Source organism: Zeus faber, assembly GCF_960531495.2.
Source record: "Zeus faber genome assembly, chromosome: 10".
NCBI lineage: Eukaryota > Metazoa > Chordata > Actinopteri > Zeiformes > Zeidae > Zeus > Zeus faber.
In genome coordinates, this window is record NC_137199.1 from 11,897,353 (window position 1) to 11,962,290 (window position 64,938).

Consider the following 64,938-nt stretch of genomic DNA (forward strand, 5'->3'; position numbering starts at 1 on the left):
TGCCATGTCACACTGAACGAGCGCCCAGTAAGGTAAGATTCGAACCAGGAAAGTGCACTGCCCGTTATGCCCATACTTGAGAGTATGGACAGGAGTATGCCATGATTGACAGTGTCGAAAGCAGCTGATAAGTCTAGCAGAATGAGAACCGAGGATTTGGCAGCAGCTCTAGCAGTTTTTAAGGCCTCTGTTACAGACAACAGGGCTGTGTCGGTGGAGTGACCACTTTTGAAGCCAGATTGAAGTGTATCGAGAAGGTTGTTTCTTGACAGGTATTCTGTAACCTGTCTAGAGACCGCCCTCTCTAAGGTTTTGGAAAGGAATGGGAGGAGAGAGACCGGCCGATAGTTTTCTACTTGATTGGGATCGAGTGAGGGTTTCTTGAGCAGTGGTGTGACCCTAGCCACTTTGAAAGCGGAAGGGAAAGTGCCGGAAGTTAGGGAAGAATTAATCATATGTGTGATTGCCGGGGTGATAGTCGGTAATATGGCTTGAAGGAGGTTTGATGGGATCGGATCTAGCGGACAGGTAGTAGATCGGCCAATGTTAGTAGTTTAGATACCTCACTTTCAGCAGGCGGGGTGAAACCAGGGAACGATGAGCCTAGGGCTGGAGAAGACAGGTTGTGAGTAAGTTGTTTAGTGAATTGGCTGCTGATGGCTGCCACTTTGTTAGTAAAAAAGGAGGCAAGGCAGTCAGCAGTGAGGTTAGTAGCTGGGGGAGGTGGTGGAGGGTAAAGCAGAGACTTGAAGGTGGAGAATAACTTACGTGTGTCTGTGGCACCGTTGATCCTATCGTTGAAGAAGGCCTTCTTAGCAGCAGTGATGCTGGAAGAGAAGGAGGACAGCAGTGTCTGGTAGCTAGCAAGATCTTCAATTGTTTTGGATTTGTGCCATTTCCTCTCGGCGGCTCTGAGGTCAGTGCCCGTTGTCCGGAGGGTGTCAGTCAGCCAAGGGTGCGACTGTGTTGATCGAGCAGGTCTGGTGGATAGTGAACACAGGCTATCCAGACATGAGCTCAAGGTGGAGCAGAGAGAGTCAGTGGCATCATTAACCTGCAGAGAGGAGAAAGTGCCGTGGGGTGGAAGAGAAGAGGAGAGCACAGAGGAGAAGTGGGTGGGAGACAAGTTGCGGAGATTGCTGCGGATAGTAACCATGGGTGGGGAGGTGGGGGGTTGTTTTGGGTAGCTGGACATTGAAGTGGATGAAGAAGTGGTCAGAGAGATGAAGAGGAGGGACCCTTAGGTTGTCCATGGTGCAGCTCCGAGCAAGAATGAGATCAAGCTCTTTGCCAGCCTCGTGAGTCGGTGGAGTCGGGACCTGTCTTAGGTCGAATGAGCGAACCAAAGACAGGAAGTCAGCCGAGCTCGCACTGCCCAAGTGGATGTTCATGTCTCCGAGGACGAGCATGGGACACTCATGCTCAGGAATTGATGACAGCAGAGTGTCAAACTCATGTAGGAAGTCACCTAGTTGTCCTGGTGGACGGTAGATGACGACCACATAGGCTTTCACCAAGATGGCGTGATATTCAAAGGAGACAAAGTTGTTTAAAGGCAGCAGTGGATTAAATTTCCATGTGTTGGAAATTAGCAGGCCAGTCCCACCAACACGGCCAGATGGTCTGGATGTGTGGGAGAATGTGTAGTTTGTGGAGAGTGGAGCCGGGGTTGCGCTATCTTCCGGTTTTATCCATGTCTCAGTGAGAGCAAGGAGCTCCAAGGAGAGGTAGTAGACCAGAAATGAAGTCTGCCTTGTTAACTGCAGATCGACAATTCCACAAGCCAACAGAGAAGGAGGTCTTTGCAGAAGATGTTTGCTGCAGAGACCTGAGGATACCCGGATTGCATCGGCGTAGGGTATAACGAGGCTTTCTGGGTGACCTTGAAGTTGTAGGGATGCGGTAGTAGCACATTTTGTATGGAGTGAGAAAAAGAAGGCAGGTTTGCCTTGTTCGGTGGACTTGCAGAGGTAGACGTGCGTCTTTACACAGAGCGACTACAAAAGGGCCAACGCTTGCAGCCAACGCTTCAAGGGCAGGACCATAAATAGGTGATAGAATACAGCTGCTCATGTGATTAGGGTTGCACCTGGCTAAGAGCACGCCCACATAAGAGAGGACTTACCTGAAGTAGGGGACATTTGTCCTGTACTGCCCTCTGGTGGAGCATGGTGGGTATTACCGCCACATGGACGCATGTACAGACCATTATGATTCAAGGTTGGAGAGGTTTATTTGTCACATACATATACAGTTACATACTCTCATACATATATGCATGAAGTTAATATGTGTGTATGGCCCCAATTGTGTCAGTGTGGTGATTGTTTGAGAGATTGTTTGTGATGAGACAAATTCCTTGTTCGTGTAAACTTACTTGGCCCATTTACATTTAGCAGACGCTTTTATCCAAAGCGACTTACAATTGTTCAAACACCGACGGACGCAGCCATCAGGAGCAATTAGGGGTTAAGTGTCTTGCTCAAGGACACTACAGCATGCTAGCATGCTGATTAGTTAAGGAGAATCATCCATATCTTCTGTATATCTGGCTTGATTGTGAAGGCCAATCGCTCATTTTATATTTTAACTTCTTTTTCACTCATTTCACCAACCCTGGATCCCATGGTGAATTTGAGTATTTTGGAGTTGAATTTCCCATTGAGATTGAAATTTAAAGTTTTTATTTATCATTATTATTTTTTTATTGTCTTGGAAGAGAAGATGAGGTAAGACACTGAAAGTCTGATGGGTCAGACTTCAAAAAGTCACTTCATACAAAATGAATGAACCAAATTATAAATTTCGACCTAATTAGAACATAGTATCGACCTGTATAATTCGATTAATTGGGGGTAGTGTCTATGTATGAAGAGTTATATTAAAGTTATGAAAATATTCATGTAAACACTGTCAATCTGTACTTTCAAGCCCAAAACATGAGCTAAACGCTTATTTTTGGTCAAAACTGTCTATATGTATTTTACAGGGGCCTATTATGGACACACACACACACACACACACACACACACACACACACACACACACACACACACACACACACACACACACAGTATACAGTATGTGGTAAATAATCTCTTGAGCTTGAACTAAAATGTGCATCAGGGGTTTAAGTTTTCCGAGTTCCACTTTTGACGAAACGCACCTGCTTCGTCAGGGCGCCACAGAAACGTAACGAGGCGGGTCCTCAGGTGTTGAGCAACCAATCAAAATGGAGTATTCGGCCCCTAACTCGCGCACGTGCAGACATTCCAGCCAATGGGAGAGCAGACACTGGACAGCAGCAGCAGCACGCGCTCTGCAGGAACGCCGTAAGTAGACTTGAGCTCTGACCGAACAGACACGTTTATCCTCTTATTTGGAACCATTTCACCGACAATACAGGAGCTATGCATTCCAAGTCCCCCAAAAGAAACGTCTCGGAGGAAATGAAAGAGTTTAAAAGTGCGTGGAGCGATTTGTTTGCTTTCAGCGTCAACGCTGCTGGCTTACCGCTAAACAAGGTAATATTGAAAGACACTTCCAGAACATACACACTGCGTTTGTTGAAAAGTATCCGGCTGGGGATGATTGAAAGAGCGATTTCGGAACTGCTGCGGAAAGCAGAGCAACTGTTATTTTCAGAATTTTAAGAACGTAAATAAAGACCAACATAATTTGAAATAAAAATAATTTCAAACATAAATTGATGGGGTAAAGGCACATTTTAATTTCAACAGAATGCAGGAAATTAAGAGTTCTAAATGTTATGAGTGAGGACGCCCAGACCACCCGCTAAATGTGCCCCCCCCCCCCCCCCCCCAGTTTAAATAAAACCTAAGCCAATTTGCACTTGACTGCATTCTAAAAAACAAACATATTAATGTCTGTTTTCTATTTGTTGTTCTCTGTTTGTTCTCCAGTCCTCCTGACAGGTGGACTTGCATGTAGGTGAGGCGTCCAGGTGAGCGACACGAAACAGTGCATCGGAGCGTGTGTTTTTAAACGCTCGTTCAACAGGATGAGTTCAACTTCCTCCATTTGTTGGGTATGATGATCATATCCATGTGTCTTGTTCATGAGATCAATTGAGGTTTTTTTTTTTTTTTTTTTTTGCAGTAGTGCTTGTAAAACGCTTGCCCTGCTTCCTGGGATTTATTTATTTATTTATTTTTAAGTTTCTAATAACAAATTGTATTCAATTGTTAATTGGTTCTCAGGTCTTGAACCTCTGGTCAAATTGAATTAAAGTCAACCTCATGGCTATAAAGTTTAAATCTCTGAGCAGCACTTCACCTTGGCTCAAGTATCAGGGCTTATGGCATTTGGAGCGAAAGGTTAAAGATGGGACGCGATAAAAATGATATACCTTTGTGACCCAAGCTCGCCACAATATGATTACAAAAATTCCAGATCATAAAGTCACGCATTTATGCAGTGGTTTCTCATTTAAAAATCCAGTAGGACTCCCTCAGAGATAACAGCCTGCACATATTGGAGGACATTTCAGTCTGTGAAAGCACCTTCTGATGCACTCACTTGGACACATCAGTGTTGTTTCCTGGAGTCATTGGGTGTTTCGTGTCTCACAACAGACGCCCTCGTCCAGGCGACCCGACCAAGGCTGATCAGACCTCGGCCTGTTTCCACGTGGCAACTACCAACCCCACTGCTCACCCTTTTCAGCCAGAGCCATCTAGAAGCTTTCTCTGCTGCCTCCATGTTGTTGCTGATGGCTCTTCTTCTGCTGAGGCCAGTTATGCCTAGGGTTCCATAGGCCTTGTTCAGGGAATGGCCAGCAAATTCCCGACTGCCCAACTCCACCGGCATACACAGTCTTCCATCCATTCCTCTGACAACCCTCCACCAGCTGTTGGTATTTCTCCCTCTTCCTTTCGTGAGCCTCCTTAATTCTCTCCTCCCAGGGCACCGTTAGCTTCAGCGGGATCAACTGCCTCGTAGCCTCTGAGACTAGGATGATGTCAGGTCTCAGTGTGGTCTGGATGATGTGTGGTGGTATCTTTAACTCTTTCTCTAAGTCAACAGTTATCACCCAGTCTTGGGCGGTGGAGAGCAAACCAGCAGTGCAGTCCTTTGATGTTTTATCTGGCTTCTGCCCCTCCTGGACAAAGCAGATCACCTTGGCTGTAGCATGGAGGTGTCGGCTATTCTTAATCCCCTTACTGATTGCCTTAGCAATGGACTTGAGGACCTTGTCGTGCCTCCAGTGATAACGGCCGTCAGCCAGTGCCTGAGAGCAGCTGCTTAGGATGTGCTCCAGTGTCCCTGCCTTGGAACACAGGGGGCATGCTGGTGTTTCCACTTTTCCCCATGTAAATAGGTTAGACGGGCTGGGAAGAACATCGTAGACCCCCTGTATCAAAAACTTGATCCTCTGGGGGTCCCAGTTCCAGATGTCATTCCAGGTGACGCTACGCTCCGTTGCCTGTTCCCATTTCATCCAGGTACCCTGCTGCTTCATGGCCACTGCCCTGTTGGATCGCTCCCTCCACTGAAGCTCACACCGAAAGAGGACCCCCCCCCCCCCATCGTAGTACCTGCCCAGACAACACGCCCAAAGACCTCAAAAGGAAAACATCGTCCAGCCTCCTCGCGACCCCCGCAGAGTAATGCCACGTGGGACCATCCAGCTGTGGGGTGACAGCCCTCCCACTGTCCATCAACCTGTACCCACCCATGAACCCCTTAAACTCCCCGCTACTGTCTGTCCCCCTCCCCAGATCGGCAAAGAACTCCTCCCCAATGATCACCTCTGTTGGTGGCCACGTGGGGACCCAGACGGCCACCAACTCCCTCCTTTCCTCACCCCCTGTGCCCCATTAACAATGAAGACTCGCAAAACACTTTAAAAATGTATTTTTGTACCAAGTACTTGAAACTCCCTATAATTCCAAAATCTGAAAAACTCCATTTAAAAGTGTTGTATTATACGGTATCTTCCAATGCATGTAATATTTTAGGCCCTCTAGCTTGACCCCAAACTGTTTAATCTTTTTTTGTATTTTAATTGTTCTGAGAATGACATTACTTTTGGACGGATTTTGGACAGTAGAAAAGACGTCTTTCTGGTGAACAATATACTTGTACTTGTCTTACAAAACGGTATGTACATAAACCTAGATTTATGTAGTGAAACCGCTTCAGTGTCTTTCACAAAGAATTTATTTTGCATATGAAAGCCCTTATATTCCGGAAAACTAAATTAGCATCACAATTTGTAATAATAATCAATGATTATGATTTGTACAGTAAGCCCTATCCCCTTTTTTTGTGGGGGGGCGTTGCATCTGTTCCTGTTTGTTATGGCGTTGTGTAACTTTGAAACCTATTGTTTGTATATTTTCATTTTGCCTAATTATTTGTTTTTTTTAAGTGAGTGCTGTAGCATACTGTACTGCATACTGTATCACTGCACTGAGTTGCTGTTGTACTGTTGTATACTGTATATCTCCATACTCTATTCACATGCACTTTGCTGCACATACAAATAGCCTATCCCATATATGTGACTCTATTCCCTTCTATTTTGTACCCCCACTTTGTATTTTTTCAAGTCTTATTTTATTTATATGCGATTAGTTCTATTCACTTAGTTCTATTCACTTACTGCATTACGTTTTAGGATTCAGTTTCAGTTAGGTAGAAATTAGGTTTTCTCTTCAGTTTAGTCACTATTGTGCATAATCTCTGGGTACATTGTAAAGACATTTCACTGCATATATGTATAAAAGTATGTATATGTATGTGACAAATCAAGCTCTTGAATCTTGATGTTTATTTAACCTCATTTCGGGTGATGAACGCCTCCGGAAGGAGCAGTCGTAGTGTGCGTTACAAAGGCAGAGGTGGCCTCATCTTGTGGACGCTCAACAAAAGTGCACATATTTCAAAGTTCCATCTCAGTACCAGCCTCCCTCAACACTCATCTGCCTTTTGGCCACGACTGGGTTAAGTATCTGTTCTTATCAGTTTAATGTGTGAAAAATAATTCAATGACTGTACAATAATGTTGACATATATGCTCACATGTTTGAGGTGGGTTTGTTTGACTTTTGTCACACTCCACTGACTTTTAGTTTTGGTTTAAACGTTTTCATTGCAATAAAGCATCAGCGTCGTCATAACGCTCCAGACTGTAACCAGCTGATCACTAATGTACACGATGATGAGCAGAATGAATTTGCAGGAAAGATGATTTCAAACGACACAGCAATACTGAAGAATTAGTGTCGTAAACTAAGTCGCTGTAATTGAGTTTCTTTATTTGACAAGCTGAGGGGGTGCACCGGTCCTGGAGGTACTGCAATACCAGGTCGATGCGTGGAGTGGACGGAGCAAGCCCCTGTTCCATCTCCCTGCTCCAAAAATCAATTTAATATATGGTCCCCGGGTAGGGGACGTATCAGATATTAAACTGATAAGAACAGATACTACACTTGATCTTAGCCAAAAGGCCGAGAAGCGATAACGTCAACCTTCTCGGGGGGAGGACGGCATTCCCCGCCATGTCACTCAGGGTGGCGGTTTCACACTGAACATTTCGAAAATGTCGAGCCACACCGAGTAAGCACAGGACAAACTAAGCCCTCTAACGTGGCGACGAGGAGCGTGTCACAAAACCCGAATATCAAGCAGAAATGTGCTTACAAATGTATATTTGAGTCTCTTTGCAGAACCGGAAGTCGTCATACCGCTCCTGGGACATTTGACATTAAATGCCGTAAAAACACGCAATTCCGGTGCTAAATCAACTCTTACTCATTAAAGTGGCGTAACGTATAAACAATCTTCCTGTTGGAGCTGAACGTTTCTATTATATTCTTGTTTGCAGGAATAAATACTTTATTACTTTATATTGCCCGCGCTTCCGGGTGACGTAGCTCTCCGTATGCAAATGAGAAGAGAGAACGACCGCGTGTGTGCTTGCGCGCGCGCGTGTTCATTATTTAACCGGACGTCATGCTGGATGAAGATGAAGATACGACAAAGATAAAAAATAGTTTATTGATCCCCATAAGGAAATTCCAGTGTTGCTGCAACGCTGACATACATGACAAAACACACATAATTACCGAAACACACAACGTGGTAGGTTGTTTTTTAATATATATATATATACACACACACACACACACACACACACACACACACACACACACACAAACACACACACATACACACACACACACACACACACACAACGGTGATGACATGAGATGTATATAGTGTATACACTGTACACTATATACATCTCATCGCATCACTGTGGGAAATATCAGGAAAACATTTTTTTTTTTATGTCCTTTGTTTCCATGGCTTTTAATAGAATGGCCAAAAAGTTTCCCCAGTACATATCCTCAATAACATTGTTGCAGTGGCATGTAAGGAACAAGCAGCGAAACACAAGATGATTTGATGGTTGTTAAATGTAAAGCCTGATTTACACCTTAAAATGTTTCCACCTTTGTCCCCATGCAGAGTCAGATTCCGCACGTGACAAGCTGTGACGATCCAGGCTGTGGGATGCGTTCACAATATTCAACTAGAGCAACAAGTTTTAGTCCGACAGTACAGCCAGAAGTGACGACGGTTACCTTTTTTTAGCCGAACTGGTCTTAAAACAAAATAAATAAGTCATGTTTATAATATAATGACGTTATTAACGTTAACGTTGGATGTCACCATATACACTATTAAATGCACCTTTCTATTTAAAGATAAAGATAAGGTAAAGATAACTTATCAACTTAACTATAAGGGATCAAAAGATAACTTTATTAAACCCCAAAGGCAAATTCCAGTGTGGCATGAGCATGACAAAAAACACATAATGTACAAAAACACATGCGTTTTAATACATATAAAATAACTGAATAACTAACAAATAGAAATAAAAATAAATAAATAATAATAATAGAAATAAATAGAATCTAACTTAGTGAAAGGTAAAGCTTCAAGTGGAAGTTAAATGTGAAGTAAAAATGTGCCTCTTGTGCATTGAGTTTCCTCTCCTGGCACAGAGGGGAGTCCTTGTCGGTGGCTATTGAGGTGGACAGGGATGACCTCCTGTCACGGTCCTTATTGCAGCGGAGCTGAAGGAGCCTCTGGCTGAAGACTCTGTTGTCTGACCAGTAGGTTGTGTAGGGGGAGGTGCAGTGCCGTCCATTATGCTGAGCAGCTTATGCAACATCCTGCTCTCCACAACCAGCTCTTGGGGCTCCAGAGCAGACCCCAGCACAGAACCAGCCTTCTTTATCAGTTTGTTCAGTTTCTTGGAGTCGCTTTCTCTAATGCTGCTGCCCCAACAGATGAGTGCAAAGAAAATTGCACGAGCCACAACAAACTGGTAGAAGATATGCAACATCTTGCTACACACATTGAAGGGCCTTAACTTCCTCAAGAAGTAGAGTCTGCTCTATCCCTTCCTGTAGACAGCCTCAGTGTTGCATTTCCAGTCCCAGGTACCTGTAACCCTCCACTACCGCAACTTTTCTCCCAGGGGGATATAGTGTTCAGCTTAGTCCTGGTCCTCCTGAAATCCACAACCATCTCCTTTGTCTTGGTCGCATTTAAGAGGAGGTGGTTGTTTCCACACCATGCCACAAAGCAGTCCACCAGTTCCCTGTACTCAGTTTCCTGTCCACCAGTGATACAACCACAACTGCAGAGTCATCCGAAAATTTCTGCAGATGATAGGACTCCAAGTTGTATTGGAAGTCTGAGGTATACAGGGTGAAGAGGAAAGGTGGGAGTACAGTGCCCTGCGGTGCTCCTGTGTTGCTAACTACCTGCTCAGACACGCATTCCCAAAGTGCCCATCAGGCAGTCAATAATCCACAAGGTTGTGGAGGCGCCCACCCTCATCTCTTGGAGCTTCTCTCGCAGCAGTTCAGGCTGGTTCATGTTGAAAGCACTGGAGAAATCAAAAAACATGATCCTCACGGTGCTGCCTGCTTTGTTCAGGTGAGAGTGGGCTCGCTGAAGCAGGTAGGTGATGATGTCTTCAACGCCAACCTTGGGGCAGTAGGCAAACTGCAATGGGTCCAGAGAGGTGCTCACCTGAGGTGTGAGCTGGGCCAATATCAGTCTCTCCAAGACTTTCATGATGTGTGATGTTAAGGTCCGCGCAGACCTTCAGGACCCTGAGGCTGATACCATCCGGACCCGCAGCCTTGTTCTGGTGCAGTCTCTCCAGCTGCCTCTTCACCTGACTACAGGAAACAGACAGGTAGGTGGTAGAGGGGGGCGTTGTCTCTTGACACCACTGTGGTCTTGAACACCGGGGAGGTGTGAGAGGGAAGCAGCTGTGGGGGCAGGGAGGGTGTATGGTCTGTGTGGCTGAAGGTAGGGGAGAAGGCAGCTGAGGGTCTCCTTCTGAACCTGTTGAAGAACAAGTTCAACTCATTGGCTCTGTCCAGGCTTCCCTCAGCCTGATCCCTCTTCACCTTGAAGCCTGTGATATATTTTTAATACTTGACACACATCCCAGGCGTTGTTTTGTTGGAGCTTGTTCTCCAGCTTCTACCAGTATGCCTCCTTGCTCTCCCCTCGGTCTCACTTTCAGCTCCTTCTGCACACTCCTCAGTAGTTCCCCGTCCCTGAAGGCTCTCTTCTTCTTATTCAGCAGCTCCTTCAGGTCGCTGGTGATCCAGGGCTTGTTATTGCGGAAACATCGCACCATCCTGGTGGAGATGGACTTATCCCCACAGAAGTTGATATTCTCTGTTATACAGTCAGTCATTGAGTTGATGTCATCACCATGGGAGTCACAGAGTACGTTCAGTGGATTGTGTGTGGGGTTTTCTTTTTTTTTGTTTTTTGTTTTTTGTTTTTTTCCCGCACTTTGCAAACACTATATAAAGGAAATGTCCTCATTCAGGGACATGGTAAATGTTCAACTGGGCAAACATCAGCTCTCCCGTTATCCCTGACATGTTTTGTGATGAAGATCCGACTGTCAGATACGATTATGGACTAGGTGTGAAGCAGGCTTAAGTGACAATCTAACTGCATGTTCGAGTGGTTATTTTTTTTTGGGGGGGGGGGGCGTTGTGCTCACAGTCTGTAGTCTATCATGGCAACCAGCCCCTTTCCCTTTAATGAAAAAAAAAAAAAGGGAAACTCTCAAATTTCCCCTCCGTCCTCATCCCTCCCACCAATCCACTCCTGCTCTCTTGTTTGGCATGTTTTTCCCTCTGCACTGCATGTAAAACCAGAGAAGTGGGTCAGCGCATGCGTTTTCGGCGTAATTGGCATTGTTTTGAAGCCTCGGCTGGAACCAGAAGGGGGTAATTATCCTGTGCAAACAATCAGAAAGTGGTTTAAAGTGTAAAACAAGTATAAACTTGTGTGATTAAAAGTAAAATTTTTATTTTTTTTTTCTCGATGCAGAACAGCTTTTCTACTTCCTGGCGATGGAAGAAACTGTGTTGAGAGCTGGAGAGGGAGCGGCAACGGGACAAGAGGAGGGAAACTCCGGCACGAGGCTGAACGCCAGCAAGCCGCTGCATCGCTTCATCAAAGGAGAGGGGCAAAGTCTCGGGGTACGACCTTTAACCCACCAGCTTCTCTGGGACAGTAACACCTATAGAGGGAATGCCACTGGGGACTTTTGGTTTAAGTGTTTAGATCATAGCATTAGATGAAGGCACATTGGGTGCTCACGTCCAGTCTCTCCTCTTTCCCAGATTGTTGTTCTGATCTTCGGCTGTGCAGAGCTCTTGAATGGCTTTGAGCTGGCCAAAGGTCAGCTGGAAAACTCCACCCGAATCTACATTCCCTTCTGGCAGGGGGCGCTGGTAAAGAACCTCTGTTCAAACATTTATCCCATATCATCATGGGTATTTTCTTTATGTAAGACTCCACTCATTGAAGGCTTTTTAATTTGTCAAACCTACTTGAGCACCCAGACCTGGATCTATCATTGTGCGTGTAATGTTTCCTCTTCCTTTCTAATTGACCTGCATCACCTCGAATGGGTCAAGTCAGGTTTATTTCTTTAGAAGTTATTCGCGGTGCAGTCTCAAAGCTCTTCACAAGCTTCACATTTCACATAGAAATCAACGGCATTGCTTTAGATTAGATGCCTTTTTACTGATGAATTTCCAATGTAGATGTTTTAGTGAATAAAATAATATTAGAAAAAAATAGTTTAAATAAAACATTTGCTTTTGCAGCAAAAAATTAGACCATCTCTAGTTCTTTAAGGCGATGATATGAGATATGAGATCATAAATATTGTAAATGTGTTGTTTTTAACTCTTTGTCCTCACACTTTATCTATCTATCTATCTATCTATCTATCTATCTATCTATCTATCTATCTATCTATCTATCTATCTATCTATCTATCTATCTATCTATCTATCTATCTATCTATCTATCTATCTATCTATCTATCTATCTATCTATCTATCTATCTATCTATCTATCATTCTATTTATCTATCTATCTATCTATCTATCTATCTTGACATTCTGTTGATTTTTGATTGCATTGGCATTAACGTTTCGATGGAATGATCTACTTTGCTGTGCTTCTAGTTTGTCATCTCAGGAAACCTCTCCATCTACACTGTGGTACATCCATCAAAGAAAATGGTGAGCACGCACGCACGTGCACACGCACACGCACACGCACACACACACACACACACACACACACACACACACACACACACACACACACACACACACACACACACACACACACACACACACACACACATTCCCTGCACCTGACTTCATGGTGCATAGCCAATGCTCATATTTTTCAGTGAGGTTCTGTGTCTTTAATAGACATACTGTTACTGTTGCATAGCTGAACATCCATAAAAACACATGGTAAATATGGTTTGTGTCATTGTATTTATTGAAACGTCATTTCAAACCCTATTTTAGATTAGTAAAGCCTTTATTCTATCTGTGCTATTGATGTTAAGGCTTCTGATTTTAATCTACTGTAGTCCAGGTTTAACTTGTTTGCTGTCAAACTGGTTTGCCTGATCTTAAGTGGTCGGTGTAGGGAAAAATACGGTAGAAAACACCTTTTCCCTGCTTTCACAAATACAAGACCCTTTCAAGGGTTTGAAAGGCTGTTTAGGCTTCTTGTTTTGATCTAGTCCAGGTTTGACTATTATGCATACAGTAGTGATCTAGACCAGCAGTGGTCAGTGTGGAAAAAATACAGTTAAAAAAAACAACCTTTCCCTGTTTACAAAAATGTAATAAACGCTTCAAGAATCTTAAAAGGGGGTTGAAGTGATGCTAATGTTTTTTATTATAATATGGTCCAGATTTGACTGTTATTCTTACAGTAGTGTTTGACCTCGATCTGGTGTTCAGTGGTCAGTGAGGAAAGAAATACAGTCAAAACCTTTTTCGCTGTTTCCACAAATAGAACAAAGGTTTCATGAATCTGAAATAGGGTTTGACTCGCTGTGTCATATCAATACAATGACACAAACCATTTACCGTGTGTTTATTGAAGTTCAGCAATGCAACAGCTATGTCTATCGGACACAGCACTGTTAGTTAAAGATCCGAGGTTTGGGAACGCACCGTAAAGCCAGCCGCTGGCCATACAACTCGCACTTTCTCACAGACACTCTTCTCCTCTCTCTTCTAGGTGACGGTGTGTTTGGCCATGTACATCGTCACCCTCCTGGGAGTCATCGTCTCTGCAGGCTACAGAATACAATGTGTCGCTCATTTGAGCCATGGTATAATTTTCACGGGACCATATATGGATGGCAACTGGAGCCACAACAGAATTGTGAGATATGACGACAACAAACAAACAAACAAACAAACTTACCAAAGTCAACAACGCCACTGTGAATTAATGCATCTCTTCCGCTCGTCCCACAGGGACTAGTTCTGAGTGTCGAGGCCATATTGTTAGGTTCCTCCCTCTGTGTGTCCGCACTGCTCATCTTCCTGTCAATCATGGCACGCCTGGCGCTGAAATCCGCCAAAACCCAGGTAATGTGTCCGGTAATGAACACCCAAACGTTGCAAACTTTTTGTTCTATTAGCTTTCTAACTCAATATCCTCCGCAGATGGTTCTCCAGCGTGTCCTGCCGGCAGCAAGTGACACAACATCAACTTAAAAAATTAACAAATATACATATATTAGCGGTAATATCGAATATCAAATGGTACCCATTTGTTACGCCATCTCGTGGCCAGATCACTTAATCAATATCTTACACCTATATGACCACTGTTGTTTATAGCTTTATTTTGGAAAGGATCGGGTGGGTTGGCTCGATACCTGTTGTATCTCACGAGGACCTTCTATTGAAAGAATCCTTAGATTTTTACTCTCAGACATGATTGTTCCAGTTGAACACTCGCTAACCGTACAATAGGCTGCCTTAAAGGTGCAGTGTGTAGAATTAACGGAACAGACTTGCCAGAAATGGAATATAATATTCATAAGTATGTTTTCATTAGTGTATAATCTCATGAAAATAACAATCGTTGCGCTGGCGTTACCTTAGAATGAGCCGTTTTTATCTACCTGGGAGCAGGTACGCTTCACGTAGGCCGCCATGTTGCACCGCCATGTTTATTCTACGAGAGCCCAGAATGGACAAACCAAACACTGACTCTAGAGAGGGCCTTTTTGAGTTTTTCGTGAGTCTCGTGGTCACTGTCTGTTCCATGGAGGCTGCCATGTTGCGAATGGGCATTCAGTTGGTTGCCATCTGCGACCTCGTTGCTAGATGCCACCAAATTCTACACACTGCACCTTTAAGGTAAATATGTATTTTATGCTAAAGTGTGTTTCACACCTCGTCTGTAATCGCACGTAATAGTCAGATCCTCCGATCTAAACACCGATATAACCGGTCCACCGATATATAAAAAGAGGTTTATTGATAATAGATATGGTGACATCCAACGTGAATGTTTCTAGTTATTTACGGTTAAAAACTTGACCGATGTGACTTCAGCCTGGATCGTACACAGAAATTCCGCACCGGAATAGACTTCCACTTGGTTCTTGTCGTTTGAGGTGTGAATCTGGCATAACACATTTTTGGTGGTTACATTTTGGAATTGCATGATCATGTATCTTTTGTGTAATGTAAACGCCTGTGTTTTATAAATAAGTTACGCACTAACATGAAATGGCTTCAAGAAGTATGGTCTGAGAATTTTTTAACGCTGTGAATAAATGTTTTAGGACCTTGTCTTCATGTTGCACTACGATAAGCGCCACCCCGTGTTCTCCCATAGACTGTTGCAATTATTGGTTTTGATTTTTGATGCAGGTTTTATAACAAGAAGTGTTTCAAAAGTCAAGGCACGCAGACTCGAGTTGTAATGATCAATTTCAGAGGTTGTGATCACAGATTTGTCATTGAAAATGGCTTAAAATTTAAAGCAAAATATATTATCTAACTATATTCATCCAAATATCAAATTTCACATTTATGATTTTTTTTCTGTCACTTCAAATTCAGAACACATGTGTGTGGATATTTTATGAGTGAAATTTCAACAGGGAATGTGAAGTTTGATGGTTGCTCTGGACTCGGGTGGCCACTTTTGAAAGATCACTTCCATTCAATTGAATAGAGAAATAGCTCAAATATACGAAGTGTACAAAAATGGAGAAAGGAAGGTAGAAAAAGAAGGGGCAAGGTTCCACACAAGATGGTTGCAAGATTTTCTGTGGCAGTTTTTCACCAAACAAGACCAAACCATCTTTTCACTCAAAAATGCCGACAGACATTTCCAGTTTATGCGAATGATCCCCAGAATATGGTGGCTTGATCCAGCAATTTGACGTCAGCTTCACATTCCCGATATACCTGTTCAGCTTCTTGCTCTACAGCTTCTCACATCCTGGTCAACCAGCTCTACGGTTTTACAACACATTTACATTTATAAAGCCATTGCACTCCACACACACTATAGGAACAAAACAGTTTCATTTAACATGTCGTTTTGTGTGGGGTCTCCCACATTTTCGGCGTTTGTAATAATGTAATGATTGTAATTGGTTCCCATAATTTACAACTGGTTATTGTACAACCTGGCTGAATGCTTTACTGTTGAGAAACATACCACTCTGCAGCTTCGCTCACTGTGCTTAAATGTAATTCAATGGGGCAAATGTGTAAGTCTTAAAAAATAAAAGTTAAACCCTCTTTTCAAAAACGGGAAAGTTGCATTGGTCATATCTTAAAGTACTTGTGCAGCAATATATTTAAACCCAATAATTTCTATACAACTTGCATGTAATACCTTTTGTCACCAACTTATAACCAAATGTATGCGACATAACATACCGTAAGTGAAGAGTTGGTCTTACAAATCGACAATTTAATAACTGGAGAGACGTCATATGGTTCAGGTCCTGAGCCATTTTATGATAAACCTTGAGCTTTCCCACCACAGTTTGCATAAAAACAAAGTCTCAGTCTACTGTTCATCAAAACCAAACCACCAATAACAATTTCCCAATCTCAGCACATTGTATTGTCAACATCATCATAGTCCAAGGATTGTGAACATATTTGTGGGAAAAGAAAACACCTGCCTTTAGTTCAGTTTTAACATTTTATTCAATCTGTTCTTACAGTCATCTGGTAGACTTTGAAGAAATAGCTGGGTGATGACCAGCTATCCCAGAGTAGTCTCATTTGGTCCGTGTGCATTGTTGTAGTTTCATGCTCAGAGTATTTAATACACATAGCTGGCGGTGTACAGGGACTGCATGGAGGCCTGGTCTGCTGAGCCAGTGGGCTTGTACTCTCCCTTGGAGGCCAGGCCGTTGATCTGTAAACGGAAGGATCAAAGTCAAATTCCAATGTAAATAATTAGCCAAATTTGTTGGGCAATACTGAGGAAAGGGTGTAAGGACAAAGTTTAGGAAACCCACTTGGTGTCACAAGTATGTCTCATTTGTCAAAGGCAAAATTAGGGTTAAAAATGTATATTCATCGCCAACTGCCCCCCACTTACCTTGGCTCTGGTAAGGAATGTGGTCTGTGCTAAGGCCTTGTTGGCGGCTTTGCCCTGCCATGCAGCGAGGGTAGCGGCCTGGAGTGCACGGCCATAGGAGAAGGTCAGCTTCCAGGGGCGGTGGAGAGGGACCTGGTTGATGGCGTTCAGATTGAGGGAGGCCTCCTCCTCGCTCTGGCCTCCAGATAGGAAGCAAATGCCTGGAAGGGAAAGGAATTCCCAGCCGTTTAGCTTTTAAAGATTTCCAATCGGAGTGCGTCCCGTACTTTGCGAGCGCTGGAGAAAAGGTTTACCGGGAACGGCAGCGGGGACGGTGCGCCTCAGGGCTGTCACTGTAGCCATGGCGACCTCCTGAGGGGTGAACTTCTTGCCGCATGACTGTCCAGCAGTGACCATGTTGGGTTTCAGCAGAGTGCCCTCCAGGTAGACATGGTGTTCAGACAGGGCCTTGTAAACAGCAGCCAAGACCTAAGAAGAACATAGATGGAAGATTAAGACCGAAGATTTCATGGTAAAAAAGGTAAGGTTTGCTACTTTTGCAGAGCACTTGTCAACCAACCTTCTCTGTGACGTACTGGCAGCGCTGCAGGTTGTGGTCTCCGTCGGGCAGGATTTCTGGTTCCACAATAGGCACCAAGCCATTCTGATGAAGAGATGTTTACGACGTTTAAGTAAGCTGTTTCCCTAAGATAAAGCTAAAAATCTTAAAAAAAACAACAACAAAAAAAAACAAACAACGCAAACACACCTGTTGGCAGATACTAGCATATCTAGCGAGGACATTGGCGTTCTCTGCAATCGCAAGAGCAGAAGGGCAGCCGTCCGAGATCTTCAGCACACACCTCCACTTGGCGAAGTCACATCCGTCTTTCTTGTACTGGGCACAGCGTTCTGAGAGGCCGTCGAGACCTGAGGAGAGGACAGAGTAAGATGACTTGATAGTATCATTTTGTCACCCGAGACTTGAGTAACCAAAAGCGGTCATTTTGCCGAAATGTACGCAGTGGTCACCTTGTGTGGTGGTTTCCCCGTCGGTTCCAGTCAGACCAGCCGTGCCTTTGTCCACCTGAAGCCATAAATAACCATTGATAACCTCCGTAACTCCCAGGGTCCAAAGTCGCAATGGGCGGGGTGGCCTTCGACTGTGTTTGTGCTTCTCACCTTGATGCCGACGACGATTCCCTTCTCCTTGATGACCTCTGGGAAGAGCTTGCCGCTGTCTGCCTTCTGGTAGAGCGTCTCGTGGAAGAAGATGACGCCGCCGATGCTGTTGGAGACGGAGGGGTTGACGGAGAAGAGGAGGTCGCGGAAGCAGCGGCGGTGCTCCTCGGTGTTCTCAACTTTGATATTCTGGAGGCGCTTTCCCATGGTGCCTTAAAAATAAAGGATAAAAAATAAATAAATAAATAAATAAATAAATAAATAAAGAATTGAGCAACCTTTTCAGATGCATGGCTACTGGCTTCCTGCCGTCATAGCTCACCTGTGGATTCGTCTGCTGCCAGGATTCCCTTTCCTGGAGCGACGATCCTCTGGGCGATGTCAGAGAGCGCCTTCTTCTGCTCCGGAGAGAGGGATGGGAACTGATGAGTCATTCTAGGAGAGGAAAAAAATATTGAATATTAAATTAGAGAGTCAAATCATTGATGCAATATTCGCTCATTCTATAGTAAGCCTACACCCAGGTTTTTACCTTCAACCTCCTCCCCCCATATACAAGTTATGTCAATATTTGGCATGCATCTGTGAACTCTAGTCCACAGCAGGAAGGCTCTGGAACCAATGCTCTGAAAGTTTCAGGTCCAAAAGTTCACCGTAGACCGAGGATGATATTGAAACACACAGTTCTTGCAAATAGCTTACAAACTGCACAATGGACATAGGTGTCAATACCTGTATAGTAGCAATGCCCAGGTCAGTTTCCAATGCATCAAACACCAGTAGCAACTGTACATAGTACTTTGCAGTCTTGCACTTTAAAAATTGTAACTACTTATTACTGACTGTGCCTTCATGTCTTTTGGTTTCCACCGGCATTATGCTGTATTTGCATCTAATAAATGAATAAATAAGTGATGAATGAAATAACCAATGGAATTTGCACCTTGTTCTATAATTTTAAACCCCGGTCAAGTATAACTCCGCATAACTCTGCACAGCGGCGCATCATCGAAGATCCTACTGAACACCAGCCAGAGCAAGTATAACAAACCCATCTTACTTTGATATCGCGTCAGTGCAGAAGTAAAGCACAAGGTGACAGTCGGCCTCTGGGCTCCAAGCTTGCAGGGCTGATCGACGAGGGCGAGGGTCCGCAACGGAGAGCTATTTATTCGATGCGCTAAAGTTGTGAAAGAGGCACACTCGGTGTGGCGGAGGCGTGCGTCACCACTGGGAACGCAATTGGCCAACGCGCTCAGACTGGGGCGTGTGTTGCGCGTCAATGATCCTTTATGTGTGTGTGTGTGTGTGTGTGTGTGTGTGTGTGTGTGTGTGTGTGTGTGTGTGTGTGTGTGTGTGTGTTTGCGTGCGCGTGTGTGTGCGGACTCTAGAGTTGCATTGCGATCAGAACCAGCGATGAAAGGTTCGACTCCTTTCTTGAGATTCGGCTCTTGACGAGTGACTCCGTAAAAAGAGTCGTTCAATCTGATTCAGTTGGTGTAATGCACGGCCAGCAAGGGTGTTGGGTGGGGTGTGTGTGTGTGTGTGGGGGGGGGGGGGCGTTGAGGAGAGTCAGTTGGTTGCGAGTCGTGAATAAAATTCTCACAACGATTATTGTCATATCTGACTGTGAGTCGAAGATGCACGAGCTGCCTCAGCACTCCCGAGTCGTTTAAAAGATTCTTTCGGTACGAACCATGCACGGCCTGGGGTTAAAACTGTAGTTTATCAGTCAAGCACGTGTGTAATGAATGCTGATGCAGTAATGTTTGCTGATAAATTACCCTTTGTTGTTGGATGGACTTGACACAGTATTGGCAGCCATATAAAGGGGGGGATTGGCACGATTCTAAGAGCCTGTCTGACACGCGCCCTAAAAAAACTGTTAGAACATTAGGGTGGTCGGGTGGTGGGGCCCAATGTGATAACTATTTTCATGGGGGCCAATATCCCTGGTGGCACCCCTGATTGGCAGTGTGTTTAGGTGTAAGATGAGAGGTCTGTTGCAATGTAGTCATTCAGGTTTTCGTTGTGATGGTTTGAGTAGTCTAGATAAGAGCCCTTGTCCGCCTTTGTCACCCTTGTGATCTGTATGTGTGTGCACCCATACCCTTGGTCAAGTTTTGTGTTTGCTCAGGATTGAATATTAAATATTGTTGGTGCATAATTCTACATCCTGCAGGATTATGTTTGCTCCTCATATGTAATTATGTTAAAAAGTAGAGAAAATTATTTAAGTCAACCACATGCATGAGGCGTGTCAACAATGTACAACAGGAGTCAATCGAACAATGTTTCATGGTATTTATAATCAGAGGATGATGCACCTATATTATCATATTAGATATGCAAAATCTTATATCATAAGATCCTAAGGACGGTATAGTGTACAGGATTTGGGCACACCAATTTTTTTGAAGCAGGACATCGATTTAAAAAAAATATTTTGCCTGTACTTATGTGTCACGTCTGTCCAACGTGACATTTACAAACAGTCCTCACATCGATCCTGGAAACTGTTCAGACCTTGCAGGGCCCATTACAGTGTTTCTACCAACCTTGTGTGGTTGGAGACCTCAGCACATTTCCTAGCCAGCTATGAGGTAGGATGGGCGGATCTCTGCCTAACAAATAATGACAAACCAATTTTGCTCAATATGGACCCTGGACCCTAAGTGCAATGCGCTTTACACACTGTTGGTCAGAGTCCAGCTGTATGCCATCAGTGCCTCCTTCACAGAAGATGAGATCAGAACACGTCAATATTGTGCAAACGCCAATAGGAGTTAGGGTTTTCCAAGTTGAGTAGGGTGTCGGAGCACTGACTCAAGTTGGCAGTCTAGGTGTCATATATTGTCATTATTTATTTGTTTATTTATTTATTTTTATGTTATTTTATATATATATTTTTTTTATAAATCTGTTGCGTCACACTCCCACCCAGTGGGTGGCGATAATGCACCAAGACTTCCTGGGTAGATCATGCAATGTTGCCTTCGCACCAGCAGGTGTCGCCCCGCTGTTCGCACTCTGACGTTGGTCCTAACACTTCCGGTTTTGATCAGCGGTCCTAGGAAGCGGCAGCGTTCACAGACAGATTCAGTAAATAAAACGTTTTCTCTGCATCGGTAAGAGTAACTGTTGCTCTCATCGAGACGGCTGGTTAAAATAAAATGTAATGTCGGGTCAGAACACTGTAACGTGTCTTTTTTTGTTTTACTCATAGCCCGGGTAACTCAAAGGGACAAATTATTTAGCTAACGGCTAACGTTAGCTCCATGATAACATGGTCAGACTTGCTAGCTTTTCAGGTTTCTAAGTATGATAAAGCTCAAAACCTCCCCATGATATACATATGGCGATAACGGCCATTACGGGCATTATTGTAAATTGTCATAAAATAAATAACGGTGAGGTTTAACTATCCATTTTACTGTTGTCCCAGTGGAACATCATGACGGACCCCCGGGAGTCGTCAGACCCCACTTTGAAAACCACTAGTCTCGATCACCCAAATATTTCCCCAGACAGTCCCCAGACCCGATAAAATAAACTGCAGCGCACTTTTCCTTCTGAACCCCATGCAACTTTCCATTCATTTCTAATAACCTAAAAAACTCATCTGACAATTCCTTACGACCTATTATGATTTACAGCAGTCTGAGGATGTCTGGACTGAAGCGTCCGTGTGAGGCTGGCGGCTCCTCTACCTCGGGCGCTCTTCCTGAAAAGCGGAGGGAGAGAGAGGGAGGAGAGGATGTGGCTCCGGGGGTCAGCACCACTGCTGTCGAGACAGTCATCAAACTCGGAGGGGTGTCCAACTTTGTGAGCAAAATGTTATCATAAACGCAGTTGTGCAAAACCTGACCGCAGAAATGTTCGCTTTTATCTATTTATCTTATCTTTATCTATTCATGTTTAAAACCCTGTCATGTCTTTCAGGAGGAGCAAGATATTAAAGCGCTCCGGGCAAAGAACCGAAAGCTGGGGGAAGCAATTGATCAAAGACAGGTAAATGAATTAATGACTGAATTTGCAAGCTTTAGCAACACTTCCCAGATACATAAATATATACACTACTCACAAAAAGTTAGGGATATTTGGCTTTAGGGTGAAATTTATGGAAAATGTAAAAAGTTCACGCTACAGTGATATTATATCATGAAAGTAGGGCATTTAAGTAGAAGCATGCAATGGTGATTTCCTCATCTCAAACAATTTATTGAAACAAAAGCCAACAGTAGTGGTGGGTTTACCACAACAAAAAATGTTAATGTCTCAATAACTTGTCATGTGCCCTTGAGCATCAATTACAGCTTGACGACGACGTCTCATGCTGTTCACAAGTCGACTTATTATCTACTAAGGCATGACCCTTGCAGGTCGTCTAGCACGCAGACCACGCTGCTGTAAACGGTTTCGAATGGTCTGACATGACACTTGGGTGCTTCTCACCTCCCTTAAATGTGCCTGGAGTTAAGTGGCATTCATCATCCGGTTCCGCAGGGCACTGTTCACAATGAAGCGCTCATCAGTGTGGGATGTGGCCAAAGGACGTGGACTTCTCTGCCTTTCTGTGACTCTTCCAGTCTCTCTGTATCTCTGCTGCAACCGGCTGATGACACTCTGTGACACTCTAAGCTCAGTGGCCACTTCCCTCTGAGAACATCCTGTTTGAAGCCTCGCATTGGCGAGGTACTGTTGATCATTTGTTAGGTGTCGTTTTGGTCTCATGATGTTAAAATGTGAACAGCACGATGAAGAGGACTGTTTAAATACCAATTCTAATTGAACCAGGAAATGTATTGGTCGATTCATGGATCAAACACCTGTTGTGAATTTTGCCGTTCAGCTCCTTGTTAGAGAACAGTAAGTTATGCAAAAAGTACTGAAACATTGAACAGTTGGACATGTGCATTCAAAAGATTAGAGAAGGTCAAATTAAGTTCACATGTAAAGGTTATAGTGCATTTTATCTTCATCCTGAAATTTCACCCAAAAGCCGAATATCCCTCACTTTTTGTGAGTAGTGTATATATACATTTACAAGCATAGAACTGTCTATCTTTTAATTGTAGGTTATCGAGGATGAGCTGCGAGAGCGAATTGAGAGACTGGAGACCCGACAGGCCACGGACGATGCCAGTTTGCTGATCCTGAATAGATACTGGAACCAGGTAAATAGTCACTAAGCAAGTGATAGGTCACCTATCGTGCATAGTTTTCATTAAACAAATTGAATTTAAGTTTTAATCACATGTTGAAAAGTTATTTTCAACATGTGTCGCTTCTTTTCTGCTACAAGTATGATGACAACGTGCGATTGACCTTGAGGCACTACGAACAATCGGACAGCGAGCCTGAGAAATCTCCTGCGGCGGAGGGGCGCAGCCTTAAGCCGGAAACTCCAGAACCCGATGGTGACTCCAACCAGGAAAGGGCCAAGGACCGAGGTACGGAGAGGTCTAACTCAGCATTCAGTTAATTCTATTACAGCTTCAAGTAAAGAAGCCGTAACAGAAAAATAACACAGTGCCAGTGCCTGGAATCTTGCAGTACCTAGGAAAGAGGGCCGCATGATATGGAAGAGAAAAAATAGAGCAATCAGGGTTCTTCACCAGGTCCTTGCGGTGCTTGAAGTGCTTGAATTTCATCCTCAGAAATATAAGCACTGGAATACCTTTAAAATAGCCACTTTTGTGCTGAAGTGCTTAAAAAGTCCTTGAAAAAAATGCGATCATTGACAACCTATGATTTTCCTGGTCCCTTTTAGGACATCAATTATGCCAGGGAAATGTTTATTGAATCCAGTATGGTCGGAAATAGTTACTTATAATAGTAGATAACTATCAGATTAATTATGTGTGTGTGTGTGTGTGTGTGTGTGTGTGTGTGTGTGTTTGTTTATATATATATATATATACACCAAACAGCGACAACATTAAAAAAAACCACTAATAACCACTAATATTGTGTAGCTCCCCATGGTGCTGCCAAAACAGCTCTGACCCATCGAGGCACAAGACCTCTGAAGGTGTCCTGTGATATCTGGCACCAAGACATTAGCAGCAGATCCCTTACACCCTGTAAGTTGTGAGGTGGGGCCCCCATGGATCGGGTTTGTTGTTCAAGCACATGTCACAGATGCTTGATCAGGGGTCAGCATGGGCAATCTGACATCTGTGGCTAGGCAATCCTGAGCTGCCATGCACTGTGTTCTTACACCAAAAAAAATTGTGCTTAAAAAGTACTTGAAAGTCGTTGAATTTCATTTTGTAATGTCAGAATGAACCCTGAGCAATAACAATTTATCTGGCCAACAGTGTAAAGCTGTCATTTCAGGAGCAAGATTTTAACTATGGATCTTACAACATTTCAATATAGCAAATGATAGAATGAATGATGGTAGGGTCACACCAGCGACACACATGCACTACAATGAGACAGGCTGCAATGCATTTCAAAAAGAACTCGGCTTCCTCCGACTGCAGGAGGTGGAACTATGGTACGACGACGAAAAAAGGGTTGAGCAGGTAACTTTATGCAAATGTGCAGAGCAGGGCGATAGCCAATAGGAGGGAATATACACTCTCAATGATGCTGATCTTTGGAAAATGGACACTTGGACCACTGCTTATTCTAATTTTTTAATGAAAAACATCCCGTAAACTATTGATAAAATAACGAACGCACCATTTTATGTTTCTCTCACAAGGACATTTCTTGATTTTAAGGAATGAAAGGCAAGATTATTTATATATTTTTTCAAGAGATAATTTAATAAGCTAAGTAAAAAGATCTACCATTTTAATTTTAAATAAGTACACACGGCAGTGGTCAGTGATTGGTGCGATATCCAAATTGCATCGGGTGCAGAGGGGTCTGGCCCATGTTCAGGTGAGCGTTCAGCTGTTTTGCTACCCATTTCTCACCCACCTTGGACACTACAGATAAAATACTGATGGATCTGTAGTATCCCACAGTTGTTTGGTCACCAGCCTTGAAAATTAGTGTTAGAACAGCTGACTTCCATGTGCTCGGAAAAATTCCTTGCCTATTTGACAGATTAATCAGATGAGCAATGGGGTCGACTAGGGCATCTTTATGGAATCCAAACCATAATCATTCTTTGCTTTTGAGTCTCTAAAGGAGCTCCTGATGTTTACCAGTGCTGTTTCGGATATTTCTGTTATTCTAAAAATTGGTTTGGCATCATTGATGGCGATACACACTATTGTTCTGGAGGAGAAGCTTTGGGCCAGCTCCTCAAATGAGTTTATAAAAAAGTTTTTGCTATCATGTCGTGATCCTCGGTTAAGATTCCGTTCACTTTCAGCTCAGGTTCCCTTGTTCTCTGATAATTATTTCTTTTAGGTTGATTTATTAAATTTCCCAGTTTCCTTTTGCATCATCAATTACTCTAATAAAATAAATCTGCCTGTGCCTGTCATTACGATGACTTTATTTGAGTACTCTTTTCAGGACAAGATCTCGCTCTTTCGTTTGTCGCAAGAGAGCATCATTGAGCCAAAGCCAAGTGTTCTTTTGTCTAGGTTTGTATTGCACCTTCCTTGTGAAGGAGGATGTTACTTTGTTAATAGTTGTCAAAAAAAGTGAAGAGCTGTTCTCACTGTCTTCACTGGACAGAAGATTAGACCAGTCAATTTGTTTTAGAGCGGTTTCAAAGTTCTAGTACTCATTTTATTTTTTGGAATTCTCTGGTGTTAATGTTTTGTGATGATAATATTTTCAAACCATTTTCTGGTGAGTTGCGGCAACAGTGATATTATGGTCGGAAAAACCAGTTTGCAGGTTATGGGATATTGTTATTCTCTCAGGTCTGTTCATAAATATCAAGTCGATTTAAGAGGAATTGGTTACTCTTGATGGTCCTTGCACCGGTTGAATAAGATTGAACTGGTCTGTTATCTCCTTGAGTTTTTTTCCTATCTGATTTTTTTTTTTTATCCCAGTTTGTGTTAAAATCACTGTTTTACGTTAACATAAATTTAGTTCTTATGTCGCCGTCACATTCTTTAAGAATGCTAGGTAGATGTTCATAAAACAAACTCTTAGATGATGGTGGCCCATATAAACAATTAACAAAAACACATCTCTGTAGACATTCAACCCGATACATTTCAAATCTGTTTCATGTTATCATTCAATGAGACTGCATATAGCAGTCAACATTAACTTATGTTTCTGAGATGCCGAGAAAATCTGGGTTAGAGTCTGTTACAGAGAATGTTACATTCGTTTGCTGTTTGAGACAATGCTAAGAATATTTAAATGTCCGTCTAATAATGCCTTGGGTTTGGAACATGGGTCCCAGATCATTTTTGCATGATTGAGAGTTTGGAAAAAGTTTGTTCTGCAGTATTTCCTGGTCGCTCGATTTAGGCCCTTGTATTGTGTTGTGTTGTCTGTATTTGCACTGTGTTTCTGTTATGTGATGGGTTGTCTGTAATGTGCTGTGTTGTCTGTATTGTGTTGTGTTGTCTATTATGTGATGTGTTGTCTGAATTTGCAGCTGTTTTTTTAAATGGTGCGCATGTGTTGTGAATTTGGTGAAGATGTTTTCTTAATTTGCTTGTTTTTTGTCTATTTGCATGTTTTCATAAGTTGCAGTTTCATAAGTTCTCAGAGCCACTGTAGTATATCCTTGTTATAGGTTCGGTAATATGTGTGCTGTATGTTATATGTGTTAAGATGCTTTTTCCATATTATTGGTTGTGCAAACCAAATTATTCATATGACAGCCGTCCAAGACAAATTTCCCATTGGGATAATAAAAGTCTTATGAGAGAGTTATAAGAGGCAGGAAATACAATATCCTTGTCAATGTTGGATTTTTCTAGCATACGACCAACAATACAATCAGAGAAATACATTAAGGTGGAGATGTGGGACCACTGAATTTGCTTAAAAAATATGTCCATCCTTAAAAAAGCGACATCCATCCAACGTAACTTCCTCCTTGTGTGTCGTCGCGGCTCCAGGTCACCAGGGGGAGACGGCCACCTCCTTTCTGGCCACGCTGGCCAGCAGCAGCAGTGAGGAGATGGAGGCCGAGCTGCAGGAGAGGCTGGAGTCAAGCCAGAAGCTGGCCAATCGCGTTGTGGAGATTTACGAGAGTCTCAGGAGCACAGTGGACCGACTCAAAAACCAGCTCGACTCCGGAGCAGGTGAGACTGGGGAAAGGTTAATAGAGTTTGGACGGAAGAGGAGATGGGAAGATGGATGGTTTTTCACTGTCAAATTTTTGCCGTGTCTTTCCAGAAGGCAGTTCATGGCAGCTGGCCTCCGAGCTCAACACTCTGCTGACCAACGAAAATGAACGACTACGTCAGCTGACCGAGGGTCTTCAGCAGAAGTATAGTCACATGACCAGTGAGGTAGGAAATAAAAAATTGTTGTCAGTCAATGAAATGTATCCAAAGTGAGGAATAACTTCCTTAAATTTAAGGAAAATGTATGTGCTTAGTATTCGTGCGCGGGAGGCTCTGTCTAAAAAATAGCTTAGTTATAGTTAGCTTTAATGGGCAAGCAGGCTGATTAGAGCCCACAATGCCTCCTGCCGCAGGCGACCACAGTCCATGGGAAGCCCAGTGTCTTGGCTTTCGCCTCCGGTATATTTTATGAGTGCAGAAATTCACTCGGAACAGCCAGGTTACACTGTAGTCCTATGATCAGAAGACCTTGGCGGCTGTAGGTGAGATTCGCACGACTAAACATAACATTGGCGAACAAACAAAAAACACAGAGTGTTTTCAGGGCCCTCCGACACAGAGACACAGGCAGAGATGTTGCATACACCAGTTTATTGTAGAAAGAAGAAGAAACGGTCTTTATTCATCACGCAACACACCACACTACAATGCATGCTTGCACACACACACACGCACATGCTTTGATGGTGGCCGGTGAAATGGATTCTCTGCTTTTGACCCATCCTGGCTTGTCCTTCCTCTGGGGGCACAGCCAGGAGCAGTGGGCAGCATACGTGGACGCGCCCGGGGACCAGGTGATAAATGTCCATTGCTGGTCAGACAATGATGGGTGCATGTTTTTGGTAGGGGTCCTTACTGACGTGAGGTGGAGGAAACCCCATGTGAGCACGGGGAGAACATGCAAACTCCACACAGAAAGGCTCCTATTTGGGAGATAACCCGCCGGAGCACGGTGCCAACAGCGCCCCAGGTGGGAATCGAACCCAGGACCTTCTTGCTGTGAGGCAGAAGGTCCTGGGTTCGATTCTGTTGTAGCGTTTTTATAATGTTTTTATTTTTGTCAGTGTGCATTACAATAACAGGATAAAACACATAAAAGCTTACAAAATTGCCAGGGATAACATTTCAATTAGGAATTATAAATAAGGGGAATCTTAAATAAATATTTACATGTGTAAATACCGGGTCTGGACACAAACAAGTCTCTCCGTGTACCCCGATCGCCGTGCCCCATTCCTCCAAACAAAACAACTAAAAACAGTGGGGACGGGGCATGGAGGAACTGGGCACGACTCATAGGGATGGGTATCGTTAAGATTTTATCTGTACTACTACTCTTACCGATACTGCTTATCAATCCGGTACTTCGGTACTTTACCGGTACTCTTATGGTTTCTTTTTTAGAATTTAAGCGAAAAATTGAAGCAAACAAGGAGCATAATTAGCGCTGCTTTTTTTCTCCGCATTATGCATGGAGAAAGGGCGATCGGGAAGAGAGTCACAGAGAAAGCACAGCACGCAGGGTTTCACTCCATACCATTCCATACGCACTTGATTCGCTCCATAAGGAGAAGTAAAATAAAATAACCTACGTCTGTATTCCTCACTAGTCGCGGACACCCCTTCGCTGCTGTGCACATCGCTAGTGCGCATAGTCGGTACCGTCGGAGGGGGAGACGGGTGCCGAAATGCACCAGGATCCCTCCCTTTTCACGCCACCCTAGGCAGCCGCCTATCGTGCCTGTAGGAAGAGCCACCGCCCTGGTGAATAGTCCAATTTTCGCATTGAACAGCCGAATGCGATTCGAGTGACAAAATTCTGAGTCGGCTGGAGCCCAATTGCAAACACACCAGTTTCTTGTAGAGAGTGGCAAGATGTAACAAGCCGGGAGCAGATGGAACCTTGTCAAGACAGAGGCTCTCCCCGTGTGTGGGAATGGGTGATTTACCTGTTGCTCGTTGATTACTGTGACAAGCAACAGGCGTATAGCCACCCTGATCCGGGCCCAATTCCCCAGACCCAAGACAGGTGTGGCTGCTTAAACCACACCACCCCCACAATACAGTCCTTAATTACTTTTCATATACTTTTCTAAACCATAATCATTCTTTGCTTTTGAGTCTCTAAAGGAGCTCATGATGTTTACCAGTGCTGTTTCGGATATTTCTGTTATTCTAAAAATTGGTTTGGCATCATTGATGGCGATACACACTATCGGTATGAACCTGATATTATCAGTAGTGAAAACTTTACAACCCGCCTTTTTTATCTGATTAGCTAAGCGACCAAAATGTGACATTGACGAGGCTGTTGCTGTGGGACTCTCGACCAAAAGTTAAAAGGGGAGTCGCACGGGAGAGGTGACAGCGGGTCATGCAGAGGAATACAGAGTATTTCAAGTTGCGTGCGCCAAGCAATAATGTTAGTGAAGGCGCACGTGGCGGTTTTGGAGCATAAGAGGGCGGATTTTCATTTGGCAGCTTGTGCATGGCACTGAAATGAGGCACCGAAATCTGCCTTGCAATTCGGTCGAGTAGGTACCAGTCATAAAGGTACCGGTGCCATAGTGGTACCGGCTTTCAGTTATGAGACTAAGATCACAGTAAAAATTGATTTTATTTGTTTTGTGTGAAGTCCTTGAAAATGAAACGTGCTCAAAAGAGTGCTTGAATATAAAAAGTACTTGAAAGACCTTGAATTTCATTTTGTAATGTCAGAATGAATCCTGTCTCTCCACCAGTCTCGTGCCCTAGGTCGTGCCGCAGCTAAGGCCGACACTCGGGTTAGCGAGCTCCAGGGCCTGATCGAGGAGCTCCAGTGGGACATGGAGAAGATCCGCCGGCGCGAGAACCGACTCAACACGCACCTGAGTGAGATCCTGGAGAGGGTGAGCAACGGCCTGCGCCTTGCCTCGATTCTGCACGTTGCAGAATTTTGCAGAATTGGTAGCAAAGGCCCGTCGCCAAACTCTCCCTGTTGTATGTTCCAGGTGAACAGTAAAGGCTACAAGGTGTGCGGAGAGGCCAGCAGCGTGTGTGGTACTATCACCATCAACAAGAGGAAGGTATGGGACTCTTCCACGACCGCCTCCGCTTTGACCCATATCCAGTCTGGTGAAACAGAGTTAAGTCTCCCATCTGCCCCCCCCAGTTTGAGGAAATGAACAGCGAGTTGGAGGAGAACCGGGAGCTGGCCGACAACCGCCTGAGTGAGCTGCAGAAGCTCCAGCAGGACCTGCAGAGCGTCAACCAGGACAACAACAACATGAAGGTATATGCTTTGGTCATATTTATACCGTGGTCAGCTGCTCGATGATGTCACACGCCAGACCTACTGCAAATATCTACTAGCACAATGAAGATCATGAAGATAAAATACTGTTTGTTATTATTATTATTGTCACTATTTTCAGTAATTGATTTATTCACTTCTTTGTTTTGTTGAAATAGATAGATAGATAGATAGATAGATAGATAGTAAATATTGTAACTGTTACTGAGTGGTTTAGATATCTGAACATTATTAACGTACAAGTTCAGTATCCCTAATATGAACCTTCAGTCTGTTCCTGAACCACCCCAGGTGGAGCTGTTGAGCCGCGCTGAGGGTGTGGTGAAGGACAGTTCAGAGTACCGCTGTCTGCAATCACAGTTCTCTGTGCTCTACAACGAGTCCCTGGTCCTCAAGGCCCAACTGGATGAGACGCGCACCCGCCTCAACACCACCAGGACCGCACGCCTTCGACAGCTGGAGCACATGGAGGTGTGTGTGTGTGTTGGTTTGTTCTGACAGTGTTTCCCCGTCCTTGTCTAACCTTGGTCCATGCGTTGCAGAACGACGAGGTGGCCCTGCAGAGGAAGGTGCGTACCGAGGTGTTTCAGCTGGAGGACACGCTGGCACAAGTCAGGAAGGAGTACGAGATGCTGCGCATCGAGTTTGAGCAGACCCTCGCAGCCAACGAGCAAGCAGGTCACTATCAACGCAGAGACTAAAAACACAGAGTGCAGCACTTGGACTAACTTTGGAATAAGTCTTTCCATGTTTTTTTTCCTTCATCTTTGTTTGTCTCTCTTTCTCGACGGCTTAGGACCCATCAACAAGGAGATGCGTCATCTGATCAGCACTCTGCAAACCCACAACCAGCAGATGAAAGGAGAAGTGGTGAAATACAAGCTGAGACTCCGGGAGACCCAATCTGAGCTCAACCAGGTGGGCCAGAGACACACCAGCACTCTGGATAAACGTGTGCAGCATCCTAAGAAAGCTCTGACTCACTCAGCCTCTTTCCGCAGGTCCGCACTTCGAAGGGCAGCGCCATCCTTCCGTCCCAGTCAAGCACAGAGACTGACGTGAAGGATGAGACAACCTCACCTCCTGTCCTGGCCACCGCCAGCGACGCCACAGTCAAGATGGAGTCGGACAATGGCTCGGCGACGCCCAGCACCACCGGTACACGCAACACCTGAAAACGACTGGTTTTGAATGTACCAAATGGGTTTGGTTGGTTTTGAATGTTTTTGAATGGATTTTTTTTTTACCTGTGCTGTCAGCAGGCTTGGCAGAGAACAGAATCTATTTTTATGCCATTGCATCCAAGTCAGAGTTAATATGCAAGTGGAGTTCAACTTTTCAACCTGCAATGCCACTCTTTATTAATCATCAAGAATTGCTTGCAGTTGGGGAGTTGGGTGGTCTGGGTGGTGGCGCCGCTCCTTTGCCTGAGTTGAGAGTACCTGCAGCTGACGTCTGTGGGGTGGCTGGGCTTGTGTGTCGTTCTGCGTCCTGCGCGCGGGGGGGTTCCGTCTGGTCCTGTCAACCTGAGTCATGAACCTGGCTGGCTGTGCTAGGCACGGGGCTCACCATGTGGCCTCCTTCGGGGGGGGGTGGTCTCCTGTCGTCGCACCGGGCTGCTTTCCAGTGCCTCTAGCGCTCTTGGTGCGCGGGGCGCTTGTCACTGGGGGGTTGGACTGTGGGTGGGGGTGCCCTCTGCCCGTCCTCTGTTCTGTATTCTGCATGCTCGGCGGCTGGGGGCTGACTAGGGGCCTGATGGGGGCGCGGGGCTGCCTGACATGGCGGAGGCGCATGGCGGACTGCTCTGCGCCCTTGGCCGGTTGCTGTAGGTATGCTGCCACCAGGTACGGGAGGTGGGCGCACTGGGGCACGGCTGGGTCCGGGGGAAGGGGGTCTGCGTGGTTGCTCCCCGGCCTTCTGCGCCCCTGGATCGATCCGGTTGCGACTCGCCTATCTTTTCCAGTGCCAAAACTCATACTCAACATTGAGGTGCCCCGTGCTGGGCACATGCTGCTACGTGAATGGGCACTTGCCACTCGCACCGGTTGGGGTGCATGGTCGGCTGCGGTGGGGCGGTCGGTTGTGTGGGGTGTGGGTGGGCATGGGGGTCCTGCCGGCCCGCTCGTGGGGCGGGCGGCTCAGGCGGGGTGTTGGTCTGTAGCCGTGGAGCCGAGATTCGTGCCTGCAGTCCGTGCCTTGCGCCCGTGGCCCGGGTTCTGTGCCGGCGGCTGCGTCTTGTGCCTGCACCTGGGGGTTGGTTGTATGTGTGTGGCGTCTCCTTGTGCTCCCTGGGACTGGGTCATGCTCCTCGGGGCTGGGCTTAGGGGTTGCTCCACGGCCCTCTGGCTTCTCTGGGGGCCCAGGGGTCTTCTGTGGCCGCAGGGCAGGGTACCCGGGGCTTTCCTGCGGACGTAGGGTGTCTACAGAGCTGCAGAGTTCGGGGGGGGCTTCTTCCTTCTCTTCCGCTGCTTGGAGGCGCCGCGACATAATACCAACGTTCTACACCAGTTCCAATGGGGATAAGTCATGTACACTCAACGGTGGACATCTTGCACACACACACACCACTACACCTGCTTCAGGTGCACCCTAGCACCCTCCTGGTTACATTCCTCTCCCTTCCTCCCTCATTTACTGCTATAATTATGACAGGAAGAGGCCACGTGACCAGTTGTAGTTCCAGGTTTCCTGGACCTAATTCACTTTTCAATACATGTTGTTATCCAATGTTTATGTTTTTGTGTAAATGTTGTTTGTTTCTATTTATTTTGGCTCACCCGTGGTGATTCTCCCCCTCTTGGAGTAGTGATAGGTTGTTTATAAAGCCAAACATGATAAATGGTTCTCCAAAGAGGGGGGTTGGTGGTGGTTCTCCATAACCAAAAACTGTGATCTTGTCATTCTACAGGTCATCCACAGGACAGAGTTATTGCAGCAGTTATTGATGATTTAAGAATGAATAAAGAGTTGCATTGCAGGTTGAGAACTTGAACTCCACTTGCAGACTAACTCTGTCCTGGATGCAGTGGCATACAAATACTCTGTGTTGTATGCCCAGCCTGCTAGGTTAAAAAAAAATTGCTTGCAATAACTCACTCCTGTGAACGACCTGTGGTATGACAAGAGCACAGAATTTTTATAATACAGGACCGCCACTCATCCCCCTCTTTGGAGTACGATCTTACCATGTTTTGATCAATAAACACCTATTCATCATTACTTCTCCAAGAAGGGGAAGGAGAATCACCACGGCTGAGACAGATAAACATAGAAACATCAGATGGCGAGAAAAAAAACAGGTGTTTTTGGGGGTAGGTTTGAGGCAAGATTTAAGAGGTTTATTTGTCACATATACATATGTCGCAGATCCTGGTAGTGTGTGTGCCTGTGATGAGACGGTGTGTGTGTGTGTGTGTGTGTGTGTGTGTGTGTGTGTGTGTGTGTGTGTGTGTGTGTGTGTGTGTGTGTGTGTGTGTGTGTGTGTGTCCCCACCAGTGAATGCATAGGACTTGTCCCAGTTAGTTCTGGTGTATGGAGTCAGAATCACAACCTCAAGAAAACTCTTGAGCACAATGCGCCACAGAACAGAGCAGTTAGGACCAGCAGAGAAACAACCACATATGACCCCGAGGTGCACAAACCAGTCTCAGAGAGCACAAAGTGACCCTGCACCCCTGAGGAGCACACATACAACCCATGCAGAATCCAGGCTGCGTCGCCACGCACTGACCATAGGCCTGGAGCCGGCCCCGTGGCCAACAAACCAACCTGCCTGGATTCCCATGCCCTGTGCAAAGGTGAGGCCTGCAGTAACACAACGGGCGAGATGCCCCACCCTGCCACAAGCCCGAGTGCTCACCCACGTAGCTGAGTGCACATTGCGCGGGGCAGCCCAATATCAAACCACCTAGGGTGAATTGAGCCCCGCCATCGCTCGCAGATGCGGCCCCTCTACAACCGTCAGCACCAGAGGCACTCGCCGCAGAGAAGCCGTGCATTGGGAGTAGGGCCGACTGTCGTCTCCCGCACCACAACCCACATCCACGACGGCAAGCAGTCATCAAGTGGCCCTGGAAAGCATCCAAGGGGCTCTTCGCAACCCTGCCGGGTGGCAGCAGTCCGGAGGCCACTCGGCACCAGGGGCAAGTCGCCAGGACTCGAACACAGTCGGCAGGGGGCCCACCCGGTCACCCACCAGCCAACCACACCACCACACCAACCCACCAGTGCCCTGCCACCCCGGAAACCCCACGCTCAATGTGTGCTGTTTGTGTATGCAGTTAAAATTGTGGGGTGTGGGAGGTGCGAGCCATCCAAGCGTATCGAACCCGAGTCACTGGCACCCCTCCTGCCCCACAGAGCCTGGTCTGGTGGTGTGTTGTTTGGAGTGAAGTGTTTTTTAACAGATTTGAATTTGTTTGTAATGGTTTTGATCAGTTTGGAATGTATTTTAAAGGTTTTGAATGTCTGTTCCTGCTCTGTGGTGGAGTAAAACATATGTAAGACATTGGTGGATCCTTGTTCCCACTCATCTCGGTCTGCACCGTGTCTTTCTACACAGGCGTCTCGGTGAAGACAGAGCCCGGACAGGAAGCCGAGGCCCCCGTGAAGGAGGACGACAAGGAGGACAAGAAGGAGAAGGAGGACAAGAAAGAGAAGGAAAGCATAAAGAAGGAGGAGAAGGAGAGGGAAAAGGAGCGAGAGAGGCCGACCCGCAGTGGAGGGGGCGGAGCCGGCATGAAGGAGGAGAAGGAAAAGCCGGGGGCCAGCAGCCAATCGGAGGATGGGGCCGGGGAGCGCCCCTCTGTGGTCGGAGGTCCAAAGAGGAAGGAGGTGGAGCAGCTGAAGATCATCCGAGCAGAACTCAAGTACGTCCTGCTTGTTTACGTCTCTCCTGGGGAAGAGCCTTGGAGCCAGTCCTTGTGAAATAAAATGAAAACTATTAAAGGAAAAACTATTATTACTAAGTACTATTACCATAACAAAACAAATTTCCAAGGCGTTTCAGCATCTTTTGGAAGTTATGATCTGAAATACCTTTGACAAACCAGAAAGACATACATACCAAATCTCGTGAAGCCCAGGCGGGCCGTGTTATGGTCGTTGTAGGCCTGCGGACCAGAGGTTCCCCAGGTCCCGCTGGTCTATATCCCAGTCAATAGCGATCATGCCCATGATGCTCGGTAGTGATGAAGGCTTCTGCCTCGGCTATGTAGGAAGGCTCAGGAGTCCCAGCGGGAGATGAAGCTGCTGCTGGACATGTACCGCTCAGCGCCCAAGGAGCAGAGGGACAAGGTGCAGCTCATGGCCGCTGAGAAGAAGGCCAAGTCAGAGGTACGCTGCACGGAACCAAGAATAAACTGATACCGGTGTTAAAATCGTTGTGAAGCTGGATTTTAAGAAATATATGTACTTTGAATTAATTTAGTGTATTCATTCGGTGACAATCATCTGCTAATTGGCTGTGTGGTACTTCAAAGTGAATCTGCCCCCGTTTCCCTCCAGGCCGAGGAGCTGCGGCAGAGACTGAGGGAACTGGAGGAGCGGGAGAGGAGGGAAGGCAAGAAAATGGCCGACGAAGAGGCTCTGAGGAAGATCCGCTCAGTGGAGGAGCAGATCGACATCCTCAACAAGAAGCTCTCCATAGCAAAACAGGCAAATTTTATTATTACGATATTATTATTTTGAAGGGCTGCTTCCTGACAATTCCATGTTCTACTTCACGGTATATATGGCCATGCCAGCTCAATAAAGTATCAAATTTGTTGTTTTTCTTTTGAACTAAATAATCTGACGGATTACCACTTTCATATGAGAGCCATTTTAAAGGGGACCTATTATGCTCGTTTTCAAAAAGTTATTATATGGTCTCTGGAGTCCCCAAAACATGTTTTTGAAGTTTTCTGCTGAAAATAACCCACAGATTATAGCATTTGGCTCTTCTGATCAACCTTTATACCGATCACCAATCAAACTATTGGGAACGAATATCGGTCGAAAGCGATCACTGGCCGATCGATTGGAGCACCCCTAGGTTTGAACACAACTTCCGGGTTGTGTGAGCCAATGGGGTTTGAGCTTTACTCCGGATTCCGTTGTATTTCTCTGTAAACCTTCACTGATATCAGCCCACCAAATTCAGTTTCTGAACAAATTTGAGGTGAGAAATAGGCAATCCAGTTGCTGAAACTTCACTCACATTAGATCAACAAGACCTAATTTAAAAGTCATTTCAGAGTTACACTGCGATGTCTGGAACAGCTTGGAGCACCACGGAATACGGCACAGATTGGGGCTTTTTTAGTTTCATTAAATTACGGAAACGTTTAAAAATAAAATGTAATAAATACAATTACCATATTGTTCGGAGAAACGCAGAGTGGATCACGCGCCGCAGCCTACAGTACAGTCAACCGACCGTGGAGATGCACAGAAGATACTTACATTTTCCTCATCTGCAGTTTTATAACAGACAGTTGGTCATAATTCCTCTTTGTTTTAAAAGATTTGTGCTAGTCTGTACAGCCAACAACAGAGCAGTTCCCATGCTTAGCTCTTAGCTTGGACATAATGCTAGCGAGTCCAGTCACGCTCCATCCATGGGTGGAGTTACTCAAATGGCGGGTGGTTCTAATTCTAAGAAGACCCAATGTGACATTGGCTTGGGAGACAAATCTGAACTCTCAGCTCACAACAAACTGACTGGGGTTTCTTATTTTACAGTTTGTGTGTCAGTAGGCCCATCAGAGAACCGAATGTTTGTGTATATGTGCTGGTATACATAGATTTAATAGGCTAAATCTATTAGCAGAATAGGTCCCCTTTAATTGTCTGGCGCGCCCCCATGCAGGAGGAGGACGCCCTACTGAGCGAGATGGACGTGACAGGCCAGGCCTTCGAGGACATGCAGGAACAGAACATCCGGCTGATGCAGCAGCTGCGAGAGAAGGACGACGCCAACTTCAAGCTGATGAGCGAGCGCATCAAGTCCAACCAGATCCACAAGCTGCTGAAGGAGGAGAAGGAGGAGCTGGCTGACCAGCTGCTCACGCTCAAAACGCAGGTGAAATAACGGCAGTACTCTCATGCCCCCACAGGGAAATGTTGGTAAATTATGAATTAATGAGTATCAGAATGATTTTAATGCTGCTAGCCAGGGAAATTACAAATACTAGCAATTTGTTCTGGTGATTATTAGTGCGTATATACTGTATATAGACGATTAGCATTAAATAAAAGCTTGACAGTCTGAGAAAAAAAAATAGAATAAACATTTCCAAATATATACAAATAGAAGAAAAAAGCAAAACAAGAATAGTCAAATATATAAAATATACAGAATATACAATGTGTTCCTATGCACAGGATAGGTTATTTGTAGGGGTATAAATTATAATCATACACAACTATGTATTTACTAGGATGTTACAGTGTTGTACAGTGTTATTGCACATATTTGAACAATTATTAGTTTGTGTTTGTGAGTCATTAATCCTGCTGAACTTCAGAGCTGTAGAAATTATTACATCATTGCCTGAATGCGACTTTAGTGGATTGTAATCTTTTTCTAAAATCGCAAGTCCACAATCCGTTTCCATCCCATTTTCATAGGGAATTTCGAACTGATGTTAGAAGGTGTGCAATAAGAATAATCCAAATTTGGTGTGTTTCCATCATTTGGGTTGAGGGAAATTAACTGTCTACCTGAATTTCACTCTTCTGCCATAGTGAGACATGTGTTACTACACTATTATAAGGTTGTACTGTGTTATATTTGTCAATAAGGTTATCAAAAGAGACCATTGTGGTGACCATAAACCTCTTTCCCACATGGAATCCGTAATATTGCTGGATAAAAAAAATTGGCAAAGTCAGTAGGTTGTCATTCCCACACAGCTATCTTAACCAAAAAGTTCTGATGGAGTCTGTTCCAACAAAGACTACTATTACGGATGGGGTGCGTAACAGTTACACTCCCCGTCTCCTGGCCCTGTGCACTCTTCCCTCGGCTGATTTGAAGCATTTGTGCCCAATACCACCACACAGCAGCAACTTTAAAAGGCACATCTAGGGTCTGAGTGGCATTTTTAAGAAGAAAAAGAAGAAAATTTAGGACTATGAAGACGTGTTTTAGTTTCTCATCTACAGTTCTGACTTTCCATTTTTCCGAATGTTTTCCTTTCTTCCCCCCCCTGAAAGCAATTTATTTCAAATACATGTACAAAATATCAACTAAAACAGTCCTGCTAAACTTACTAGTACCCAATATTATTTTTTTTTTTTTTTTTAACGTCTTTATTATTATTTGCACGTGGTGGTTCTGCGTGCCGCTGCCAGGTCGATGCCCAGCTGCAGGTGGTGCGGAAGCTGGAGGAGAAGGAGCGCCTCCTGCAGGGCACCATCAGCACTGCAGAGAGGGAGTTGGCCCTCCGCACGCAGGCTCTGGACATGAACAAACGCAAGGTTGGTCCAGCTCAGCTGCTGAGGTTTAGATGTTGTGACCTTTGGACAAAATAGCTGCTAGTTTGGGAGCCTTAACTTATATGGCCTAATCAATAAAATGGTTGCCACGGAATCCCTCTACACCCCCTAGGGGCATATTATTCTGTATTTTGGTGTCCGGAAACAGCGTTCTTGGACATGTTCTCCAGTGATTTGTGCGTATTTTGTAGTATGCCTCCACCTTAAGTCGACAAAAGTTCGGGTCTAACTAGGCTTGTGCCAATTTGTGATCCGTTTGTATACCTACGATTGAAGCGGTGATCGGCAATTGTTTATTCCTACGCCGATATTAAGGCAATTTTTACTAAACTAGCTTACTGTACGAACAGAGATGTTATAAAGAAATATCACTAGAATCTGACCCCACTGTATATTTAGAGATGTTTCTGGTGGAGCAGTCGGCGGGAGGACATGCCACTCAGCACGAGTGAAATTTAAATCCTTAATTTGCTCTGTGCTCCATAAGATAAGTTAATGTTATGGATATGATTTGGATTGTGTTATTAAAGATAAGATAATAATGTAAAACGGAACATGAGGCTGTGATATTGTCGCACAGACACACATACTTTTAAAGGGGAGCCGTTTCTCGAATAGAGACATTGTTATACATGTTCGACATAAATAAACAATAAAATGTAAACAAACTTTTATACATTTTTATTCACGTTACTTTAACTGTATTGCTTGCAGAAAGCTCAAAAATTTGATCATTTCAAAGCTCTGTCAGACGCTGAGGCACACTCAGGATGATTACTCATAATCTTAAATTCAAATGAAATTCTAACATCAATAATAATTGAAAAAAAAATCTAAACAGAGAATAAATTATTAAATAAAAACAAATAAATATACTACTACTGCTAAAAAAATTATTATTAAGATAAATAAGTCCCCAAGATGCAGCACACTCTGCTGGAAGGAAGATGCTTGTTCTCAGGGCTCTGCATCTCGGAATCCAGAAGGTGCGTCAATTCCCCCGGCATGGGGGATCGCATGTCAGCCATCTCGAGTAGCCACTATTTGACGATATAAAAATAGATGCAATCGCCCCGACCCTAGTTCTAACAAGTCCCTACACCATTCTGTATCCTCCCAAAAAAGATTGAATTCACTCATAACCTTCGTTCCACCTAGGCCCAGGAGTCGGCACTGCTGTCCGAGGATGTCCGGACGCAGCTGGAGCAGGTGCAGCAGAGGCTTGGCCTGGTCCGCGAGGAGGTGATGGAGAATAGCATCTCCAGAGAGAAGGAGTCCTTCAACGCCCGACGTGCACAGGTGAGCACCACGGCCTCCTGAACACGTCGCGTCTCTAGTCTCTGCGTGGAAAAAAAACCCCACAGGGCATATTCTTTTCACTCGTGTCCCGTTAAGGCCCCCTTACTTCTATCTCAGCTTGTTGACGTTTTCGTGCTAAACTGCTGTCATTGACTAATCGATGTTCATCAACACACAGGAAGCCACAAAGGTTACGTTCTACTTGCGTTAAAAATTTTCTATCGATCTGTGTTTGTCCACTCGTATCTACGGCCGAATTTCTGAATCTGCACTGTGCTTTTTTCCCCTGCTCTGCATGTCAGGAGGATATCTCAAAACTGCGGAGGAAGATCGAGAAGGCCAAGAAACCGGCCGAGAAAATCAGCAACGGCGACGAGATACTCAATGAGGAAATCAACGAATACAAGGTGAGTGGACGTCCCACAGTAATTGTAAATCACTTATCGCAGAAAGGGTTTAATCTAAAGCAGGACTAAGCTAACCCTACTTAAATTAATCCAGAATTTAAAAATGCCCTTCTGAGACGTTGCTTAATTTGAGGTTAATTTGTTCTAGACTAGGACGTCCTAGACTAAGGTAACGAAGGACTAGTGAGCACCTTCTCTCTGGTCTTGGTGCTGGTCTTAGTCCAGATCAACCTGGTCGACCTGGCCAGGTTTAATTTAAGCCTTCACTTCAGATTCAGAATCTGAATCAGAAATACTTTAATAATCCCAGGTGGAAATTACTTAAATGATTTAAACCTAGATTAGCTCAAATCTTCTTTCTGGAAATCCTAGGGCCAGTCTGAGACTATTTTAAACCATTTCAGTTTGTCCAGATTAAAAATTGGGATTTACTTTCAGATTAGGCCTAATCTGTGTCCACGAAACCGCACCTATATGTATATATGAAGTGTATATATGTTGAACCTCTCGTCCGCTGTGTGGCAGGCTCGCCTCACATGCCCCTGCTGCAACTCCCGGGTGAAGGACGCTGTCCTGACCAAGTGCTTCCACGTCTTCTGCTTCGAGTGCGTAAAGACGCGCTACGACACGCGCCAGAGGAAGTGCCCCAAGTGCAACGCCGCCTTCGGCGCTAACGACTTCCACCGTATCTACATCGGCTAGAGCGCCAGGCGGAGAGGAGGAGAGCCGGTGGGCGGGGGCTGGACACTACCGAGACCCCTCCCTGCCATACTGCGAGTGGGTGTTTGTACAATGTGAAACTTGACTTTTTTTTATATACAATTGAAAAAAATTTGAGCCTCTCCCACATGATGGTGCATCCATTAGCATGCTGGTCCCACAGTGGTTAGGGGGGGGTAGGACCCTGACTGGAGACCCTGACAGCCTAGGGCCTCCAGGGCTCTGAGATGGCGTGCAGGTGCAATTGTACGTATGCGCTCGCATGTGTCCAGGTGTGTGTGTGTGTGTGTGTGTGTGTGTGTGTGTGTAAAACATGCTGATGAACACACAAAAAAAATAAAAGTTTCTCAAAACGAAACATTACAACTGTAGTCGATATCTGTAAAACTTGTTGCTGCATATGTATTTGTTTTATATTTCCTTTTCTTTTTTTATTATTTGAACATGGCCCCACGAGGCTTCAGTGTTGTCAGAATAGCTGCATTGGATGTGGTGTCGTCACTGCTCCACTTGTTATTAAAGTCCCTTTAAAGCAAGAATAAATTGTGTTCTGAGTTTGTCACACCACAGAAAAAATGTGTTATTGGCTGGCTGCTAGCACCCAGCCAAATTTGAATGATGATAAAGGTATAGTATATCCCCAAGTATACAAAATTAAGTTTCAAAATCGTGGAGAAAAAAAAGGCAGTTCCCATTGTTCTGAGACGCGGGGGTGTGTGCGCTGAAGACGCTGTTCTGCTGGACCCAGTCCTGTGATTTTAGTTGCTAACGTGTAGTTACTGCCGTCCAGCTGTGGGACTACCTGCTCTCCTGTGCCCCCTGCCGACTCCTCCACAGGCCTGGTCAGGGGTCCACGGCCTGCTAGCATGCAGATAATGCTAATGTTCCCAAACCCCACCAGGTCAAACCAATGGAACTTAAAAAAAAAAAAAAATTATAGGTGTTCGTGCCATGATTTTACAGTCTCCCTGAAGGCTTCTTTACTCTAGGTGTTTATTCCCAAAACAGCGCTTTGTCCCAAAGTCCTCTGATGCGCCGAACCCCCGGTGTTCATATAGTGTTAGGGGAGGGGCGATGCCAAGTATGACGGCCCCACGTCCCCGAGTCGCGATTTGCCACTTTTCACATGTTTTCAGCAAATTACTTTCTAACATGTATAATGGGTTTAGAAACAAATAACTGAATTCACTTTACAGGCACTGTGAGAAAAACATTTATATTGAATGAGGACAAAGGCCTCTACCTCCAGAGGGGGAGTTTTTAAAAACACTGTTTTCCCAGGAACCCCCCCCCCCAACTTCATGTAAAGAGAAATGTTCTTTCTCTCTACAAAGTCAATTCTAACATGGAAGAACCAGATCACATTTGGCCCTGTTTACCTTGTAAGGAGATGAAGAATAACCACAGGGGAGCCTGGAGGTGCATTGTAAGGGATTGTAATCCGCGTCTGCCAGGTCATTTACACGTTCCTGTGAATTCACTGTTTGATGTAACATCCAGGGAGACAGTTGAGGGACACAGACTTGTAAATGACTTCTGACCCAAGCCACACCCTCTGTTGTTGTATAAAGACCTCTTGATCAGAAATAAGATTAGACTGGTCTGAACACTGCTTTGGATGCAGTACCGAACCTTTCTCTTTATTCCGCAGAATAAATAATCTTGAATATTCTCAGTTTTGTTTTCTTGTAGCGGCCAGATTAACCTCACCGATCATTGCAGAAGGATTTCTTCTACAGGACTTAAACGTAAACTATCATCCAAATAGCCGACTGATTGAAATGCTCTGCCCTTAAAGTGCAGCCCCCTTTTAATACAACTGACCTGAAAAAAAACAAACAAAAAAACACCCAACCCCACGTCGCGCAAACGCGTCCCCGCCGCGGCCGAACCCAGTGGGCGGGGCCGAGCAGACTGTGGAAAACGCTCCGGGGGAGGGAGCGACTCGGGCTCCGGGAGCTGTGCGAGACGACCCGTCCGCAACAACGCGCTGTTTGTCGTGGCTTTGGGTGCCCGGAGTGCGAGGACTCCCCCACGGCCCGGCGCCCCGCTCCCCAGTAATAGTAACTGACGGAGGCTTTTAAGGAGCCCCGCGTGACGTCATCGCGTTTATCGCCTCTCGTCGACGCGCGGACCAAAACCTGCAGCTTCAACACTCACTTTGTTACCAAAAAGAACTACGTTGGTTTGTTTACCTTTTTTTTTTTTTTTTTTTTTCTCTCTCTCTCTCGCTCCGCAAGTTTTGCTCTTGTGTTTCTCTTACAAAATTTGATTATCGTTTTTTTTTTTTAGCCATTTCAAATGCCGGGCTGTTAGAGCGGGAGTCTACCCGAGATTAGAATTTGGCAAAGCCGCGTGAGTTTATAATTACAACTCTGCGAAGATCCTTTCGGGGGCCGCGGGACCCTGGGGGTGAACACGTGGGGTTTTTTTTTTTGTGTCTTAAGAGTTCGTAATATAGGATTTTATCTCGATCATATCTGATGCGATCCGCGCCGCTGCCCTCGGGTTTCCTTCGCCCGTCTTGAACGCGGTGTGTCATGTTATGTATATATTGAGGAAAACTCGTCACTTTGTGTGAACGCTGTCAACAGGAGCCATTTTTACATTTTGATATATTACCGTCCGGTATCTCTGTGGGAGCACATTGACGACAGGGTGCAGATCATATCCATCAGCGGATCGCACCTCGCATCGCGGATATATATTATTATTATTATTATTATTATTATTATTATTATTAATAATAATAACAATACACATTTTCTATTTTCGTAAATATCAAACGATGCCTTTTTACGAGCGCCTCGGTTCCGCGGCGCCTTGGCTTCGGCTCCCGTCTGTCCTCCTTCTGGCGCTGGGCTGGGCGGCGGGGTGCGCCGGGCAGGCCGTGCCCGTGCCCGCGGCGGCGCTGGACCTCGGCTCCCTGATCACCGGGACCTGCGAGGAGATCCACCGATACGCGGAGAACACCGTGGGGAGGAACGTGGTACAATCTACCATCGAGGTACAAATTTAAAAGAAAACACTTGAGGTGTCACAGGATTGGGGGGCTTCTCTTCCCTACCTGCGTTATCCATCCGTTTCAGCAACCCCCCTCCCCTCACACCTTTATCTTTGTGTGAATATGATTATATTTTCAATCTAATTTAAAGTGGTAATCCGTAAGATTATTTTGTTGAAAAGAATATTCCAATATTTTATGTTTATGCTGTATTTATTGAGCGGACAATACCTTAAACAGACGTTGAATGTATTAGCAGTCTATATGCTGTTTCCATTGCTGGTGGTGGGGTCCGCCACACGTGGGAAGGGACAGGCAGCTGCGCCTTATTTGATAAAGCGGTGTAGGTAGTTGTGGTCAGTAAACTGTTACTATTGATAAACATCAAAAAAAAAATCTGCAAGTGACCATGAATAAGAAATCAATGGATCAGAAGAAGGTGTACTTTTGGGAAAATAATTTGACCGTCCTAGAGCAAAGACGATCGTAAACTCAAAAAACAACACTAAAAAAGTTGCACTTTTGACTGGACCCAAAGCATAATAAACCCTTAAACACACACACACACACACACATACACACACACAGGATCGTATGGATTGCCACTCTAATGTAATTTAACTCTGTGGGGCCGCTCCACCACTATTCTTGGGCATTGCTTAACCTTGTATCCAATAACTAATTTTACCTCTCCAATCCTTCTCTGTCCTTTTTTCTATTTTCTCCCTTACACCCCACTACCGCTTCACCCCCTTGTGCTTCGGAGCCGCCACTCGATAATCTTTCCCTTGATCCCCCACCCCCCTCTCCCCATCTTCCCTGCCCTAATTTCCTGTCATGCTTAAATACCCATGCACCGGCTGTCTCCACTGCCACTCTTCTGTGCCACCCTGGCTCCCTTTTCCTCAGAGTGCTGTGTTGTGTCTAGAGTCAATGCTTGGTCAGGAGAACTTCTATGCGATGGCCATGGTAAGGAGAAAAAAAAAAATCCTGGGTGCTTCCATTTAATCTGGGGATGGGCAGTTGTGTGCCACCGAGGGCCAAAACGTACGCAGCTTTCTCGTACCCTTTGGACCCTCGGTGGCTCATGCTTGCCCACCCCGGATTACTCTAACCCGTCATAACGCGACATGGTCCCTCAAACAAAGCCCTCCCACGAGTGACTCTGTTTGGCCCATGTCAACCCATAGTAGTTTCATCATCACTAAACGGTTACTCGTCGTAGATGATTTAGAAGATTTTAAACGAAGACAGTAACTATGTGGATTTGTCTTTTTTTTTTTTTTTGCGGCTTTGGACTTCTAGTGACTTTGGCACGTTGGGACGGACAGACCCAACAAGTTGCAAATCGCCATCCCACGTGCTTCTGGGTCGCGCGCTGACGCGTATCGACAGATGTATATCGGTCCGGCATGCTCGAGAGCGCTCGCGACAGGGTCTCACCCCCACGAGCAACAGGTGCAGCAGCTACGCGTCTCACTCACTGCTTTACCTACCCTTGAACCCCGTCAAGTCAAGGAGGCCAGTGAAGCAGTTGATCTGAAGGAGACTCAAGGAGCTTTTTCTGCTTCTTAGGGGAAACACAGCCTCGCTGTCTCCCTTAAACACACACAAAAGGACAAACATTTCCTAGGGTTATTGATACAGTTTTGTGACCGCCGGCACCAAAACCCCGGCGTCTTTCTCTATTTGGGCCTGTAAGCGCAGTTAAATTGCGGCGGTTTAGCAAGTTATATAACAGGCAGAAATATGATCAGGGATGAGGGTGTGAAAAAACTGACAAGTCGTGTTTTTGTTTTTTTTTAATAGTAGAGGCCGTGTAGAAAGCCATGATATGTGAAGTATGACCTTTCTATTGATTTATTGCTATCAGTGGCTTCAGTGTCAGTTTTTAATGCAGTGATGGTAGGATATGGATAGATACTTTATTGACTTTAGTGGAAATCGCAGTGTCCCAGCAGCTCACATGAAAAATAAGCAGTAATAATAATAACATAATAAGAAGACAAATGGAAAAAGAATATCAATATGCAATAAACCTGATTACATGAAAAAATCGCAATATACAGTGTAGCTAAGGATTAACTTAAGATAGAAACACATGGCATGTACAGTCAACAATAAACTTGACCCTTTGTCACTATTATTCATTTTTTCAATCCACTTTAAAGTGGTAATCTGTAAGATTGTTTTGTTGAAAAATAATTTAACATTTGATTGTTTATGCCTTATAAATTGAACTGCCACTATCCAAGAAACAGCCATTCAATGTATTTGCGCTCTATATGCTGTTTCAGTTGTTGGTGGCAAGGGTCTGCCACGTTCTAGAAGTGATAGGGTAGCCACGGTGAATTTGATAAAGCAGTGTAGCTAGTTGTGCTCAGTAAATTATATGGATATCGATGTGGGAGAAAAATAAAATGTTGCGATTTTGAATTGATTATAAAAATGGGCTCTTAGAATAACCTAACCTAAGCATAATAAGCAGAGGAATCAACAATTGTCAAGCAGAAATGGCAATGTACACTAACCTAGAATTAACTAGAAGATAGGACACATATTCCTATATTCGAAACATTCGGTATATAATGCAGTAGCCATGCATTAAAGCGTATATATAGTATTGTGTTTTTCCAAGTTGTTCTGAGTTTTTGAATCTAAAACGCTGCTTCTCTGCCCCCGTCCCCCCTTCCTCGCCCTTAAGTTTATGCAGATGGTTATCCAGTTCTTGGCTGAAGGAGCTGCGAGCGGCCTGAATGTCATCGCCGTTTACGTCACAGAAATCCTCAGGGTCACAGGGATTGATGGTGGGTTACAGTGTGTGTGTGTGTGTGTGTGTGTGTGTGTGTGTGTGTGTTTGTACGTGTGCTATGTCTACGCTGGAGGTGCGTGCCGCACAATAACTCAGAATTAATGAATGCTTCCTCATTATTAATAGAAAAATAGACGCAGCCCCCTTCTACGTTCACTCACCGGTGAAGCAAATAGAATACAGGGTTGTGTAATGATCAGCGCCAGTGAAAATATGTTGTCCTGCTCCCCATTGACTTGTACCGCCGCTCCCTTTTCTCCTCCGTGCGGCTTCCTAGGTGTGTCTTACTCTTCCAGTTTGCTTATGTTAAAAAAAAAAAAAAAATGTCACAGACATTTCTCTGCCTGGGGAAATGGGACCTGCTGGGACAAAGTTTGTGTTTGTACTAGAAAACGACATTCTGTACCATAACCACTTTTCACACATAGTTCCCGGGAAATTACAGGTAACCTTTCATGCATCGCTCGTGATTTTCACTTTTCACGCATGCAGCTACATTTAGGAACGTTTCCGTCTTGCGCCTTTTCACACATGCCGTTGCAATGCAGGAATAGATGAGGCAAGGGACAGTCCAGCGGATGGCGGTAATGTAACAATTATGGATGCCAACCATCATAAAAGTCAACAGAGTTGTACGCGGCGTAAGACGTCTCTTATTATTTTCAGGAACATGGCGGGTGAGGAGTTGTTGTTGTCCAGTGCCAATGTTCATCTGATGTATTTAATATTCAACAAGTTTGCGAGACAAGTAATGTCTTTTCGTGATCTACTTGAATCTGAAACATGCATTCGATACATTAAAAGCGTTGGATGTTGAACTGGACAGAAGTAGAGACAAATTCAAATGAAAGAACTTGTGTTGCTTGTTTGTAATCAAATCACCTGCCAAAGCATCGGCAAGGCAACTGCGAACTGGATGGATTCAAACGCGTCATCAGTGGAATTCTTGTGATTGGTTCGCTCGCTCCACGTGAAAGCGTCTTTCGTCAGATGGACGTAACCCTTTACGTGCTTGTCCCGGCAATGCTACTGCTTTCATTCACTTACTTCATTCACTTTGTTACTTCGGTCTTGAGGTGGGAAATTGGCGGTGCAGATTTCCCTGAATATTGATCCCTGTTCTCATTCACCCCTGACATCATGCAGGAAATGTTCCTGACTGCATGTGTAAAAGGGACTTAAGGGGGATATGCAGTTAAATGCCAGAGGGTACCACCAGTTCTAAATCCTTGTACATTTTCATAAGCAAGCAGCTTGTCTTTGTAACTGTTGGTGCATTGTAGTACAAACAGACAAGTAGCAAAGAAATACTAAAAACACAATATATACAAAATGTGCTCTTGGCACACCAGATAAAGATTCAAAAATGGGCAATGATAGGATCTAAGCCAGAGGTAAGACTGGCTATAAATATGAATATAGGTGGATATTTAGAATTTTAGAATATAGTGAGGACAAGGTTAATAATGGATGGGTTTGTCTGTTATTACAGTGTTATTACAGTATATTGCACACTATACAGTCCCAGGGGCTGGTCAGAAAACATACTTGACATTGACCTCGACCACATTTAATTTATTACATGTCAATTATTTTGTCTTCTGTGCTTTTCTTAATCAATTTCTTAATTCTGAATGCATTATTTTACTTTGTTCTGCCTTTTCCAAGTTACAATGTGTCCTTTTGGTTTCCGTTTTCTATCTATGACTAATTGTTAGTTTTACATTGGCTTTTGAGTTAAATAAGCAAAAAAAGAAAAACCCCAAAAATTGTGTCCAAGTATTTGAATAATACAATGCTTATGGGACATGAAGACTGTTCATATTGCATGGTAACAAACACTATCATTGAAATAGGACATAATCAAGTATTGGAAAAAATTTGATTGGGGGGGGGGTCACAATTTAACTGGCCCAGGCTATGTAACGATGCATTTTTGTAGAATTGGAAAACAATTCAATGTTCTTATCGTTTCGTCCCTTTTTCGTCCCGTCCGCCCCGCCCTCAGTCCCACTGCCATTCCCCCGCTTCACTCCGGAGGGGGTGACCTCCGTGGCCCAGTGGGGGCTGCTGGCTCTCCTCGGCTACTGGGTGCTGACGGTGGCGCTGCGCCTGCTGATCGGCGTCCTGCGCAGGGTGTTCTGGGTGCTGAAGATGGTGGCGGCGCTCTGGCTCTTCGGCCTCATCGTGAGCGACGGCGGTGCGCCGGCAGACACCACGGCGGTGCGGCTGGGAAGCCTGGTGCTCGGCTGCGCCCTCCTGAGCCTCGCCGGCCCCGGCTCCGGCTCGGAAAAGACTGCAGCGGTGGACAACCGTCTGAGCGACCTGGAGGGACGGCTGAGGGCAGTGGAGCGGAGGAAGGAGGACGAGTGAAGGGAGGGATGAAGGGAGAGGGTGGGTGTCGCTGGATGGGGCAGTGGGTGTGTGTGGTTTTCTATGTGTGCTGTCGGTTTGTTCCGGACAGGAAATAAAAACTTTGAAAAGTAACACTTTTCTGCTTGGTTCCAAAATACTTGGAATACGAATGAACGGACGGAGGATGTGTGGTTACTCCATAGGCAGCTGTGGCCGTTTAAGCACCTTTGAACTGTTTTTAAGTCAAAAGGAAGAGGTAACAGAAGTAAAATGGAGATGGCAAGGCCTCCACAAGTCGGGGTTCATGGTTTACATTAAACAGATTAGGCCTAATCTTAGACTACATCATACTTTCAATCTGGATGAACTGAAATGGCCTTTCTCAGTCATGGTTTTAAATAGTCTCAGACTCGCCCTAGTCTTGGTTTAAAAAAAACAAAACTGAAGGAAGGTTAGAATTAATCCAGGGCTAAGTGAAGGCTTAAATTAAACCTGGCCAGAGGCAGGTTTATTTTTGGATTAATAGACGACGTGGCCTCCAGGTCGACCAGGTTGATCTGGACAAAGACCAAGACCAGACAGGAGGAGATGACTAGTCCGTCATCACCTTAGTCTAGTACGTCCTAGTCCAGAACTAATTCATCTCAAATTAAACGTCTCAGAAAAGCTTTTTTAAAATTCTGGATTAATTTGAGGAGGGTTAGTTTAGTCCTGCTTTGGATAAGCCCTGTCTGCAAAACTGCCCCTTCATCAACGTACATTTTTTTAAGATAGTCCAGACTATTGAGTCAGAATTAACAACAAGAATTACATTACATTAAGCAGACGCTTTTATCCAAAGCGACTTACAATTATTTGAATACTGATGGATGCAGCCATCAGGAGCAATTAGGGGTTAAGTGTCTTGCTCAAGGACACTACAGCATGCTAGCAGGAGGAGCCTGGGATTGAACCAGCAACTTTTAGATTACTAGATGACCCCCCCCCAAGAATGTTTGCCTTCCTTTGCTACCAAGAAAAGGCAAAAATGGCTGACTTGCATTTTGGCTCAACGCAAATTAAACAGTTGACAAATTCAGGTGACAATTCTATGATGATCTGCTTTTTCATGGCATAACCTATATTGAAAATGACTTTTCTTCAGATTGCAAACTGGAAATATGTTAGCTTTGGAAGTGCCCATATTGTGTTTTCCAGAAGTATAAAGACACCTGACGACTTTCCTTAATCCATACAGAGCTGGTTGAATGAGCCCGACTTTAAAGTTGATCGAGGATTACTCGATCTAGGTACTAGAGGAGAAATGAGGATGCACGGGTGGAATTTGGAAAGTAAATTGAAAATAAAATATATATTTTTTTAGCTGGAATGGAAGTTTAGTGCAACTGGATTAAGCACTAAATCTTGATTTAAACAAGTCGCAAAACACATCCTGACGGTGCTTGGACAGACACTTTTGTCATCTCAAAGTTGACCTCTCAGGTTCATTTTGTTCTGCGAAGTCCACTCTTTATGACTTGGAGAATGACCTTGCAGTTGGAGAAGTGGGAACGTTGAAGTTTTGAGGATCGCATTTCAATCCGTCACACCCTGCGGACAGACTACTCACAGGAGGCGATACTGAACGTCTGAAACATTTTAATGCAGTCAACATTGACAGTTAAGTTACAAAATGCACGGCCTCGAATGTGTTTTTCCTGAAAACATTCTGTGTTAGCGTTAACAATCACAGTGCACTTGATATGTGCACGTTCTAGAGTTTCATATTCACATGACAAGACACATTCATAAATACACAAAGTTTGTGAATAATACTGACATTGATAATGTAGTTCAAGGGAATTTTCACCACAGTAAGTAAATAAAGTGATGCACGACTCGCATGTGATTCGTTCGCCGTGAACTAATCTTTCAAACGACCGGAAGAGTTTGGAGTCACTCCGGCAAAGGAGTCGTCGGTAACTGCAGCCAGACACACAACCTCAATTTGAGAATGAAAAGAGCGACGTGCCCCAACATGCTCCTCGAGTTTAGATCTTCATCTTGCAAACTAATTATATTTACTGAGGACCTAATCAATGTGGATAACAAGGAATTTCGCATAATTCATGTTGTATGTGACTGATCAACACTTTGCATTCTACCACAATAAATCATTGCGACAAAAGCAAAAATGTATATTTCTGAGATTCACATTTGGCAATTCTCTGCCAAAATAAATAATTTGGAGACAATGGGGCAACAAGAAGGATCCACAGTTCGCTCCTTCCACTGAAATCAAAAATTGTATGATTTTCTTTTGCAAGAATTTCGCGTTGAGCAGAGCCGACCAACTTTTTTTTACCGAGTCGCCCGTCAGGAACGAATCTAAGGAAAACAAAAACCTGTCATCACCAAACCGGAGTGCATTTGGCAGACAGCGCCACCATAGTCAACCAGACACACAGACAGTGCAGTTAAAATTCACTATTGGCAGATTAATGGAGGCAGTTGACATAAAGGCAACAAGGGGGACGTAAAAACACACCCACTGCACCCATTTTTTTTTTTACTAACTTGTTAGTTCCGCCCATAATGGTCCAGCATGTTAAAAAGCCTTGAAAAAGGTTCAACGCAGTACAACAATAAAAGTAGGCACACAGGGAGCACCTTGCTTAGACACTTGGTGAGGTAGAAGTGTAACAGTTTTCCGAAACGCGCTAAAGGTGTCCACACACCGTGCGATCTATACAGTCTATTGAGTCAATAATTCGGAATAATTCACGCTGGCCAATCATCATTTATGATAGACAAACGGGTCCATTGTGGAGATTCTTAGTCTGATATGGGCCAAAAATCGCTGTGTGTAAAGCCGTGAACGTAACCCTTAAAAGACCACCCAAAACATTTGACCTGGACACGACACTTCCTCGCCCACGGCGATAGTTTCTGATGAAAATTGCAAATCAATTGCTCCAGTTCAGCGTCCAGCCCTGGTATTGACATGACCTGCTAGCCTATAAATGACGATGACGATGATGATGAGCCATTTTGATGCTCGACCAAAGCCATCGGTACCAGATATATCGTGGTAAAAAAACAAATCAGGCTAAAATATTGAGAATCTGTTACTTGCGTATTGATAAGCCAGACAGGGAAGAGACCTTCGATGTGGCGTAATGTACAATTACTGATATTTCATTACACTGTCCACATGAAGACAAACAGTTTAAGCACCGAAGATAGTGACAGACTTGAAAGTGGCCATTTTAGTTACAAACAACCTGAGATGGTCGGAATGCTATTGTAAAGCATTGATCAGAGATGATTGCCACGGTTGGAAAAAACATATAAATTTTTTTTTCTTTAACTGCACAGTGGCGGTTCTTTATAAAAAAAGACTCATAAAACGTTGTCTGGCCCGTGAAGGCAATTGTGACCGAAGTGAGATTTCCAGTTGAGCTATGCTACATCCTATCCTAGTGTTTGCATGTGTACAGTATAACAACAGCAGCGTAGGAAAACTAGTATGAGATGTTGCACAACAGTTCCGTAGATATGGCTAAACACAACATGAGCTTTCAAACACAAACAACAAAGGGATGGGCTGCATGTGTGGTCACGTAACATAAGTCATAACAACATAACTTACATTTTCCGCATAACTCGTCACGTGAACTACAATTGGATGATTACCTGAAGAGCTATAGTGCTCATAAGCATGGCACATTATGGTAATTCGAGTTCCCGGAATATTATACCTATATCCTGTGATTTCTCGCCGAGGCTCCGAACGCCACGCTGCGTCTGTGTATTATTTTTTCCCCCCCGGGTCTTCCTACATCGCTACATGGGACTCGCCACCCGGGACTCTAAAGGAAGTTCAGTTTGTCCGAGGTGTAGACACTTCCGCAGGTGCTTCCGGGGGAGAGGGGGAAAGTGTTGGCGAAGTGGAAACCCTTCAGCTCGAAGCGGGGCTCGGCGTCGAGGTTGGGGGCTCGGGTGTCCGAGTCGAGAGAGGGACCTTGAGGGGCCTGGGAGGAAGAAGCAAAATCAAGACAAAGGGCGTATGGAAGTTTAGTTTAGTTTAAGTTCCCACGTGAACGCAGGCCTGCCTCCAAGGGGAGGTCTGTTGAAATTGCCCTTTCAAAGTCTCACTGTGAGATACGGGAGCCACGTTGCGATGCCACTTGGAAAAATCAAGTTCGGAGGTTATCGACGAAGATCTTTCGGGAATAGCTTCTTGGAGTTGAACACCTGTGCCATGTCCACACATATGCTGCGTTTTTAGGTCAAGCGATTTTTTTTTTTTTTTTTTTTTGATAAAGTTTTATGTCATGTTAAGGCTTGGCGTGCTTGTGTGACCGTTTTAAATTGTTTTGATTTCTTCTAAAACACTGTTGGTGGGGACAGGATTTTATTCTAAATGGAGGGGGAGGGGGAAAATGTGTTTTCAGAAATATCGCTATACAGTACGTGTGAACGAGACCTAAGAGCTTGCAAGTTATTTTTTGTTTGTTTTTAAGTTGTCTCCAATTTGTACCTTGACACGGTGAAATAATGGAGAAGCTGGCCATTAAGCAGCAGATTTTGCAATTCTTCAGTGCAATAGTTTCAATGGTCCATATTGGATTGCAGTGCATGGACACAGTCGTTTTTCATTATTTTTCTTAAATTTGTTTAAAGCAGCACTATGTAACTTTTGGTATTTGGCGCCCCTACAGTTTCTGAGTGCAATTGCAGTTGTACGCCTCTCGTAAAACTTGGTCCAGTGTCCAAAAATAATTTATTTTACCGGACAAATCTGAGCATTATTGGACATGTTTCATTAACACTCTGTTACAAACGCAGATATAATGTACACCCAGGTTACAGCGCCCCTTGCACGGACCTCGCCACTTCTCCCCGCGGGGAGAGAGGGCACGAGGAAGAACCCCTGCTACTGGTGCAGGTACCAAATGTGCTCAGCCTGGCAGATCAACTCGCACGCACCAGTCGGAGGGTGAAACAAACCCGGTGGCGCAGCAAAAATGGGAGCCTGGCTGAGGTGAGGTGAGGTGAGGTGGCAACCCAGCCCTGCTGGAGCCGGGTGGACAACTGTCTCGCCCACGCCATCGGGGAGGTGGGGAGTTTAGTGTGAGCATTATTACCGGACATTTTGACTGGCAAGTTTATACTTTTCTATTTTTTTATTTTACCAGGCAAAAACACGGTAATTACCAGCTAACGGAAACCCTGAGCCAAACGTCAAGAAAGTGATGTCGTGCCGTAAGGCGTGACTCACTTTTTCCGCGGTTTTGACCCCGAACACAGAAGTTACAGAGTGCAAGAACATGAGTTCTGAGGGGGTGGGCGGGATTGGTCCTTACCTGAGCTGAGGAGGCAGGGACGTTGATGGAGGCAGGATTGTACACCTACACAAAAGGATTCACACATTTAAGGAAAAGAGGGAGACAAGAGTAATGTGAACTAGTCTCCTGGGATTTTGGTTATCGTGATATAGGTAAATGTCTTTTCCTGGTCTTTAAGGCTGCATTACACTAAAACACACACACACACACACACACACACACACACACACACACACACACACACACACACACACACACACACACCCATTCTGGTGACCGTACTCACCAGTGAGCTGTGGGTGGGACGAGGGGCCTGGTAGGAAGTGGTCGGGAAAAGGGGCTGAGTTGGCTCCGAATACCTGGGTCCAGGCGGCTCGGAGACACACTGGAGCATATTTGTTAAAATAACATGTTATAAAAACATAGAGATAGGTTGTTTGAACGATATAGTAGATCAGGGCCCACACTTTTCGGCTTGCGAGCTACTTTTAAGATGACCAGGTCCAAATGATCCACCTGCATTAAAAAATGCTAAATATATTTATTTATATATATACACTGAGTATACTTTATATATACAATATATGCTGGCGTACCTTGCATAACTGCATGAACCCTTACGACACAATACAATAAAATACATTTATGGTCACTACCTTATCTGGTGACTTGCACTGGATAGAGTCGGCCAGGGTTGCATAGTCTGGACAGTAGCAGCTGGTAGCCAGCCTCAAGCAGGCTTCCAAATGATCATCAGTCATGGTGGAACGCTATTTGCACTTAATAATCTTCAGGTGGGAAAAGGCTGACTGGCATAAATAAGTAGAGCCGAATAATGCAGTCAAGGAGGTAGCACATTTCCTCGTGTTTGGGTACTTTTACTCTGTGAGTAAGTTCCAAAACTGTCCATGAGCCCTGGACTTCAGCTGAATGTCAGCCTGTAGTGTCAACATCTCATCCTACACTGCAGACGAGTTCAGGTGAAACAGTGTTGCAGTTTTTCATGCAGAATCAACCTCAATATCTTCGAACCATCAATATCTTATCTGCGATCGACGTATTGGGCACCCCTGTAGTAGATATATAGGGGAGTGGTACCTCGCGGAGAGCAGGCGCCTCCGTGTTCGTGTGGCGAGGTTCGTCTTTCTTGGACACGCTCTTCCTGCAGCAGCACCTCTTAACACAGCAGCAGCATAAGCCCGACAAGATGACACTGACAGCGGTGCCGAGGTAAGACAAAACCGGAACGGGTGCTAGAAAGAGTAGGGGAGTGTAGAGAAAGAAAAAAGGTTGGATTGTACCAATTACAACATACATTATTATTATTATTATTATTATTATTAATAATAATAATAATAATAATAATAATAACAATATGTACAAAATAAATAATAAAAATAACGATAATAATTACATTAAGCAGACGCTTTTATCCAAAGCGACTTACAATTATTCAAACACCGACGGACGCAGCCATCAGGAGCAATTAGGGGTTAAGTGTCTTGCTCAAGGACACTACAGCATGCTAGCAGGAGGAGCCTGGGATCGAACCAGCAACCTTTAGATTGCTAGACGACCAGCTCTACCTCCTGATTGCTGTTACCACACCAATACGTTAGTAATATAAAGGCTCTTTATATGGAAGAATTTAAACTATAATCATATTCTTATTTTTTATTGTTTATCATTATCATAAATAAATATAAACAAATACATATATAAAAATTAAATCAATGAAAATAAAATAAAAAATATTTTATTAATATTAATAAAATATTATATAATTATATATTAGCAATAATATTACATACTAATAAATATATATCTAATAAATTAATAGTATTATAAATATTATAAAAATGTATAATTGATATTGATTGTTTATCATTGGGTTATTTTTATATAGCCATATTTTATTGTTTAGTGTTGACAAAAAGTATTGCTGACACACATCCACATTTATTCTTCCGTTTGAGACAACACGCGTCCTGCTAGGTCATGACTCACCTGTCACCACGAGGTTAATGTCCAGGGCCAGGTTGTAGTCCAGGTCGTAAAGCTTGAAGTGACCCGTGTCAGAGGTCTTTAAATCATATAAATTTAAATTAAAAGAGGGTGCGTGGTAGTCTGAGTTCAATACAAGTCTCTGGCCGAAATAATCGTCGAGTAGTTCTCCCCCCCGGAAAACTTCCAAGTCCAGGCCGTCGTCGTTGGAGAACACGAGGAGGCACAAGGCTGAATCCATAGGAAAGTTGATGACCATATTTTCGGTGACCGACTTGTTGAAAGACTCCTTGTATTCTGGTTGAGAGAGGATGGGGTTATTTCCGTTCAAAAAATTCTGTGTGTGGTGAGGGTCAAGAGGATATTTTAGACGCAAAGTGACCAGTGGCTTAGAGCAGTGATTCTCAACCTTTATATTTTGGACAAATGAAGGACCCTCAATTTGATAAGCATTAGGCCACAGACCCCCTGGTTGATAAGATCTTTACAGAAAATAGCTCTTGTGTTGGAAGATCAAAATAGCTAGGCTGTACAAATTCATCGGTTTCAACCCAAACACCAGCTATGCATTCATCAGAAAAAGCTCAAGTTTCACAATGAAAGTGAGTGCTATTAGTGGCCATTAGGCCACAGACCCACTTTGATAAGATTGCCTATGTGACACCGAGCTGCATAGATTTTTATGGTTAGACATGATTTCGCCCAAAATGTCATACCTGTCTATACCAGTGTTTTTCAACCACAGTGCCAAACAACCCACCTATGTGAGATGGACAGGTATGCAGCAAAAATCTCTTAAATTCCACTGTAAAAAAAAAAAAAAGAAAAGTTTTTTAAAGAGGACCTGTTATGAAAAACTCACTTTTTCAGTGCTTGTGCACATACACTTGGGTCTCTGATGGGCCCGCTAATGCCATGGGCACACTACACAACTTTCTATCTTGTGATCAGGAATCTTGAAGTTGTTGTGGTTTGCCCACTACATGACAGGGGTCACACATAACAACTTAACCCACCTGAACGAGTCCAATGAGGCTGTCAGGTTTCCAAACGACGTTTTGTCACGAAAACACACACGAGAATTGACACCGGAAATGATGTAGGACAGGATTATTTATTTTTATTATATTCATGATCACTGTAAAAAAAAAATTAATAAAAGCAGAATTTAAATAAGAAATGTATTAAAAACCTAGAGAAGAAAAGTAAAATAGGTATGTTGTGTGTTTCGGGCTGCTGCGTGCACTCCCGTTTCTCCGTATCAACTCCTCGTCATCAACCCGTGTCTGCTCTCATTGGCTATAGCTCGTTGTGTCATTCCCGACACGACCAGATATTAAACCTGCTTGATATCTCACTGGCGTCTGCGAGCCATTGGCGAGCACTTGGCTAGCAGTCAGAACGCGTTGGGAGCAGTTTACACCACACGCTCGTTGCTCACAGGAGCGCGCTATGATTTTCCTCCGATCTGGGGCTCTGCTCGGCAAACTCCAAAAACCTGTTGGCGAGTGGAAATCAGGCCAGAATCACGTAGACTGAACTCAGCAAAACACACAAACTGTGAAATAAACCAACCAAGTCTGTTTTTTTGAGAGCTGCGTGTTTAGGAAAACGTGTGTTTCAACAAGCTGTTCAGTTTTGTGTCTCAGTCCTACATCACATTGAGACACAGAATTAGAGCCGCCCCCCATTGGCCAACTCCACCCATGGCTGGAGCGCCAACGGACCCGCCAACATCTAAGCTAAGAGCTAAGCATGGGATCTGCTCTGTTGGCTTACAGACCAGCATAAATCTTTTAAAAGAAAGGGGAATTAATACCAACTGTCTGTGACAAAACTGCAGATGAAGGAAATGTAAGTTTTAAAAAAATGATTATATATTGCCTGTTACATTGACAGTACGCTGCGCCTGCTCGCGCGATCCATATGAATCAGAATCTGAACAAACTTTTAGAATTACGCCTCATAAGCTCTAATATGAGTGGAAAATATAGCCAATGGATTGCTTATTTCTTAAGGTGAAATCAGTGAATGTTTACGTACTTCATACAAGGGACTCACAGAACGAGGGCAAAAAGTTCCGGAGTGGGCGTGGGGAGCAGAGACACACACACACACACACACACACACACACACACACACACACACACACACACACACACACACACACACACACAGAAACACAGCGTTAAGAACAAGAGGGGTTTTGAGGCACGTTCCAATGGCTAGAATGCATACTCTGAGTGGAATTTTTTTAGCAAAAAAAAGGTTCAAAGACATGTTTTGGGGACCTCAGAGACCAATTTTAATGGGACTAAGCTGTTGTGACACAAGATTAAAACTGGCTAACAATCAGCTCCAGCCCAAATAGCAGCTCTGTGTTAATAATAATAATAATAATAATTTTCCAAAAAGTTTTGGAAACACGGGTCTTGTTTTACTATTGATCGTTGTTGTTGTTTTGAACCCCCGAACGACCCCTGGGCGCGTCACCGGACCCCAGGTTGAGAATCACTGACACGCAACAAGGGAATGGCATCGCAGGCACAGAAAGAGAAGAAGGAATAAATGATCGGATCGAGTTATTACCGCTCACGACGATGGTCTGTGCGACCAGCGCTCTCCCTCCTCTCTGACTCACGGTGTATGTTCCGCTCTGGTCCTGGGTCAGTTTGTAGAACTCCCAGGCGGTGCCGGTGAAGTGGCCATTGCTCGATCGGGACTGGGCGTCTTTCCGCCTCCACAGGGACACGGCGTCGCCGTCCACGGGTTTAAACACCAGACGCTCCCCGTTTTCGGGTATCTGCAGAGTGTGACTATTCCCGTAATTCAGATACCTTACCCCGTCGCCGTCGCAGAGGCCTGCGTAGGAAATCAACACGTTTAGGGAGGGGAAGTGGGATCTTGGCATCATTAGCTTTTAAACGTGGTGACCACGCGTGCCAGAGCACGGCTGGACGGTTGAAACACTCACCCGCGCACATGCAGACACTGAGCAATATGAAGAGAATCATCGTCGTCTACGCGTTTCCCTGACGTGAAAACGACAAAAACAAAACGTCAACTGCGGGCAGTCCGGCAAACCACGACAGCCAACCGCTGCGCTCATGGCGTCATGCTGCGTTTCGCTCAGCTCGAAACTCCGGCGATCCCACTTGGGAATGTGCAAAGGAATGGCAGCTGTCGTTGAGGTTTCGCGTGTACATCGTTCGGGCCCGAGTTTGGCGAGATAACAGGGCTGGCGTGACGACAACACAGCGGCAACGTACCGTCCCCGGGGAACAAAATTCCCTTTTGCACGTTTTTTTTTTTTTTTTTAAATCGCGAAACACGTCTAACTTGGGATCCACGTCGTGTTACACGCGTTCCGTACCGTGTAGGATTCACTGGCTCGCCAGGCAAACGTTTGTTGCCGGCGCCCATTGTTTTCCCGAACAGAGGCAATAAAACACGTGTGGACGTGGGGATTGTCTGCAGCGAATTCCGAGTCGGACTTGAATTCAGCATTACGACGACACAAACTACCGCTTGAGCTGAAGTGGGCGTGTCTACCGTCAAAGGCTGGGCCGGTTTTGTTACCGAGAGAACAACAGCTGCAAAGCGCCATCCTTCCCTGGTTCCTGTTTTTTTTCCAGGCCGATCTCCCGTTGTAGACGGAACGCCCACCCGCAGACACGTCCAACTCGGAGTGGACAGTGCATTGCAACTGCATTCAATATATGTTCTTTTCAAATTCACTGAATTGTTGCTTGCGTTGTCGGACCACTTGGACAGTATGGAGGGCCAGATTACGAAAGATCGTATTATTCAATCAGTAAATATTAATCAATGATTACATGTACAAATTTGTTTTAAAATATATCCCATGGAGTATGTTAAATAGTTCATTATAGCCTAGCGAGACACTGAATCTTCGATTTAGACGAACTGAAAATATTTACCAAGAACGACATTTATGTTGGGAAAAAGGTCAAAGCTTTTCACATAATTCATATGAATGTGACTGAATCACAGGTTTGCATTCCAAATATAATATAAACCAAAGGAAATCATTTCCAGAGAGCGTTTGTAAATACTGGGTTTTATTATGAAATGAAAATGAATGAGTTATTGTGAAAATGGCTAGTATTAAATATGTATAATAAAAAAAAATCTAGCGTTTTCATGGATTTCTAAATAAAAGAATACATTTAAATATATGATTTAGTGAGTTATTAAATTTTAGCTATTTCTCTATGCAAATGAATTAGTAGTGCTCCTCTAAAAATGGTCATAGCAACCGAAAGCAAACGTCAAACTTCACATTCCCTGTAGGAATAGAATACTAGAGGAAAAATGCTTTAAATGTATCCATAGAATTTTTACCATTGTAATTCTTATACTGTACTGTATTTTTTATATTTTGGTATTTTTTTCTTGTATATTTGCAGAATAATGTACATTTAGAAATGTATTATAATAAAATATAAAATTAACATTATAAGAAATTATAGAAAAGATTGGAAAAATTCTAAGACTGGAACATAATTCCGCAGGCGCTCGGACAGAAGTAAGTTAATAAACAGGAGCCAGATGCGCATGCGCACTGCGCAAAGACGCTCCGATTCACCTTTCGCTCCTGTTCATTCGACTCCATGGTAATTGCGCCGACGGAATTTAGCGTTGCATGGAGATGCGTCTTGCAGGTGGGTTCACACTTTATTAATGGCTGATCGTAATTATAGAAATGACTGTAATCGATTCATAGCGCGTCCGTGTTGCAGTGTTGGATAATGGCTTAATAATATACTGCACGCGCGATTGGACACGCAACATGCGTGACTGTTCAACCCATATCTATGGAAATTATTTAGTCAACATAACGCTAAAAAAATGTTCAAACCGGGTGATGATGAGGATATTGATCTTATCAGTCTCGGTTTGAGAGGGAGGTTGGCGCTGAACGTGTGTGTGTGTGTGTGTGTGTGTGTGTGTGTGTGTGTGTGTGTGTGTGTGTGTGTGTGTGTGTGTGTGTGTGTGTGTGTGTGTGTGTGTGTGTGTCCTGCAGGTAAACAGTCCAGCAGCTCTCTGTGCTCCTTCCACAACATGCTGTTCTGTATGGTGCTGATGGCCGTGTCCGCCCCAGCACTCTGCACGGGTAAGCCTCTTAAGATCCCAAGCGGCTCTTATCGTGAGACTCATCCCTCTGCAGAAAATACACCGTTTGACCATTTATGCATTTTCTAACGTTTCCCATGTATTTTCCTTCTGGGTGAGTTGATGGATGGACGTCCTACCAATTATATTCCATTGACCAAGCAGTTCAGGACAGGACGGGATTAAAATCTATATGTCTTTATCATCTTTGCTTTAATTCCTATAGGTGAGAACGAGAAATTCCAGACTGCGTGTGCTGGAAACAATTTTCATTTGCCTGTGTATTCCACATCAAGAATTGTTACGTTCACCCCAAACTCTCCGCCTGGCCCAAGACGTGTCATTTTAGAGAAAAACATGGTATGTCTTTGTATATAGATAGATAGATACGATAAGATAAGATACTGGGAAATTCAAAATGTAATGTAAATAGCCATTTGCCAACATCACAGAATCTGCTGTAATTGTGTGTGTGTGTGTGTGTGTGTGTGTGGGTGTGTGTATATATATATATTTCAATAATTGAGCCCTTGTATTGTATCACATTTCATATGTATTTTTCTGACTATTTCTGTTTTTTAATTTTGTATTTTTTGTATATATTTCACTATTTCAATTATCTATGTTTAACTATTATCTATTTTTCTAAATTTTTTCTGATTGTTAAGCATTTTTTATTCTATTTGTCTTTAGTTAAACACATCAAAAAAATTCCTAGTATATATAAATGTAAGTATGTAAATGAATAACCCTGGCGGAATAAACAGATCTCTCTCTCTCTCTCTCTCTCTCTCTCTCTCTCTCTCTCTCTCTCTCTCTCTCTCTCTCTCTCTCTCTCTCTCTCTCTCTCTCTCTCTCTCTCTCTCTCTCTCTCTCTCTCTCTCTCTCTCTCTCTCTCTCTCTCTCTCTCTCTCTCTCTCTCTCTCTCTCTCTCTCTCTCTCTCTCTCTCTCTCTATATATATATATATACATTTATTATTTATTTATTTATTTTTATATATATATATTGAGTAAAACCTTTGATTGTGTGAATTCTTAGGTGAAGGACCCTCGGTTTGAGTGGACCAGGGATAGAGTGTTAGTTCTAAAAGACGTGGTCCTCAGTGACCAGGGACTCTACTCTATCAAGCTGTCCACCTCTTTCACCTATGAAGCTGTTCATCTCACTGTCTCAGGTAAAACACAGTCACCACAATTTTTCTTTGTTTTCTTTTAAAACAATGTTTTATTATTAGCTTTAGATTAGTACATTTTTCCGGTTTATATTGCCTACATTTTCAAAATCATCTATCTATCTATCTATCTATCTATCAGACTGTTCATCTGTGTCCCCTGTCTTTGCCTTAGAATGTATAAAGTCCTACAGACGAAACTACGGGGCGAACTTCCAGCACAACATCCCCCCGGAAGGTGCCCTGCTGGAGTTTTCTCCTTGGGGCTCCCCGACTGAGTCCAAGCCTGTACTGCTGTGGAATCGTACTGGGACTGGCGAGGCGGGACGCGGACGGATGCAGCCCAACGGGAAGGTTTGGGTGGCCGACAGGGTGACTCAGGCGGACCAGGGCAACTACACCATCAGCGATGAAATGGGAAAGGTGGTGTCCCGAAGCACCCTGACTGTCCAAGGTGAGCAGAAAACGAATCTGCGAGATGAGGGACTTAACAGAAATCAGAAACACTTGAAATCGTTACAGGTGTCTGAATCTTCAATCTCAGTCAGTCTTATGCCAGGATCAGACTACACTCTACACATTTTTGTCTTTCATGATGGTCACCATGTCAGATTAGGTGATTCATAGTGGCATAAATTCCTGCTGTGTCTTGGTCAGACTGGAAACATTACAAATTTTACCCTGGCCAATCATCGTTGCATGAGTTGATAGGTCGTCTGGGGGGAGGTGCGAGTTGATAGGTCGTCGGGGGGAATGGTCAAGAAACTGTCAACACGGAGTCCAGCGACTTGTTGACCGAGTCCCCTGCCTGACAGACTTGGTTCCCTCCACTGATGGAGCCGGGACAGAGCCCCCGTCCCTGAACGCTCCCGGAACACATGGCAAATAATTCTGCAGAATGACGTCATCGCACCTTCCCAGATGCAATAGGACATTTTTGGGGGACTATTGGGGTTTCAGAATAATGCGGTGTCGGAACAATGCTCTGTTCCCGCAGCAACAGCACCATCCCCCTTTCTCTTTGCCATGTTTACTTACAAGTATGTGCACCAGAGAACACTCTGTCATCCTATTGGTCAGCGTCAAGGAACGCGTCGTAGGAGTCCGACTAGGTAGGAAAATTCCAAAAATTCTGACATGCTTGACTGGGTGTCATGGGTGACATTATGTCACACAACATGGGATAAAGATGCCCGCTCGTCGTACCCGACGTTCATATTTGGGCCCGACGCTGGAAATTTGTCAGCGTCAAAATCTGGCAGCGTCAAAATCTGGCTGAATTTGTGTAGTCTGACCTTGGCATTAGTCGGTGTCAGTCTGTCCTAGTCAGTCTAAGTCAATGTCAGTCAATCAACAGTTGCACAACCACCAGAATGTGAATTTGTTTATACAGAAGTGTTTTTATGTCTGCTGTGGATTTTTTGTTTTGTTTATAGGCTTATTGTCAACATTTTGTTTCCCGTTCAAGGCTCATATTTAATGCCAGCTTTATTGTTCGTCACCATTTCTATCCTTAAGTCCCTGTAAAGC

The 64,938-nt window shown here is 44.3% G+C and overlaps 5 protein-coding genes across 7 annotated transcripts; 3 read left to right on the plus strand and 2 right to left on the minus strand.

The window, feature by feature from the left end:
- Positions 1-11,212: 11,212 nt before the first annotated feature.
- On the plus strand, positions 11,213-15,163 carry LOC307236085 (uncharacterized protein). Its single transcript, XM_080008371.1, has 7 exons — positions 11,213-11,309; positions 11,413-11,564; positions 11,709-11,819; positions 12,564-12,620; positions 13,648-13,794; positions 13,890-14,003; positions 14,082-15,163. Exons 2-7 carry the CDS (start codon positions 11,436-11,438, stop codon positions 14,130-14,132), a joined length of 609 nt encoding a protein of 202 aa, XP_079864497.1. The 5' UTR covers positions 11,213-11,309; positions 11,413-11,435; the 3' UTR covers positions 14,133-15,163.
- Positions 15,164-16,592: 1,429 nt separating this feature from the next.
- Positions 16,593-19,359, minus strand: aldob (aldolase b, fructose-bisphosphate). The gene is made up of 9 exons (XM_080008667.1): positions 19,223-19,359; positions 18,485-18,597; positions 18,163-18,374; positions 18,013-18,067; positions 17,750-17,910; positions 17,561-17,644; positions 17,295-17,469; positions 17,002-17,201; positions 16,593-16,815 (listed from the first exon to the last, which is right to left on the minus strand). Exons 2-9 carry the CDS (start codon positions 18,594-18,596, stop codon positions 16,720-16,722), a joined length of 1,095 nt encoding a protein of 364 aa, XP_079864793.1. The 5' UTR covers position 18,597; positions 19,223-19,359; the 3' UTR covers positions 16,593-16,719.
- A 1,843-nt stretch (positions 19,360-21,202) lies between these two features.
- rnf20 (ring finger protein 20, E3 ubiquitin protein ligase) lies at positions 21,203-42,063 on the plus strand. Of its 2 annotated transcripts, none has more exons than XM_080008457.1 (22): positions 21,203-21,290; positions 21,819-21,987; positions 22,105-22,173; positions 23,241-23,339; positions 23,468-23,615; positions 27,165-27,350; positions 27,445-27,560; positions 30,137-30,283; positions 30,386-30,460; positions 30,547-30,666; positions 30,979-31,158; positions 31,230-31,365; positions 31,484-31,605; positions 31,689-31,845; positions 35,249-35,555; positions 35,904-36,021; positions 36,193-36,342; positions 37,538-37,750; positions 39,025-39,150; positions 40,327-40,467; positions 40,770-40,874; positions 41,400-42,063. In XM_080008457.1, the coding sequence occupies exons 2-22, from the start codon at positions 21,829-21,831 to the stop codon at positions 41,574-41,576; spliced, it is 3,051 nt and encodes a 1,016-aa protein (XP_079864583.1). In that variant the 5' UTR covers positions 21,203-21,290; positions 21,819-21,828; the 3' UTR covers positions 41,577-42,063. The 2 variants fall into 2 exon arrangements, with proteins under 2 accessions (XP_079864583.1, XP_079864584.1); XM_080008458.1 differs by having other exon boundaries at positions 21,239-21,290; positions 21,822-21,987.
- A 1,489-nt stretch (positions 42,064-43,552) lies between these two features.
- Positions 43,553-49,785, plus strand: LOC307236137 (uncharacterized protein). Of its 2 annotated transcripts, XM_080008439.1 has the most exons (4): positions 43,553-44,601; positions 45,508-45,567; positions 47,303-47,405; positions 49,419-49,785. In XM_080008439.1, exons 1-4 carry the CDS (start codon positions 44,383-44,385, stop codon positions 49,781-49,783), a joined length of 747 nt encoding a protein of 248 aa, XP_079864565.1. In that variant the 5' UTR covers positions 43,553-44,382; the 3' UTR covers positions 49,784-49,785. The 2 variants fall into 2 exon arrangements, with proteins under 2 accessions (XP_079864565.1, XP_079864564.1); XM_080008438.1 differs by lacking the exon at positions 45,508-45,567.
- Positions 49,786-51,393: 1,608 nt separating this feature from the next.
- On the minus strand, positions 51,394-60,192 carry LOC307235702 (uncharacterized protein). Its single transcript, XM_080007877.1, has 7 exons — positions 60,074-60,192; positions 59,689-59,961; positions 57,103-57,396; positions 56,194-56,348; positions 55,382-55,480; positions 55,114-55,158; positions 51,394-53,778 (listed from the first exon to the last, which is right to left on the minus strand). The coding sequence occupies exons 1-7, from the start codon at positions 60,111-60,113 to the stop codon at positions 53,617-53,619; spliced, it is 1,068 nt and encodes a 355-aa protein (XP_079864003.1). The 5' UTR covers positions 60,114-60,192; the 3' UTR covers positions 51,394-53,616.
- Between the last annotated feature and the right edge of the window lie 4,746 nt (positions 60,193-64,938).

Coding starts and splice junctions, on each gene's coding strand:
- LOC307235702 (XM_080007877.1), bottom strand. CDS start 60,113: ATGATTCTCTTCATATTGCTCAGTGTCTGCATGTGCGCGG. Junction 57,397..59,688: donor ACAGACCATCGTCGTGAGCG/GTAATAACTCGA, acceptor TCTCTCAACCAG/AATACAAGGAGTCTTTCAAC. Junction 55,481..56,193: donor AGGCGCCTGCTCTCCGCGAG/GTACCACTCCCC, acceptor AATATGCTCCAG/TGTGTCTCCGAGCCGCCTGG.
- aldob (XM_080008667.1), bottom strand. CDS start 18,596: ATGACTCATCAGTTCCCATCCCTCTCTCCGGAGCAGAAGAAGGCGCTC. Junction 18,068..18,162: donor GAATCGTCGTCGGCATCAAG/GTGAGAAGCACA, acceptor TTATGGCTTCAG/GTGGACAAAGGCACGGCTGG. Junction 16,816..17,001: donor CATTCCTTACCAGAGCCAAG/GTAAGTGGGGGG, acceptor TTCCGTTTACAG/ATCAACGGCCTGGCCTCCAA.
- rnf20 (XM_080008457.1), top strand. CDS start 21,829: ATGTCTGGACTGAAGCGTCCGTGTGAGGCTGGCGGCTCCTCTACCTCG. Junction 22,174..23,240: donor AAGCAATTGATCAAAGACAG/GTAAATGAATTA, acceptor TTTTAATTGTAG/GTTATCGAGGATGAGCTGCG. Junction 40,468..40,769: donor TCAACGCCCGACGTGCACAG/GTGAGCACCACG, acceptor TCTGCATGTCAG/GAGGATATCTCAAAACTGCG.
- LOC307236085 (XM_080008371.1), top strand. CDS start 11,436: ATGGAAGAAACTGTGTTGAGAGCTGGAGAGGGAGCGGCAACGGGACAA. Junction 11,820..12,563: donor CCTTCTGGCAGGGGGCGCTG/GTAAAGAACCTC, acceptor CTGTGCTTCTAG/TTTGTCATCTCAGGAAACCT. Junction 12,621..13,647: donor TACATCCATCAAAGAAAATG/GTGAGCACGCAC, acceptor TCTCTCTTCTAG/GTGACGGTGTGTTTGGCCAT.
- LOC307236137 (XM_080008439.1), top strand. CDS start 44,383: ATGCCTTTTTACGAGCGCCTCGGTTCCGCGGCGCCTTGGCTTCGGCTC. Junction 45,568..47,302: donor ACTTCTATGCGATGGCCATG/GTAAGGAGAAAA, acceptor CTCGCCCTTAAG/TTTATGCAGATGGTTATCCA. Junction 47,406..49,418: donor CAGGGTCACAGGGATTGATG/GTGGGTTACAGT, acceptor CCCCGCCCTCAG/TCCCACTGCCATTCCCCCGC.